Genomic DNA, 72,089 nt, shown 5'->3' on the forward strand with positions numbered 1-72,089 from the left:
TTAGGTTTCATCCTAGACGTAAGTCATGAGTCTGGAACATGTGCCTCCACCTGTGAAATGTAGGGAAGTGATCCTGGGTTCCAGTGTTACTGCTGCTCTGTGTTGCCTGCTACAACATCTACTGAAAACATGCCTGGATTTTAAAAGTAGCAGTCCAGCAAAAGGCTGATATCTTGCTCTCACTATATGAACTTGTCTCAGAATGAAAAATGTGACATTCAGAAATATGGGTAGAGAAGGGTCACTTGGTAACAATACTGTAGGGCTTGTCTTTGTATTTTAAGCATGTTATCTCCGAAAGTTCTCTGGCAATTAGGCAGTGGTTGAAAAACTTTAGCCTTAAGCACTGAGGGAGGTAATAGGGCACCTACTTCACTCTTCAGAAGCTAGTCCCAAATGGCAGCCTCCCTCCCAGTCCCCCGGGATAACTATGAGTACAGCGGAGATGTAATCACCGCATTAGAGACATCACTGCGCCTTAGGATAATTGAGCTTGACCATAACAAAAGCAATGTGATTACCTTAGAGCTGGGCAGCTCACACAGGGAAGAACTAGATATATTTTAAAATAAAACAGTACAATGTTAAAGAAAAGCACATGACAAAAAAAATTGACTTAAAAATAAATCTCTCAAACTTCCATCCTCTGAAGTTTATTAAAGAAAATTGAATTGCACTGGAGCCTGTACCCTGATCATCCTGCAGTAAATCAAACGTTAGCAACAAAGACTGAAGTTGACCATCTGGTTCATTTTGCCCAGTGCTTTGCTATGCCAGGCAATCATGTTATATACACCATTTAACACACTGATCAAGCATCGCTTTAAAACTGACCGCATAGCTGTTCCTCTCTTGGTTCTGGAAAGAGGCTCTCCTGGAGCATCACTGCTCAGCAGCAGCAGCAACCTTCTAATTTCCAATTTCCAGTCCTGAGGAATTTACTTGGCTTTGTTCTTGAAAAAAATGTAGTCTCTTGGCTTATAGTAGCCATCTAATCCCCTCCATGATCTACAGTCCTCCACAGAGACACACTGTTCCTTCTTGCATCCCTTCTCTGCACCTATTCGAGTTGGATTTCATCTACATAGGCATAGGTGACCCAATACCCATAGCAGACCTGCTGCTGGCCAAGGCCAAGCCCATCAGAGACAGTGGAAGCGCCTCTGTGATAACATATTTAAGAAGGGGAAAAAAACTGCTGTGCAACAGCAGCCAGTTGAGTGAGTGAGAATATGTGAGAGAAACAACTCTGCAGACACCAAGGTCAGTGAAGAAGGAAGGGGAGGAGGTGCTCCAGGCACCGGAGCAGAGAATCCCCTGCAGCCCGTGGTGAAGACCATGGTGAGGCAGGCTGTCCCCCTGCAGCCCATGGAGGTCCACGGTGGAGCAGATATCCACCTGCAGCCTGTGGAGGACCCCACACCAGAGCAGGGGGATGCCCGAAGGAGGCTGTGACCCCATGGAGAGCCCGTGCTGGAGCAGGCTCCTGGCAGGACCTGTGGACCCATGGAGAGAGGAGCCCACGCTGGAGCAGGTTTGCTGGCAGGGCTTGTGACCCATGCTGGAGCAGTCTGTTCCTGAAGGACTGCACCCCGTGGAAGGGACTCATGTTGGAGAAGTTTGTGGAGGACTGTCTCCTGTGGGAGGGACCCCATGGTGGAGCAGGGGAAGAGTGTGAGGAGTCCTCCCCCTGAGGAGGAAGGAGCGGCAGAGACAACGTGTGATGAACTGACCGCAACCCCTATTCCCTGTCCCCCTGTGCTGCTGGAGGGGAGGAGGTAGAGAAAATCAGGAGTGAAGTTAAACCTGCGAAGAAGGGAGGGGTGGGGGGAAGGTGTTTTTTTAAGATTTGGTTTTATTTCTCATTATCCTACTCTGATTTGACTAGTAATAAATTAAATTAATTTTTCCCAAGTCAAGTCTGTTTTTGCCCGTGACGGTAATTGGTGAGTGATCTCCCTGTCCTTATCTTGACCCACAAACCTTTCATTACATTTTCTCTCCCCTGTCCAGCTGAGGAGGTGAGTGACAGAGCGGCTTTGGTGGGCATCAGCCAGGGTCAACTCACCACAAGAGTATTACTGTATTCATGTTTAGGCATTGGTAGCTGGTGATAGAGACTAGAAAACATCAATCTGATATCTAATATAACTTTTATTCAAACTATTTATAGCAATCAAATTTATTTCTTATTATTACTCTGAAGTGAAATGCTCAGTTTCAGATTTGACTGTAGTGTATTTACTGCAGGAAAAATAAATAATTCAGTTGGTATTTCTAAAAATATAATTAGTTGATGAGTCAGAGAAGAATTTCATTTTCCTAAATGTTAAGGCTGGAAGATCGGGATTATCATGATCAGTGTGTCTGACCCATGGCTCTGTCATGTCTTAGGACTCTGCCTGGTAATTCTTGCGTCAGTTTGTAATTAAGCTGGAAGATTGTTCAGACAAGACTGAACAACGGGCCCAAACCACATTCTTGCAATTTGCTGAATGTTATTTCACACAATACAAACAAAAGGTATACCCCACAGATAAGCCTGCATCTGGTGATTCATCACTTTCATTTAAAAATTTAAGACAATTAACATTTACTAATGGGCTAATTTCTGATAACTCAGTGCACATTTTTAGAACATCATACATAACTGTGAACCACTATATGTGTGTGTATATATATATATATTTAAGGCAGTGAAACATATTTCTATTTATGGGAATCCAAGTCTTACCAAGAACCTGTATCAGCCATGTGAAATGCGAAAATAGAAAAGGAAGCAGCTGGGATAAAATGAAAAGGCATAAACTAATCAAACTGTAGACTGCAATAAAAGCTGCCGTGAAAGAAGAAACTGAAAAACAAAAATGAACACCACGGAGAGCAAAAGATCAATTTTTTATTGACTGGAAAACAGACCGCTATGTACTTGTTGGTCAGTCATTATCCATATTGATTTTATGCCACTGCAGTTCAGCTCTGGCTTAGCTATGCACACATATTCTTTTTTTCTCTTTTTCTTTTTTTCACTTTTCTACCTAAAGTAATGGCTGTCTTCAGTATGAATAAAGCCCACTCAAGTCAGCCAAATAACTCTATGCACTTAAGGTAACAGTCTAAAGGAGAATGTATGACCTAAAGACGTGCGAGATGAGAACTAAAACAGTGCTGAATGGTGCAGAATCTACCATTCTTAATATCACTGCACCGTTCACAGCGGCCTGGTACAGACACTGTAACATGAATCAGGCCACCGTAACATACAGTATGGAAGAAGGAAGAAGAGAAATGCTTGTAACTCAGCTCTAGACGACCTTTAATAATAGACACTTGAGTGCTGAAGCTCAGCAAGCAGATATAACCTTCTCAAAGCCAGCTACCTAGAAACTAATATGTTGTACTACAAGCGAGGACTTTGCTTGCAAAGACAACATTACCAATTCTTGACATAATATTGGCAAATGCATGTGGCGCATGGCAAAATGAATCAGGTATTGGTTCTGAAGAGCTTATAGCCTGCTATAGACAAGTAGGCATGTACAAGAAAAGGAGCAGACTGTGAATCAAAGACCTAGCAGGGTGGAAACGGTAAGGCCATTAGCAGTGCTTTGATTGCTGGCAAATGGGTTTTGAGGGGAGGAAAAGTGCAAGGTTAAAGGGACAAGTATGAGTTGGCTCTTGTGTCTACTAATAAAAATATATATTTTATGCGTATATTTGAAGGTCTAGTGAAGACAGAGTCTTAAGGCATATTAGCTATGGGAAAGTGTACATCAGCAACATCCAATGTTGGGTAATCCTCACCTCTTACAGTAGTTTAAAATAAGGGTTTATTTATGTTCTAAAGCAGTTATGCCTGAAAAATTAAGTACAGTTAACCAATTTTGGGAAAGGACCTGTCACTCAGTTTTTTGGATGACTAAAGACTATGTTTCTGAGGAGCAATCTCAGTAAGGAGAGGAAAATGACCTTTTTCCCTTTATCTGGCCCTGGAATAGGCCTCTCTGACTCGGTGGCCCTCTGTGTAAAAGTTCCTCCTCCTCCCACTTTCTGCCTGCTTTGTCAGCAGCTTTTTTGCCCGAAGTATGGAGGAAGTTGATATTTACAAGTTGTTCTCATCAATGTTATGATCCAATAGAAAATGCATGTGCCCAGCTTTCCACATCAAGGTCTGCATCTGTGAAGCAGTCATATGCCATATAGACTTTTCACAATCCTCGTTAGTTCATGGGAGATGAAGTGTAAATTTTTAAGCTTCTAACAGCAGAGTGCAGTGTGTTACAAGGAGAAACATACTGTAGTTAGATTTAAAATATATACAAATCTTTTCTGCATTATTTTCTTAACCAGCATGGGGCTGTTTAAATTTTTTTTATAAGCAGTTGAGAACTATGATAGAATTAAACTGTTGTTGGACAGTTACTTGAATGACTAAATAACTGTTATACCTTTTATATGGTTTTCTTACTGCAGAGTAATGAAGTACATCGTTACAGAGTGAGAATAATGCAGCTGTACAGCTCTCCACAGAACTATGAAGCAGAGCCACATTCATGACAAAGGACATCATCCTGCCGAGTGAGGAATCCTTGGCCCACCAGCGAGACAGAGCATTTCGCGCAGTTAAAGCATTCCCCATGCCACTGCCGCTCTTCAAATGAGATAAACTTGGCACCTCCGAGAGCTGAAAGAGATTATGAGAAAGAAGATGTGAATCCAGTATTTCTGGACATGGTTCAGAAATGCAACAGATTGTTTTCTGATGTGTGATCAGGTTGTTATTCATATAGCAAACAAACAAATGAACAAAAATCCACAGTCTGAAATATCCTTTGTTGGCTGAATTGAAAAAAAACTTTAAATACACTGAGAAATATTTTAAGCAAAGCCACAAGTCACTTGCTTGTTTTCATATCCCATTATGAACTCTGAACGGAATGGGTTTATCAGAATGTCCATTCAGGTTTGCTGATCTTCCCAACAAACTCTCATAAAAATGATTTGCAATGTGTTGATACATATATTTTCTACACAACACTGAGCGAAATTTAATTATTTCCACCTAAGTTTTGTCAAGACGGAGTCTCTCGGAAATTACCAGATCATGGAGTTCCTAGCATGAGTATCTGAAATAAAATATCAGGGGGTTTGGGGGTTTGGAGTTTTTTGGGGGGGAGGGGTGTTGGTAAAATCATGCCCATTTGATTGGGTATTCATTTTCTTTGTCCACTTACATATGCAACATGCACCTGTAACAATCAGGCAGTACTTTTCAACAGTTGAGTCCACACATAATAGAATTACAATGCAGAACACTAGCAAATGCTCTCAGAAAACTTCAGCTATCATAGACTAGTGACATATGTCTAATTATAAATCATCTAAGTACACAAGGTTGCATGCAACAGAGCTTTGTTGCATTTGGCAAGCTTTCTAATTTGACAGGTGTGCCTTACCAGCAGGCAGTTAATTCATGTCCAGTTTGATCACATTTGCATTTAAAAACAAAGCTGAAGAAATTACAGACCTGGGGACTGGTGTGTACTGTCCTGGGAAGAGCCAAAAAGTGCCTTTTCGTATATTCTTAAGGATGAATTTTAGTGCAGCAAGCACTAAATCAAACAATGGAGGAACTCCTTTTGGCACATAAAACAACTCCTCAGCAGTCAGGCAACATGTGTGATCAGTATGTCCCAGCAAGATATGTTACATGTGATGGAGAGAGTATCTCTCTAGTAGTTAACTCCTTCAGACTTTCATTACGATGGGACTATTTTTAATGCTGTTTTCTAAAGTAAAGGTCTGCTTTGAGAGGAGACTGATGATTCATCAGTGTCTAGTCCCCTCTAGAAGATGAGACTCACCTGTAATTGGTTTCTTGCAAGCAGCACACTTCTTAGCATACAATTTGCTGAAACAGTCTACACAGTATGGATACTCGTCTTTGGAAATAAACCTTTGTCCAGACAGCTGGGTTTTGCACCCAGCACACACAAAGCATTCTTTATGCCAAGGCTGGTCATGGTAGGTCACTCCCCCAGAAGTTATTACCTAATATATTGACAAACAAGGATAAAGCAATGAAACAAAGGTGTGAATCGTGAAGGATTATCCAATCCTTCACAAGTCCTTCCACTTGCTTTCTCTCTTCCCATATGCACAAGAGAAGAGAGCGTGGTCACATCAACTGTTTTTCATCTGGAATATCAATTTGACTAACTGCAGTTGAGCTGAACATGCCACTGGTTTGTTATTCTTGATTTTCTATCACAGGATAACCTCATGGTTTGTAATAAACAGGTTAGCTTCTTATGAATTTTTTCTATTATACATGTGGACAAAGGCTCAGCATCACGCATGCTCTCAGAAGAGCAATTCTCAGTGATGGACAGTGGATGAAAGAACCGATGCTGAGATTATGGCTAATCTCCAGCTAGAACTGGCATTTTGCTGTCTCACAACTGAAACAGCATTTTAAGTAGGAAGAAAGACAGTAAAGAAGCAGAATTGAGACAGAAAGGAGATCTATACTGTCAGAAGAAGAAAAAATGGTGTTTATCAGTGTCATCAACCTTCTCATTCCCTGCAACTCACTCATAGCTCTCCACTGGATATTTCTGAAGAGGGAAATTTCCAGTTGCTCTATGGCTTCCATATGAAGACATATGTGTGGTAAAGAGCTGGTTTCACAGAAGCTGTGAGAGACTGTACAGAGAAATTTCTGTAGAGATAAAGATGAGCTGTAAGACAGTGTTTCTACTGTCAAGTCACATGCACAACAGTGGATGAATGAATGAATGGAACAGGAGGAGAAAAAGTTGGAGAAACTTAATTAAGTAAGAATAGTGGCACCATCAAATTTCCCTGGGGAATACAGTTTCAGGAAAATAAAGAATAATACTGGGTGATGTCAGGCAGTAAAAAAATTTAAGGAGTTCCTGATCCCCTTAGTATTCCAGTATTGGGCTACTTCTAACTCTCACTTGCTTTTCCATTAAAATCTCAAAATCTCTGGCACAAAATTCAAGACTCCAGTTTGGCAATTTAATCTCTTTGGGCTCAATTCTTATTTATGGGAACTGATGCAAGTTTAAGTAGTAAAATTGTTTTAGCTGTTATGTAAGGGGGCTCTTTGCATCCCTAAAATTTTTAAGAAGCAAATCCTGATTATTTCACATAAGTGCTGCTATCCTCAATGCCTCTAATAAACATAGAGCAGAATTACTATATTTGCCATGTGATCATTTAATGCAAATTAAAGGCTAGATGTAGAGACATTGGAATATATAAAAGTACTTTCTAAAGTTTAACTACTGAAGAAAAAAACAGGCAGCAGATTTTTCTTAAATTAAAAGCTTTTGTTATAGGTAGAGGTTTACAGATAAACATTAAATAACTGCTGAAATTATAAGTTATTTGATGAAGTGAAAAAAAAAAAATCATTTTTGCTTCCAGAGTGATACAGGTACTAAAGATTAAGTTAATTTCTGCCATAAAAGCAGCTTAAACCATTTCCCTAGAGAACAGTATCACACTAGAATAGTGTGATGCTTTGAGTGTTTTCATCAACCAGAGACAATTTTAAAACATGAGAAATTGAGGGAGGGATGAATGGATTTATTTGTATTTGGAGGAAAAAAGAAAAACTCATTTGAAATCAAGCTTTCTGGTACCCACAGGGGAAACATCATGTATTGAAACAGTGGGACTCTTGACTAGTATCATCACAACTGAATATTACTTAATCTGATTATTGCCTGATACATTTCAAGAAAAAAACAGGCAAGACTGTGAATGCTTTGCTTAGCTTAGGTGGCTTATTATGCATGTGAATATATCTGAAAAATGCTGGAAAGGGAGGCATGTTTATCAAGGCAAAATCAGAGATTATCAGGAAAGAAGGGTTTTACATAACTTTCAGTGAAAAATTCAACCTTTGTTAAAAATCATGATCAATAACAAAAGAACCCCAAAGTATTTGTTTTGGTCAATAAGTTTATTTCAAGTATAATCAGGCTTAGATTAATATTAACTAGAGGGGACAGCAGACACTGTTGCAGTTGGCTTTCAGTGTCTGATGCCGAAAGGAAGACTCTGCTCTTACTCTTGGTTCACCAGACATTTTACATGATCCAGCCCCTTCCCCAATGAGCAATATTGCCTCATTAGGGCAATTTTTCCATGGTATGTTTAATTACCTTTTTGCAAGAGTAGCAATGGTGGGCAAATTGCTTCTCAAAACAGGGCACGCAGTAATTCTCATTATCTTTGGTGATCAATGGTTTTGTTCCCAATGGTTGCCGGCAATACTGGCAAACGAAACAGGATTCATGCCAGGAACTTCCCTTAAATTCCATTTTACGGGAACCTGCAAAAACCCAAAGTGAACAATCCCCCCACATATAGCCTTGTAACATAGGTTTTAAATGTCGGGAATACTCTTGTTTTTAATCTTCTGTCTCAGTATTGGATTACCCAAGAAAGCACTTATTCTCAATTTAATTGAGTTTCTAAGTACGTACTTGAAATTTCAAGAACACATCCAGCGCCATATGATCATCTGGCAAAAGATGTGCTAAATTGCCTAAGCCGTGATTTTTAGAGTCTGCCCTTATATGAATCTTTTAGGGTTACTTCCCAGTGATATGCTTCAGTTGCTCAGCATTTCTCAGGCCAGCCAACTCAGTGATAATGTTCAGGTACACAGCACTTTTTATAAATTAAAGATTTATTTGTTGGATGTTTAGTACATCTATTAATGTCCTGTCTTTTATCTTCCTTAAACTAAGGCTCCTTCACTTATAAATGCATTATTTATCTTATTCAGCTTAAGCTGGCAAGTTTTTAAAAGTAAATATCTTTTCTGTGATAAAGCACACTACACTGCCTCTTCTTACAGCTCATCATTTCCGTCCTAGATCAACAGTTCTTTTTATCATGTTTAACTAGATGCTTTTGATACAGCACAAGGACAGAAAGTCGCTCAGTTAAATGTCTGCCAGAGGAGTTTCAGAGCTCTTAGCTCTGTGTACAGGCGCCCCGTACACCTTAATGTAGATGTGTAAGTCTAAAATATGCACATACGTCTGAGAACGATTTTTCCAGTGGCTCTCCACCATAACTTCCTCCCCTGCTGGTAGGATCAGACTGCAAAGAGAGGTGCCAGGTGCTTTACCATCCTTTCCACAAGAAGAAGAGAATTGCTGATATAATGGATTAATCCCACAATACCTGTTTCCTGGACTGTGGGGCTAGTGGAGAGTGAAACTACTGGTTGTATTTAAACTTAAAAGGTTTGCAGCTTCCTCCCAGTGATCAGAAGGCTGACTTCACTGTTTTTGCCTACTGGGTCTTCTCAACACAGAGCTAGCAAGCTGATGACAAAGAAGTTAATGATTTAGAAACTGGTTGGCATTCCCATGCCACTTCAGTTCTGTATTTGCACTTTTACTTCTACCCTCAGCACTTGCTGCAAGGATTTAGTCTTCTAGACTCTGGGGCAAAATATGCAAGCTGGATTTACGCCAGAGGATAATAACGCAAACTCAAGTATATTCTGGTACTATTCTCATCACGTCTATTAAGGCGTGCCTATTAGACAACATTTTTTTGAACTATATAAAATTTAAGTAGTATATCATCCTTAAACTGAACACAACTATATTGCTACAACATTTATTTCCACTAATACAGCTTTTACCTGTAATGAAAAGGAAATAAACTGTAAAAATACAAATCAATGTTACAGGTTGAACCATGACATCAGTAACCTAGTATTTATACTAAAAGACAATAATTCTGCACAGCCCAGACCTTATTGTTTGGCATTAAGATCTACTGAAAAATAAAATTCCTATGTCACTGCCAAATTTACTGATGTCCTTGGCCAAAGGCTCCCAAACTAGTAGTCATGAGGCCATGGCAGATAGTTTGCAGCTGGTATTTGGAGTTATACAGGTGATCTGTAAAAAGGTTCAAGCATTGAGGGTAGTTCACTGTTCCAAAAGTTAGGGACCCACTTTCCTAAGCAAGCTGCTTCATTTTGCCACATACGCTGCTGTGGCTTCTCTCAGATGCCTCTGAAGAGGCAGCTTTTAGGCAATTTCTCTGCTGTATGAGCTTTACTGGTGTGGTAGCAATGAAAGGCCTAGAGGATGTCCCAAACAGACACGATCAAAAGCTGAGAAGCAGTTTAGTGGAAAGTGCAGAATTTTCTAGGTTGCTAATGGCAGGAAGTAAACCTATTGTAAACAGAAATGTACTTGTATTCTTTTTAGTAAAAATGCTGATAATGATTTGAACACAGAATGTCATGTTTTGACGATTCAAACAAAAAAATATTTCTGAGTGAAAGAAATGGTATAAAGAACATGAGCTCAAGGCCTAGTCAATGTGACAGACAAAAATGCAGATGTCTTGTCTAATCTGGCACTCCTCCTAACGATCGCCCTGTTTGTCTACCTACACTCACAGCGGGATATGCTTCCTAAGAACTGCAACAGAATCAAGGACTCAGCATGAACACATTTTACCCTGTCTTGAACTCTAATATTCTTTATAAGGATTCATAAGCCCTGTCAGTGCTAGACCGGAGGTAACTGCCTGCCCTCTCTTCACTGCCGGGAGGGTACTACACACAAAGGAGAAGCAGTCACCTAAAAGCTGTTCTGAAAGTCAAGGACCTTGTTGCTTGGTTATTCAAGGCTGTGGTTATAATTAAAAATGCAGTTCCATTTTTCACCGAAGGGTCCCTGTTGTCTTACCAGGCATAATGGTCTTCTGGCAGTGGAAACACTTAGATGAATACTCATCAGAGTAGCATTCAGTACACAGCAAGACCTCATCCTTGGCAGCAAATGGTTTCTCCACCAGTGAGCGACTGCATTTGGCACACTTGAAGCACCCCTCATGCCAGTGGCGGCCTTTGTAGGCCAGATCCTTGGAGAAAGTAAATCTGTGTTAATGAAGGCATTTCTTTACAGTGTTTTTATCCCTCAGCTCCTCCCAGAAATAAAGCGAAAAATGGAGAGCATTACAATGGCGACTTGAAGAGGTGACATGTGCATCTGGCGGGAGGTGTGCTCAGAGGTGATATAAGTACTCAACATCACTGTGTCAGTGTATTTTGTAGATTTTTTGCAGAGGCCATTAGGAGCTGTTTTGGCTCAGGCAACTGTCCTTCCTTATGTAACATCAGAGATACGTTTTTATTGGAAGAATCATTTTATATTTTACAGTTGGTCTTCAAGGGGAAACAAGTGATCAACATTTTTAATGTGCACAGGCCACCTGACAAGAAGTGCATTCTCTACAGACTTTGAAATGAACCTCATGTATTTTTTAACGTTACTACTTCTTCCAGCTGACACTACATAACACTAAAGAAAGATCATATTATTGCAGAAAACAAGCAATTAAAATCTCATTGAGAACAAAATGATTCTTAGGAAGACTATTAAAAAATCATTGCTTTTGTTTACACCTAATATAACTCCTCCTAAAAACTTGGCAGAAAAATGTTTGTTTAAGACTCAGCAGGCTTAGGGCATGAAAAAGCTAACAGTATGTGTATGAGACCTCGACTAAGAATTCAAAAAAAGAGCAAACAGTGGATTTTATTTTTCCAAAGTTAAAAAAACAAGGGAAAAATGCATCTCCAAAAAAACCCCCCCACCTTAAAAAATAAACCAGACCCTTCCAGGTCTCCTTTATGAGTAAGAAGCACAAAAGGGCACAAATCCAATCATATTTTTCTCCTTTGTCAGATCCCCACCCATTAAAGTGCTAAAAATGAAATAAATACCATGCTTCATTTCAGGAGGTGCTGAGTGCTTTCCACTTTCATTTGCTTTTGTTAGCACTCTGAACCTTGTAGAAAGTAGGCTATCGCCCCAGAGCAGCCTGAGGCAAAGACTGGGTAAGAAGGAGAGGAAGAGAGCCAAGCTCTAGCACCTTGGCAGAGGTGGGACAACCAGCTGTAGATCTCTGTGGGCCACTTTTCTAGCTGAATCTGGCCTGTTGCACTCCTTTCTTGTTATTCTTGCTTTTTTCTCCGTTTTTCCTTCCACTCAGTCCAAAGACACGACTTTTTGTTAATGATCTTTGACATCTGTAGTCCTGCCACTTACTTACTTGATTTTCAATTTTAAAAGTGAAATCAGTGAGCTCAGAGCACATGTTCTCCAGGTGACCCTGACTGGCTACGTGTACAAGTTTGCTGTTGAAAAATGCCGGTGAGAGTTTCAGAAGTGTCTTCATCCAAATCAGCATTTTCTTTGGATGATTCCTTTACAGTACTGAGCTGTACTCAGACAATGTGCTTTGAAAACCATGAAGTGCTTTGGCTGGGGAGGCCTCCCGAGAGGCTTATTTTAATAACTTTCTGACCTTTTATTTCAAAAGAACATAGGGAAAGTGAGCATGGGGAGAAGGTGAGCACTACATACTGAACTTGGCAAAACAAAGGCATTTTGATAGGTTTCATCTGAACTTAAAATTCAAAGAAGTCAAGTGTACAGGCTTTAAATTGAAGTACGGGGTACTGGAAACCCTGTCAAAGACCACAGAGGAACTCGTATTATTAATTAATATTCTAAAAAAGAGGAGAGATGAAAGGAAAGCCAAGCTCAGAAACACTGCCACTAACATGCCATCTGTGAGATGAGCAAGGCAAGCATGGAATTAAGTTAAAATTAAAATACACTTCATTTCCAAAAGACAGAGGGAATAATACACAAATTATAAACATGGTTTCTTCTCAGCTTGGCATCTGCATGTCAACACCTACAGTAAAAGTAATTTATCCAATACTCAAAATATTTTTTTCAATGAACATCTCTCAGAAATTCCAAAGTTTCATTCAACCTGATCCACTGAATTACACCAGCACCCTACCATCCCTCAAGCACTGTGCATTTTCTGCAGCCAGTGAGTGACCGGAGGTGAAGGATGGAGTCTAGTTGTGGTCCACACATACACCACAGCCTTGCCGTATGTTCGAGGTATATGTATGTGCAGATTTCCTAATCTTTGGCCCTGGAGCTTTCCTGTTCTGAGAAAGTAGCACTGTTTCTCTCTGCTGTGCGTGATGTACAATGGATATACTTAGGTCTCTTTACCAGTACAGGGATATGCAGAGGGTTGGACATAGAATCTGCCGTTAAAGAAATGGGATTTGTGTATAATTTAGCAAAGAGCAAGAAGTGAAAGCTACATCTTTACCTTGGAATCGCACTCAATAGGTTGCTTGCACTCTTCACAGGGGTTGGCAAACAGGCTGTCATAACATGTAACACAATAAGCGTTTTCTTCTCTTAATGCATACTTCCTTCCACGAAGAGACTGCAGGCAGTAATGACAGTCTGTGTGATTGCTGGTCATTCTGGTGGGGTTCTCCACGTGATCTGGAAAGATGGAAAAATCATGTAATTCAGTGGATGACTGTTTGCTTGCTCAAATAATAAGTAATGCTGCTTTACCTGTGAAAGTTAGGACAGGCGTTTCTTCATCATTTGCAGTGCCCTGGATTTCTAATGCTGGGCTGTTCCATAATAAAATGGTAGTCTTTAACAACATATACTGTGTATTGTGTTACCTACATAATGGGGAGCAAGAAGGTTGCTTCAGCTTAATCTAATGGTACTGACACTGATAGGTAAGATATAGCTGAAAATGAAGCCGTCTTCACATTCTCTGCATACAACTACCAGCATTATGAGCATTAGTACTGGATTGTGAGGCAGGGTTTATCCAGAAATCAGGAAATGGAGATAGAAGCAATAGTTCAAAAATTGAACCAACTGCGGAGTTAAAAGGCCGAAGAGAACTGGCAAGCACTTTGTAGTGTGTTCCTGGCTTTCTCTTGCCATTCCTGTCTTTCTGCTCATTCCTTCCTTTTCAAAATACCCCACCTCTACTTGACCGAACAGAAAGAAGGCAAGGGACTCCAAGCTATATGGCTGTTTTTTGCATAATCGCAGCTGTGTTGCTAACATTTGGTGGCAATGTAAGGTGACACAAATACCCCTGGATAGCAAAAGAGCAAAATATAAAGAGAAATAAACTAAATCATAACTCAAACAAAATCATAACTCAAAGAAAGTTTCCCTTGTTGTTATTGGAAAAGATTGTCTTTTCTTACATATTTCTTTATTGCCAGGTTCCATGTTGGCAGTGCCAAAATACTGTGAGATATAGATTATATTTCTGTGCCAGACAAGTGCAGGAAATACCACAAATCTATTGAGAGCCAATTGTATGAGTTTCCCATCCTTCAGTTTTCCAGGCTAAAGAGGCTTGGATAAGCACCCAAACCTCAGCTGCCTATAGATCTGCAATGCTGAATGTTTTAAGGATTGTGGAGATGAAGACTTATTTCAGTCTTCTTGTTGCTGGTTGGATCATCAGCACTTTGCTAAAATTGGGTCTTCCCAGTTCCCTGGGAATGAAGGGAGAAGAATCCAGAAAGTTCCCAGTGAAGCAAGCCCAGAAACATCTGCCGGACTCATTGGATTGCACTCTTCGTTACACTTGTTGAGTGTAGCTGCAGCCAGCGCCAGCAATCATAAATTTTAGAGGATTTGAGAACAACTGGGGAAGGTCTCCTAATATATTTACATATCAGTGACTTTGGGCAGCTGAAATCTTTGCACTTTGAATAACGGTGCAAATTAATTTATCTTAACCAGATGCAAAGCCTGAGAGCAAGGCAGAGAAGCATATGAAGAACAAGATTCAAGGGAGTGCTTAACCATCACAGAGCTTACATCTAGTCCATTTAGAGTTATTCCCTCATACTTGTTTTTGTACACTCACTGCCTGTCTTATACAAGTGGTTCAGTTTTTAAAAGGCATTTAATCTTTTTCTGGGTTTCTGCTTTGTGACACGCAATCCAAAATGATCGTTTGAACTATGAGAAAGAACAATTACTGCAGGTCTCCACTGGCACCAATGCATAAGGTCAGGCATTTATTAAACTATTCCTGGAGGGACAGTAGTAAGACAGTAGAAAGGGGGTAGGGAGAGAGGCTATAATGCTTGTTTCAGACCAAAAGTAATGACTTGATCATTTGGCACAAGCTATGGAAAACTTGTTCCTGTAAATTGAAAATCTTTTGAGTTGAACTGATTTACTGTATTTCTGACTGCCCTAAATCTTTGTGCTAGCCAAGACAGGGTGTAGTAAGGAAATCAAATAATCTGTAACTCAGATCAGTGGGAAACATGCTTACTTTAAAATATTACAGATGTGTTTTATGTGATATCCTTGGAATAATAGTATAGCAGGGCTTGAATATAGACTTCCATTTCCTTAAGATCAGAGATTTGAATGTGAAATGAATGAACCCATGTATATGAGGAAATGACATCCATCAGCTTGTACATTTACACAACATGACATACAAAAACCAGACACCGAGCAGTGCATTTAGTGCACAATCACTACATAGTCATCACCAAAATCAAGGTTAAGTTTTGCTCATTTTCTTCTATATTGGGGAAGCAGTATAAATTGGTGGCTAGGGAGACAATCAAGGAATGTTTGTGGTTAACTGGGATCCATATTCAAGGTCATAGGACAAGCTTGAAACTGGGTTTCAGAGGAATTTTCATTCCTTTTTTGTGGGAATTAGAGTTATGAATTGCCTCTGAGGATAACCCCCAGTGAATTACCTTTCTGATCTCCTCCCTGCTGAATCAGTACCCCAGCTTCCTAACACAGTTTCATCTCAGCCTAAAAGTGGCAACACCAAAATCCTGACAAGGCATGCATGAAGAACTCATGTTACTTATAGTGCTTTTTGTTGCACAAAGCTCATCAACAAATAGCTTCAGATATCTGCAGATACATCTCTGTTTTCTCATTCTAATGAATGGCGATAGGTTTTTAAGTTATCGAAAAATCTGCATACCCAACAATTTTCTTTAAAAAGTGGTTCTCTTGATCATTATTTTTGTTTTTCCCCAGAAAGCCAATCTGTTCCAGGAAGCCCAGGTTATGTGCACAAACAAGACCCGCTATTGTAATACCCCAGAACTTCTGAATTTGTAATGTAATTATCCTCCTAAAAACCTATACAGATATGGGAGCAAAGTGCTTTTACTCCTATTTTACAGATGACAGTGGTTTCTTGAGAACATTAAAAGACTACCCCCAAGACCAGAGTCAAAGCCTGGGGGTGTCCTTGAGCTGCTCCTTTAGTAAAATGCTCAAGTTGCTCAAGGCTTTGCTTCAGAGAAGGTCTTCAGAGTTTGACCATGATGATATAAGACCATATTTGGGAATGAAGCAGTAGTAGTATGAAAAAGAATGATGATTTTTGCAAATCTCTTGGCAAAGGTCTGGGTAACCTTTGTGAACTACTTTTACCGTTAGACAATGCAACAAAAAAAGTGAATCTCGTCTCCCCCAGCACCACTTACCCTTGCTCCAATAAATAAGTAATGGTACGAGCACCACGTAGTTAAGTAGAATGTTTTTCTTGTGCTTTGATCCTAATCTCTAGAGAAATATGTTTACTTTAAGTTTGCTGGAAGCTAGACTTTCTGTTTTGAAGGTCAGTTAAGAAATCTCTGGAGGTCTGATGCTATTCACTCTCATGGAATGAAACGCTGACTCCAGCATTCCAGCTGCTAACTCATGTCCTAGGCACAGGGAAAGACTGCAATGTCTTCATTCCTTGGGAAAAGAGGATTTTGCTATTTAAATTGGAACAAAGCTAAATACTGTTGATTTTTATGTACCTAGTAGGCACGGATACATGATATCATTTATAGTGTCAGAATATTCGAAGGGGGCACAGAGAGATGTTGCCAAGGATGTGAGGATATTGCAACTGGAGTCCCTGGGGTCAGATTCGAGAATGCAGCAGTCTCATGGTATGAATTATAAAGCAGATGAAAATAAAACAACAGAGCGGGCTAGTCTGCCTGCTGTTCCAGCAGATTAAGACAGAATTTAGCTACAACAAATTAGGAGAGGGACTTTCTGTAGAGTCAAATGGTTTCCTATAAAATGCAGAGCAGTAGAAGACTTCCAGTGAAGAAAGCCACAAGAAAATGGTTGTGAAGTTGTGAAACCTGATAAATGTGGAACCATGAGGAAAGGAATGCTTGTTTTCTCACTGGAGCTAAAAAGCACAGCCACAATGTTAATATATCTCGTAATAATTTATCTTGATATTTTCCATAAATGTATGTTAATCCCCCTTATTTTATATAAGTATAAAAAGCCCAGAAACGTTAATACTACTTAGATGGGAATGAATATACATTTGCATGTAGGTATATACATACATGTAAAAATATTATATCCTTTGCTTTCTGGCAATTTAATGGACTATTTCCTGATCTAAATAAGCCTGCCATTGAACTGCATCATCTTTTTCTTTAAGAACATACAATGATTGGAATAAGGCGCTCTATTAGAGAGGCATAAAGAAAAATGATGGCAAAATAAATCTTTGCAACAACACTGAAGGATAAGAAAAACAAATTGATCTATTATGAGGGGAACACCCCTGCAAGCTGTCCCAGGCACTTGTTTATTTTAAGGTAAGTACATGTTTTTATCTTAGAACATGTTTTTGCCTATTTGCATGAATTTGCTGACTTCATTTTCCCTATTTTGGTTTTTTTTGGTGAGAGCTGCTGAACAATTCACATACATTTGCAAAATACATTAGTGACTCAAGGTTACAACTGCATTATAAAGCTAACAATATCATTATAAGGAAAAGTTTCTAACAATATAATTATTTTATAAATAAAAGTATCTAACAATGTTCTGCAAGGAAATTTTTCCTCATTTCAGGGATCTCAGTTTCTTGGTTTCTCTGGATGCCTGTTACTCCCCAGAAATCTGTTATTTTATTGTGACTAGACCTAATAAAAGTCCTGACCCCTCAAAAAAACCCCCAACCCACAAGTTAAATGTATGATGTATTTTCAAAACACTGGCAATACCCTTGCTTTGTCTCTTCCCTCCCTTAGAGTAACTGCAAGTTTCCCAGTGATACCTTTAAGTTATACTTGAGTGTTTAAGGATACTAGAATTTTTACTCTTCTAAAAATGGCTAGAGAAGCAGTAGGAACCAGGGGCATACATTACAGAGCAAGTCAAAACAAGTACCTACAGGAAAGCAGAGACACAGGTGCTAACTTTGAACAAGCTGTTTTATCTCTGTGGTGCAGCACAGTAATACAAACATCCTGGAAGCATCTGAGTGGGTGCAGAGCTCTCACTGATGAAGTTCTGCTTTAAGCAGCCAGGATGGATGCCAACCAGGACAGTGCTGTAACAATCCGACTATACCGCTTCAAGGTCCACAAGTCACGTGGTTTTTGTGGACTGTCTAGGCAAAGCAGCTCATTTAGAGGTTGATCTGGTAACCGCACCATACTGCATTGTACCATGTTTACACACCCCACGACCACAAGCAAAAAGGACAAGAGCTCTGGCTTAACTAGAGGATCGAGCGTCTCAGGAATTCTGTAATTTTCTCCTTAATTGATATTGCTGTCTGCTTTGTTTACACGATGCAAACTCAAATGTTGGTGTAGTCGTCTAAATTCTTCCTTTACTCCAGTGCAGCATAATTTACTACTTACCTAGACTTCAAACTAGGACAAATTAGAGCAGTGAAAGTACCTCAACTAAGTGTTCGCAGTGGTGCAGACATACAGAAATGCTGTTGCAGAAAAGACTTGACTAGCCTATGTCCCTCAAACTCTCTTTACTGGCTACAGAGTAGGTTGGAATAGCCTAGTCCCATTGCCTCTACGGCAAGCTAGGTATTTGTTTTAATTCATAGAATCGTAGAATTATGGAATCATAGAATCACAGAACAGTTCGGGTTGGAAGGGACCTTTAAAGGTCATCTAGTTCAACCCCCCTGCAATGAGCTGGGACATCTTCAACTGGATCAGGTTGCTCAGAGGCCTGTCCAACCTGACCTTCAGTGTTTCCAGGGATGGGGCATCTACCACCTCTCTGGGCAACCTGTTCCAGTGCTTCATCACCCCCATCATAAAAAATTTCTTCCTTATATCTAGTCTGAATCTACCCCCTTTTAGTTTAAAACTATTAGCCCTTGTCCTATCGCTACAGGCCCTACTAAAAAGTCTGTCCCCATCTTTCTTATAAGCCCCCTTTAAGTATTGAAAGGCCGCAATTAGGTCTCCCTGGAGCCTTCTCTTCTCCAGGCTGAACAACCCCAACTCTCTCAGCCTTTCCTCGTAGGAGAGGTGTTCCAGCCCTCTGATCATCTTCGTGGCCCTCCTCTGGACCCGCTCCAACAGGTCCATGTCTTTCCTGTGCTGAGGACCCCAGAACTTGACACAGTACTCCAGGTGGGGTCTCACCAGAGCAGAGTAGAGGGGGAGAATCACCTCCCTTGACCTGCTGGCCACACTTCTTTTTATGCAGCCCAGGATATGGTTGGCTTTCTAGGCTGCGAGCGCACATTGTCAGCTCATGTCCAGCTTTTCATCCACCAGTACCCCCAAGTCCTTCTCCGCAGGGCTGCTCTCAAGCCCTTCATCCCCCAGCCTGTATTGATACCAGGGGTTGCCCCAACCCATGTGCAGGACCTTGCACTTGGCCTTGTTGAACCTCATGAGGTTCACATGGGCCCACTTCTTGAGCTTGTCCAAGTCCCTCTGGATGGCATCCCATCCCTCAGACATGACAACCGCACCACTCAGCTTGGTATCATCTGCAACCTTGCTGAGAGTGCACTCAATCCCACTGTCTATGTCTCCGACAAAGATGTTAAACAGAGCTGGTCCCAATACAGACCCCTGAGGGACACCACTCGTCACTGATTCATCCACAGAACTTTCACCAGCAGCATCCAGCTTGTCCAATACAACTTGTACTTGCTACCGAGATCAGCCTGAGTGATTTAGTTGGCAAAATTCAAATTAATGGCTCTGTATGCGTCTCTCTTAATGGATATTCTTCCTCTATTGCAAGCCTTGCTAGTGAAGCTCAAGAATTACCATCACAGTAAAACCACTGTACAGAGAAATTAGAGGTCAGAAATAAGCATGTCTAATGTAGTAGCTGAAAGCTGTTTTTTTGGAAGAAGGGGACAGAAAAGTTGCTAACTGGCTACAGAATTAAACCTAGATTATTTACTGGATTTTTTTTTTTTTACACTAATCAACATGTGAGAGTCAGGGAGCGCAATTCATCATTTAATACAAGTACTACACCGGTGCCCAGAGATTCCAGTCCAGAATAACTGGCCCTGTTATTCTGAACACAAGAAGCTTGGCTGATCAGCAGTATTGCTGGTCAGTAATGCAGCTCCGTGTTTAAGTAGAGACAAACTGTCTTTGGAGTGCTTGGTATCGATTCAAGCCTCTCCCAAGCTATTACCTAGGAATGCAAAACCTTTTCAATAGCTCAGATTCCTGGGTGCTGTCAACATCTTCACCAGCAGCAGTACATGAAAAAAAGTAGGGTTCATGCTATGGCTTAGATATAATTTCTTTTATTTTTCTGAAATCATTCTTACCCACATTTTTTACACGTGTTCACATAGTCTGGTAGAGCCAGAATATTCTCCTGTGTTCATTACGGAGCTCATTCCTTTCTGACTACTGTCAGATTTATAGACTCAAATGAAGCCATGAAATACTTCAGCTGTGCATTGGTGTACCTTTTCATGTAAAATCCTGGCAATATTCTCAGGCATACTCTCTATATTCAACCATAAAACAGGTTTGAGGATTGCATCTGGTACAAAAGGGCCATGTGATAAAGTATACCCAAATTAGCTGGTGAGCTATATACTTAGAAGACATTTAGACAGTTTTAAACTGATTAGCTTCAGCTGCCTGAGTTCCAAAAGCAAAGCAGCCATGAGCCTAAGATGTGGATGAGAAATCATTACTGAATCCTAGGTACAATGTTAAAGGAGACAATTTAAAGTAATGTCATTAGTGGTGTACTCCAGGGGTTGACACTGGGACCAATACTGTTCAACCTCTTCATTAAGGACCTGGAGATGGGACAGAGTACACCCACAGCAAACTGGCAGATGACACAAAACTGGGAGGAGTGGCTGATGCACCAGATGGGTGTGCTGTCACCCAGAGGGACCTCACCAGGCTGGAGAAGTGGGGTGAGAGGGGTCTCATGAATTTCAGCAAGGGAGATGCAAAGTCCTGCCTCCAGGGAGGAATAACTGCAGGTACCAGCACATGCTGGGGGCCAACCAGACGGAAAGTAGCTTTGCAGAGAAAGACTTGGGGGTCCTGGTAGACACTGAGTTGAACACAAGCCAACAACAGGCCCTTGTGGGTAAGAAGGCCAACAGCATCCTGCAGGGCATAGGAAAAGCATTGCCAGCAGGTTGAGGGAGGTGATCCTTCCTCTCTACTCAGCACTAGTGAGACACATCTGGAGTGCTGGGTCCAGTTCTGGGCTCCCCAGTACAAGACAGATATGGAGCTACTGGAAAGAGTCCAGTAAAGGGCCACAAAGGTGACTAAGGGACTGGAGCATCTCTCCTATGAGGAAAGGCTGAGAGAGCCGGGACTGTTCAGTCTGGAGGAAAGAAGGCTCAGAGAGGTTCTCATCAATGTGTAAAAATACCTCAAGGGAGGGAATGAAGAAGAGGGAGCCATGCTCTTCTCAGTGGTGCCCACTGACAGGAGAAAATGCAACGGGCAGAAACTGAAATACAAGGGATTCCATTTAAACAGAAGAAAAAAACCTTTCACTGTGAGAGTGGTTGAACACTGGCACAGGTTGCCCAGAGAGGCTGTGTAGTCTCCACCCTTGGAGATACTCAAAACCTGACTGGACGTAGCCCTGGGTAATCTGCTTTAGGTGATCCTGCTTAAGCAGGGGGTTGGACTAGATGATCTCCACAGGTCCCATGTCACCTCAACCATTCTGTGATGGACCGCAGAAAGGTTTATCACCACTGAACGATAAAAGAGGGAGAGTGGAAGAGTCCACAAAACCTCAGTATTCCCTTATGGGCATTTGAGCAGGAGCGGGGTCATTCCCATCACAACAAAAGAGGTCTCCTGTAGATGTCCCCATCTAAGCTAGACATGTGCATAGACTAAACATGTGAGAAATGCTATTGCTTTCAGCTGTAATATTTACATGCTTGAAGCCGAATGCACGCTTTAGAGCTTTGCTGCCTACATCCTGGGAGCACAGATTTTGAAAGATATTTCCAAAGATAATTAAAAAGTGGGATTTAAAAAAGTATATGAGCAATTAGGTTTTCATTACAATTAATTTCAATGTTTTCTGATATTTCAAATCTGGTAAACAAAGTCTCTAAATCCTTCTCAATTGAAATACATTCAGTGGAATTGCATGAATTCGGTTACAGAGGAAGGAGCAAAGGAAACTAGTGGTTCTAGATAATTTCTGTCAAAGAAAAAAACAGTTTCAGTAGATTCAGCATTTCCACAGGCAAAAATCACTTCCAACATTCCCAAGTCCCAGCCATGTGTGAAATTAAGAGAGACAAATATTATTTTCTGTGTTGTCACTGAGTGTGAGACATGATCAACGTGTCCTTAGTCAACAATTCTGATACTTAGATATGAGTACGGCCCACAGGCTGGGCCCTTTTTGATGGAAAGGAGTTACTGGCTTGTCTGCGGTATCTGGTTTACCACTGTAAAGAAGATTTTGCTATTTTTGTTGTTGCAGGCTGGTGCAAGTCAAAACTTCTTTTCCTCACTGATCATTTTAAATTTTAAGCTGGTGTTAATTGTTACAGACCAGACTGCAGAAGAGATGTAAAGGTCTGAATGCCTTCAGTAATCTTGGCTGTTTCGATGACTTGGCTCAGAAGGAAACATAGGCAGTGCCCTGCCCCACTGCTCAGCCACTGCCCTGTACAGAACAATGAGGAATAAAGGAGAGTTTGGGGCAGACATCTACACTAAATATAGTCCTTACCAGGACTCAGCAGGGAAAGCAGATCTAAAAATTACTTTGTGATGACTTAAAGACTGTGTGAAGGAAAATGGCTATAACTGCACATATCTCTTTTTTTTTTTTTTTTTTTTTTTTTCAGTTCAGCAGGCAAAGTCATCCTAAGGAAGATGCAAGAAACCCTACAAGAGATGGCCAGGCAACAACCTGCTCATGAGGAAAGTTTTCTAATCCCTTTTAGAGGATTAAATTCATGCTCTAAAACTTGAGCATTTATAAGCTTCCAAAACTAATATAAATTAAAAGAAAAGTTATTGCATCAGGGTATTTTTGGAAGAAAAAGGAGTTTTGCACTAAGCTTGATCCAAAATGCTCTAGCACTTTTATTTTTAAAATTTTGATGTATTTTAATAGAAAATATTTGTGAATAAAAAAAACCACAAAACACTTGATGGAAAATGTCAGTTTGTTTTACAAAAGTAGGATTCAAAAAAGTGAAAATTGACTGAAAAACATTGGTCTAAAAATGGATCTTAAATTCTCAACAGAAAAATTTCTAGTAAAAACTTAAATTGCATTTTTTATATAAAGTTAAAAATTTCATTTGAAGAAGAAATTTTATAGCTAACAATGTTTTATTCTAGGAAAAAAGATGTGAATCTGAATTAGAATGAACTCTTTTTGAGAGAAGAAATTTGGTAGCAAAAGGATGTTTATGCTGGGTCACAGTTTCTTCAATTAAAATGGTGGGAATGTAGAGAATAACATATTGTACTTGCATGGAAATACTAATGTATTTTCCTTCTATCAACCTACAACCCAGCAAGTACTAAATGTCTCTGAAAGAGAAAAAGAAACATTAAATATTTGGGGCTGAACTGGCCAAGATGAGAGCTGATCACTGAGGTCACAGCTGATCTCTGGCAATGAATACAAAGTCTTCCCCACTACCCTTTCTGCCTGGTTTTTCCAATCCCCTTTCCTGCCTCCACCCTCACCTACAATCCCCTAATCATGGAAAATACTTCAAAAAGTGCTTAAATAAGAAGAAAATGAAAGTTACAAATGAAGACATGTGCTGAAGTCCTGATCTGAGACTTTTACCAGTGAGTTCATCCCCAGAGCAGCACTTCTGAGCGATCTCTGCTAGAACAGCACCTGCCCATCAAACATCTGCCTCCTGATTCCCCTCTATACAATGCACTAAAGTCAAAATGCCTGCACAGCTGAGCAGAAGTCCACCAAGGAAACAGCAACATCTTAGCAATACACTAACACCACCGGGCAGGGACACATCTACCTGAAAATGACCCAAGCCTGCCTTTGGGACTGAAAGCTTTCCTGGGGAAAACGACAGCAATAGGAAATGATGCTTGTGATACAGCAGGGAGTGAAGTGCTCACAGACCGTGAAACGAAACAGCCTTGCCACTAACAAGAGGTAACAGAGCTTCAATAGGCAACGCTGATGCTGACTGCAGTCTTTAAGATCTTAATAAAAAATAGGCCATTTCTTGTCTTTGCAGACGCATCAACTGCAGAGACTGGATTTCCCTCACCCTTACATTTTATTTCAGGGACAGAAAGGTGGATGAAGAGTACTGTGTCTTGTGAGAACGGGTACATCGCATGAATTAAAATCCTTTTAAAAAAAGAACCCTACAACTGACTATGCAGTACAACTTTTTCTAGCTCTGTTCTTTAAAAGCCTGTGACCTACTTTAGAACTGCTTTAAGAAATAAAATGAACAATAAGAAAAAGATAAGCAGCAGCAGCAATGTTAGCAGCAAGCTAAAATTGGAAAGGATTTTCATTACCCTATTTTAAAAAAAAAGGCCTCCTTCCCCCAAAACCAAACATAAAATCCCCAAGTGGTAATAAAGTGTCTGCTGCAGCGGCACAGCCTTTTCCTTTTCTCTCCCAACTGCACTGTGCCAGCCTGACCTAGTTTTCTGAGGAAAAAAATAAACTGAGCTGCAGCACTTTTGTAATAAAAATATGACACCTTATCAAAATGAACCAAATCTAAAGATTTCTGATCTCAGCCCTGTTAAAAGATTGTCATGAGCTAGGTGGCATTACAGCTTAGTGTCCTGGGTTCGGCTGGGATGGAGTTAATTTTCACAAGAAGCTGGGAGGGGGCACAGCCAGGACAGCTGACCCAAACTAGCCAAGGGGATATTTGATACCATATGATGTCATGCTCAGTATATAACTGGGGGAGCTGGCCGGGAGGAGGAGGGATCACAGCTCGGGAATGGGCTGAGCATCGGGTTCTGGGTAGTGAGCAATTGCATTGTGCATCACTCGCTTTATACATTCTTTTATTAGTATTACTGTTATTATTACTTCTTCTCTCCTTGTGTTGTCCTATTAAACTGTCCTTATCTCAACCCACAAGGTTTTACCTTTTTCTTCCAATTCTTCTCCCCATCCCACTGCAGGGGAAGAGGAGTGAGCGAGCAGCTGCGTGGTGCTTAGTTGCCGGCTGGGCTTCAAGCATGACACTTAGAAAAAGCAAAGGCTACTGTAAGGAGTATTGGTATGTAAGATCCCTACTTCAATTATCATTGTTCCCAGGTATTTAGATTTGTAGGCCCAATGAATGGCAAATTTTGTTGCTTGCAGAGGTCCATCAGTCTTGGCTGACACCTTCTTACCAAACTTTTCACTGAAAACAGAGATGATACGGTTCTGCAGACAAGCCCTGGACTGCTTATTACACCCACAGGAATCACAGTCTGTGAAGCCACTGCTGTATACAGTTTAAGAAATGCTGGCAACTGCAAATGTAGCATATATACCCTCTCTTCACATTATACATGAGCTATTTAGGGTGACCATTGCTGTGGCAGTCTCCTCTTCGTGGAGAGGAACTCCATGACGTGCCTCCACGGACCTTCCCAAGGGAAAATAGGCTTCAAGATAGGCAGTCCCAAGGGGCAGGATCAAGGAGAGAAGGAATGGGCAGAAACATTGAGTAGGGCTAGTAACAGCCTGATCTCAAAGCAAGGACTACCTATGTACTCTGGATTTTTGCTGACAATTAACATGGTAGGTACTGCTATGATACCTAGCAGTAACGATCCTCTGCAATGGCACTGTCTTTGGAATACAGGGATCCGATAATAACACAGCCTTATTAAAAATACATATGCATATATTGCATCTGCTAGGTGGACAGACCATGAAAGGTTTAATCTGGTGAAGAAAACCTGAAAGATGTGGTACTCTTTGTATTCTACCGCTTTTACAGTAATGAACCGGTTATACAATATAACTGAGACAGAGGGCAAGAAAGGTTTCCAGTAAAGTGCACAACAACCAACAAACATGAAAATATGCTATGGGTGTTCTTAAGCAGACTTATTTCACTTCCTTCTGCTTCCCCCTAAGTGTTACATGAACACGTGCTTTGTCTTCTCTTAGAATAGGACCCCAGGGACACTTGCATATGTATGTAAATTAATGTAGCTGAATAATTTCACTCAATTCGTGGATGTCAAATCAGGTGATTTAATATTTTTTGGATCAGGTTTTTAACTCTGCATGTTAGGGTTGGTGTCCTCATATCTGTTGGGGAGCGCTAGGCACAATTCACTTATGAAGTCTCAACATCCGCACCAAGGTTGCAGTAACAAACTAGTACAATTCGGCTGTGTGTGCATTTCACCAAAGATGTGGAATTACAGCAGGGTGAATTTTTCATTTTATTCTCTGCCCTGTATTTGTTTTAAACATACTGTAGAGCTGGAAAACCTTATTAGTTTAACTATGCAGGCGCATCAAGGGCAGGCTGCTGGTCTTTGGGCTGGGGGAAAAGAAAGATAAAATATTCAGATGTACGCATTCTTTTACGACATGTCCTATATTCACTGTTGACAGTAAAACAGCACATTGCATTCCAACACAGCAAAAGGATATATGACTCACAATGTAAAAACTCAGCTCTAGAAGAGAGCTGACAACAGGACTTTTAAAGGCAGTGAACCCCTTTAGGAGTGGGGCTGATGGGAGAAAGGGCAGGAAGTGGAGGTCTTCGGCTTCTTCTTCATCCGCTACCAGGGAAGAAAAATAACGGAGTGTTACTAGGACAAGTATAGAAATAAATTTGGGGTTTGGGTTTTTTGTTTTTGTTTTTCTTTTCTTTAAATATGCGGCTTTGTGCATCATCCATTAACCAGAAAGAAAAATGTAACTGAAGACCTCTTGAGTAGTTGAGTAGATACATGGCATCGACTCTGTTTTAATTTCAATCCTCACATCCTGTGAGCAGCAACGTCAACCAGTCCTTAGAGGGACTCAGCCCTAGGTTCTGTTCATGTCCTGCCAGTGACCTTTGCCATGTACTTGAAATCTTTGTGCCTCTTACGTTACCTGTTCTGCCTACTTAGGAGATAAGGTCTGCTGAACAATTATGTGACTGGGTATCCTAACATTTCCCTTAAGCCTTAAAATCTCTGTGCCAGACATTAAACATATTTCTTTCTATTTTAACATAGTCTATCTTCCTAAAAGTGGCTATGATTTAAAATTAGACCCTGCAATGAGTAGACCATGGTATTCTGTCTTTCTTTATTATGATGTGAGGTTACTGACCCTTCAGTTACTGCCCTGCTGGGATTTTTGTAATGTCCTGGCATGTGAAAAGGTCCTTTTTTTGGTTTTGGCACTATGACTTTCAGAGTGGATTTCTTTCTATGATTATAAATACACACTATCTAAAAGCTGGTTCCAGTGCCGGATTGCCCTATTCGATTGAAGGAAAATTAAGGCTAAAGTTTATCTGAACACCCAAGACAGTCAACATTTGACTCAGACAAATAAAAACCATTAGTAAAGTCTTAGAATTCTGGAAGAAATTTGGTAAGAATGAAGAAATTCCTTTCTAACATTTAGGAACATTTTAAGAACACGCTATTTAACTCGAGGATATTGTGGAACAATGAGTCCACTGAAACTAGTAAAGTCTGTTCAAGTGATGATGTGAAGCCTGACACGTAGCAACCATCTTTGCAAACCTAGAATGGAATTGACTGGTTTCAGTACAGGATGATGCTCAGAGGCCATAACTCTGACCAGCTGTGGGGGATAAGGTTGGTCTGAGGAGGAGGAGAGTGGTAAGCAGCAGCAGAAACTGCATTAAAGAACAAATACAATTCAAGTCCTTTTTGCTAATTTATGTTAAATTTGGTAAATGTTTTCAGTAAAAAGTCTAAGCAAGTGATTAAACAAATTAAAAATTCTGCTATTTAAAAAAAACCCCAAAATGTTTTGAGCTTTTAATTTGAATTGTTTCTCAATGCTCTTCAATTTTCAAGCACCAAACTAAACAAAGATTGGCAATTAGAAGATCAGCATGAAACAGTTTTTCCTCTAATCTTTTCCTTCTTTTTTTTCATGCAAATAGAATCCCAGACTCACAGAACTCTAATTATGTCACAATTTTGCGTGTTATAATACATAAATGAATCACGATGTGGCTGAATTTGAAACTTGAAGAGCTCACTTGAGGAAGACTGGGCTCCTGATAAATAGATTTACAGCCTAATACGGTTCTGGGCTTCTGATAGAATTATAACCTAATACTTAAGTATTTTACAGCCTTCCTTTCAAAGGTTTCAGAATGCTTTTCTAACAACAATAATAAAGTAATCGTAAAACACAGTTGTGAGATACTTGTCTACAGAAAAGGTTAATACTTGTCAAAGCAAAGTAATTGACTTGCTCAAGGTCAGAGAGTAAACCTGGAGGAGTGGGAAGAAAAGAAGCCAGTCACTACGCCTTTGCCATTAGATGGGTCTGCTCATCAGGCTGTATCCAGGCACTGGCCCAGGATAGTTAAAAGCGTTGTATGAAGGTTGCTAGGTGGTCGGCTTCCAGAGCTAGAGGTAGAAAGCACTTCCAAAATTAGCTGAAGCAATAAAATGTTCCAGTTGTGAACATTGCAATTGTCCTTAATGACTCTGAGGTTATGATTAATATTCTTATGCAAAATGTTCTGGGTGGAATTTTTCCAGTTTTGTGTCAAACCTCTTAGGGCTACAGCGGTTAAGAGAGTTCCTAATTATGAAGGATTTTCCAGTGAATTTGGGTTGTTTCCAGACAGTTTTGGATAACATGGTTTTGAACTCATTTTTTTCTCCCCAATGTAACAAACCTGGTTTACAGATGGGGAACTGAGGCACAGAACAACTTGCTGGAGGTCACTCTGGACTGAGTTCTGGTCTCCTGTGTGTGTGCTCTGTCAACAACTACGCCGTGCTCTGTCACTAGGTCATTCTTTCTATCAATTCTGCTATCTATGCACAAAGACATGTTACAGGAAAATGAACATTTTTCTGAGTTATAAAGCATCTAAGTGTGAGGCCAGCAATGAACTAGGGCAGCCCGTTCAGATTCATTATCCATAATATGCTGAGATGTGCAAAAATTTACCAGTCCTTATATATGGACTTGGAAAAATTCAAACTCAAAGGCAACCATGGCTGAGAAGAAAAGTAACCTACAGGCATGCATGAAGAAAAATCAAAGAAAACTCTTAGTCTAAGAAAGGGAAACAAGAAGGGATGATAGCTGATGTATACCGTACAATATCAGAGAAGAATGGGGATATTCACAAAAGCTAACCAAAGCCTACTGAGGCTAATGAACAAGCCATTTTTTACAGTTAAAAGAGAGAGATAAATTCCTCTCCAGGGTGATTCCCGGCAGAAACTTAAATTAGCCATCATTATGGCAACCAAGGGAGACTAGTTAGCCTTTGCAACAATTGTGTCCCTTACTGTATCTCTGCTACAGAATTCTATTAACTTATTTTTAATACATCTGTTCAGTGTTTTTGGAGTAATGTTTGCATATTTCTACAAAACCATCCTTATTTCATCCCTCTTACATTTTACAGGAAAATACAGATGTACCAAACAAGGAGTTCACAGCCTCCTTTCTCATTAGAGCTACGCGCTCTGTTCCCAGAAGAATGAATTCCACTGCAGGAGCACAAGTGGAGCATTAGCAGCATTTTGCCATGCCAACTTCCAAACTTGGGGCTCTAGAGATTTTAATAGAACAGTTGAACTGGAAATCGTTAATTTTATGAGCATCCTAGAATTAGTCATAAGACATCATCTTACTCTTAACTGGCAGGGAAGTGTGCAGAAAAACTCAGGTCGGTTTTATTCCCCAGGTGATCTAAAAGCCTGAGCAGCATCTAGAGCTTGTTTAGTCGACAGGAGGGCTGCTCATTCGAACAGGGTCAGAATTTCACCCTCTGATTTTGGGCTTGACATTTGGAAGCATGCTGGTTAAGATTTTCACATTTCTTTCTGTCTGTCCATGGTTAGGTAATACTAAAAGTTTTTAACTTTTTTTGAGAAATGAAACTAAGATATGGAAAAAACTGAAGAAAGCTGGGCTTATTGGTATATAGCCCACAGAACATATGTCTTACCAAGTCAACCAAAAATAGACACTTTGTAAAATATGCCTGCCTGCAAATAACCTGGAGATACCATAGGTCACAACTGATCAGAATCTCTTTCAAGCAGCTTTTGATTTCATTTTGCTCTGATCTTGCAAGAAGGTTAGTATACCATCTTAAGTTTCTACCAATTACACAACTTTGAATCAAAGTGACTTTTGCAACACTGCAATAAAATTACATGGCAAGACCATCAGCAAGCTGTTATAATGTTAATATATTAAATCCGCTACAGCCTGTTCTGCTAAAATACTCTGGGAATGTCAACTCATCACACAAACGGAAGAAAAATATGGGTGAAAATATTAACCACAAGCAAAAAAAGGCATCTGACACGTTTTCTAAATGTAAGAGATTTTGTGCCCAGCTCCAGACATAAAACCAGATCTTCTGAAAACAAGGACAGTTAAAGAAATATATTTTCAAACATTCTTATTATTGAAATGGAAATTATATTTGATAGTTTTGTCCAAATTTAATTGTAACCTCGTTATCAAAAAGACTGCCATTATGAAATCAGGTAGCAGTACAATTAATATACATAGACTTCAATTTAAGGAATATTGCCACCATTACCCATATTTCTTTTTTATTTCTGCAATATAGACACACATTTCCAGCACCATTTCAGTAAACAGTGGTATATCCTTTCAATACTACTCTTTCCCTTCAAATTCCAAACCAAAATTATAATCCTAAAAATATGATACCTAAAAGATAAAACAAAGTGTCTTATGGAGAGAGAATCTGGGTACTTGATTTTTATAACAAATCAAAATATTGCTATAAACGCCGGCTTGGAAACTGGTTTTACTTCAAAAAAAAAAAGCAAGAACAATCCATGTTAAGCGCTAAAATTAGTTATGCTAGAAACAAGTGACTTACCTTATCAGAAAAGACACTATATAGAAAGTTTTCTTGCAACAGCAAATAGCTATGAAAGCTCGCTAAGAGATAAAAATGGTGATCCAAATGTCACAGCAAACAGCATACACTTTTTTTGTTGGCTTGTTCTTTGAAGTAAACAAAATTAATCCTCATCTCATTACAAAGGAAATCCCAAACAATCTTCCCATAAATTAATGAGTGAGCCAATTAACAAAATGAAAACAATTGCATCCAAAAAAAGTGTGGTATCTCTTTTGGTACACAAAATAAAAAATTTTTGATATGTGTAGAATTCTGTGTCTAATTTAATTAGCAGTTTTGTGTCTGAAGGAAAAAGTTCCCACTTACTTTCTCAAAATGTTAAATTAGGTACCTTGTATACTACCACATTTAAACATTATCAAACAAAGGAATAACGGAAAAGAGCCTCAATACTCACATTTAGTTTTAAGCTGCTTCTCTTGGTAACTTGTGCAGCAAAATAAAGGAAGAAATAATTACACGTCTTCACAGAAACAAGCATTCATCAAGTCCAAAAGAAACAGAACACTTTGCCAGAGCTATTTGAGGGTCCCATCAGAATTTGGCTGGATGGAGGAAGGCTGAGGGTCAGTTTGTTTCCCTTAGACCTCATGACATGCAAATAGCTGGCTGCCTCACCACTGAATCAAATCATTCTTTGACATATTGTGTTTACAAATTGCAAATACATACCATGTAGGAGGCTCTTAAAGGAACATATTTCAGACAGTTGTCAAAAGGAAAAAGGCACTTTGTTAAAAAACTAAAGAATCAAAACCCCCAAAAGCCCCAAGGAAAAAAGAAAAAAAAAAAAAGAAAAAGGAAAAGAAAAAGAAAAAGATGGATCATCATTCATTCCCAGATATACTTTGGTCTATGCATAATGAATCCAAAAGACCTCATGTGGGCTTGTAAATCTGAAAAGAAATAGAAAAGCGTGATTACTAACGTCTGACTGTTGTGTACAGGAAAATGGGGGGCAGGGAGAAACATTTTTCCAATTTCAGAAAAGACTTTTGGGGACCCCGCAGAACTCCTCTGACACTACTAAAGCAATTTCTGGGCTGGAACAATTCGCCGCTCTTCCAGCAGGCAGGAAGGTGTTCATATGGCGTTACCATCAGAGTGGCAGCAACGGCCTCCTCTAGGTTCTCTCTCAGTATTTCCCAGTTCTGGCCTTCTTTGAATTGCAGTCATCTCTTTTACTTTTTGCTTGGACAGAACAGGGGCCAGCTAACGTTCAAAGACAGTCTACCGCATGCATGGAGCATACAGAAGCGCTTACACTTTGCATAAGACTCTATGCAGACCTTTAATCAATCGCAGCTGAAAGGAAGGATATTGTGTCCATTTAAAAATGCAGGCTGGAGTTAAGCAGAGTGAAAAAAAAGATGGCTGCTTGTGGTATGAACCACGACTGACCTCCAGGCAGATTTTTCCACAACCAAGAGCCAATAGATCTGAATCATTTAGTTTATGTCAAGTGGGTGGGAGCTGTTTTATATCACAGATAGAAGAAAGAAGGACATGTTTAAATGGTTTAAAGATGTATTACGTTATCTGAAGACTTTGGTAAAATTGCCAGATCTGGACATGTTCTGGAGCTTATCTGTGTCTAGGTAGTATCTTGCAATTAAGACTGATCCTCCGATTATTATTGCCAAGAATTGACCATCTCTATTTGTGGCTAACTGGTTTATTAAACCTCTGCAGACACTTATTTTGTCATATACTTAAACTAGATTGAACTCTTTTCTCCTATTTTTATATGAGCTATAAGCTTTATTTATACCAAGCACTTTTCAAGCTTGTGATTTTTGCAGGTTGAGAAGAGAGAGGACAAGTTAGGTGTGAATTTGAGTCCAGAATGAGAATCATGAACAGCTTCCTCTTGCTTTTACCTCCAGAAAGAGAAAACTGAAAGTACAATTCTTGACCAAGTACCTTTTGAAGTTCACAAATCAGAGCGAGACAAAAGTATTAGCCAAACAGATCTGTCAAAAGAGCTAATGACACTTAGAAATACTTCTAACGCAATACATTCTTTCCAGAAAGGATGAGAAGTACAGACACCTCCTCCAGCATATCACCTTCCTTAAACTTCAAAGATTACCCTCAAACTTGTCTAACTGTAGACAGAGATCATAGCTATGTTAATAGAAGACATGCCCAGAGAAGCATTTAAAACAGAATCAGAGTTTTTGCCAGTAGGTGCAAATGGAGTACAACTGAAGAGGTCAACAAAAATTCTGCTACTTCTCCAGAGTACCAGTTAGATCATGTCTCCTACAGCTCTCGCATCTCTTCCTGAGCTTCCTGAAATACAAAGCAGCCTATTTCATCTGTCCCCAGACATGACCTGTCTTGACCTAGCTTCCTCTTCACATTGAGGATCTGGGAAATTCATCAACCAAATGGTATTTCTCTTTAAACTACTCAAGTTGCTCAATTCAGATTATTATTTTTTTAATTAAAAAAAAATAAGTAATTCCTTAACAATTCCTAAAAAAAAAAAAAAAAAAAAAAAAAAACTTCTTGTTTTCCTGAGGAAACTTCTTTGGCATTTACTGAGTATGTTCTGTTATTCAGGTCAGCAGAGAAAGGAATTCTGCTCTCACAAGTATCCTGTTTATCCAAAAAGCTTCAGATAATTACCATTTTCTATGTTAAAGCACAATCATTGTTCAAAAAGTTTGAGTAGCACATATTTGGAGGCTCAAAAAGCACTCAAGGGAAAAATCACTACATGCCTTGTTCCTATATTCCTCCCTACGCATCCACTTCTGGCCCCTGCTGGAGACACAATACTGGGCTACACAGACCTTCGATCTGACCCACTACAGCCACTCTTGTGTCTTCTGCAAGAGTACTAAACTTCCTATTAACCCCCCCCCCCCCCCAAATCTACCCAGTTTTGTAGAAATTTCCATTTTCCTGGCCTAAGGAAAATGTAACTGTTACTTATCAGAAAAAAAATTCAAGGAGCAACCACGGCATGAGTAGCCTACTCATGAGCCTACACAGAGAACAGAAGTACTGTAGTTTTATCGGAACAAGCTGTAAGACGCATTCACGCAGACAACAAATCCCAGTGCTATTACTTAGAAACTTGTGCCAATTTTTTTTTTTTTTTTTTAAGAAGCTGCGAAACAAGAGACTTGGGAAGAAGGCTGCAAGTTCTAATAGAGCAACACTTTGCTTATTTCCAGCAGAACTGCAAATAACCAGCTACAAAAGTCACATTTTGCCACTTAAAAACAGGGAAAGAAAAGGCTGTTGCTGAGAAAGGTATTATTCTACCTATGGCTAATGGACCCATTCCAATTTGCTGAGTAGCAGCAAATGAGGCTATGAGATGCATGTTTATAAATAGTTGTGTATATATACATACATGCATATATACATATCAGCTTTATGAGTCTATAAAAATGTAATGGTGGTGTTTAAATACCATAGGTGAAGGGCATGAGAGGCTGACACTAAATACTTAAAACCAAAGTAAAAGCATTAATTTGTATACTTTGTATTGCCTTTCATTTTCCCAGATATTCCAAAGGGGTTTTGTTTTGTGAAGTGAACCTCTGATTTCTAAGACAAGATTACCCTTCCTCCTGCATACATTCCTCCTAGGGAGAGGAAAAAAACCATGAATTAGCAAAATATTCAGGAAATTGTGAATATTCCTTTTCTTTCTCTTTCAAAATACTTCTATATCATAAACTGAAGACTGATTTTCCACATGTGAGAGACAACAAAAATATCTGGGAAGGTTTTCCAACCTATATCTCCTTGAATTCTCTTAGTATCCAGAAGATATCTCTCAATTTTAGTGCTTCCCTCGCATCTACTTCAAAGAATGTATATTTTGTCATTCTTATAACATTGGCTACAATATAGCAAGTCTAACACATGATATAGTAAATTTTATAAGTTCATTATTATTCCAGCATAAAACAGTATCAAACAAAAATACAGGGACACTCAGAATGGCATGTTAAATCAAATGGTGCATATTACCAATTGCTGTTTGAAAGCTGCAAGTTGCAAGATGATCCGCCATTGGTTAAGTCAGCAGAATGCATTTTAAATACTTCATCATTTAATGTTATTAAAATAATTTCATATTTGCATACAGAATGTCATATGGCATATTATTTATAAAATAGCTCAATGTCATATAAAATTGTTTACATTCAGTATAGGAACTTAATAATTATTCTGGCTAAATAACAAGAAATCAAACCTATTCCCTGTATGCAAACTCTATTTCTTAAACAAAGTAAACAGCCTGAATATTTTTCATCTCTTACTCCTCACTGTCCTTTATTGTTAGCTGTAATAGCCTCCAGCCAAGGAAAGAGAAACAACTACCTTTACTTCTGCCTTACAACTCGCAAACTGTTTTGCCTTACAATTGGTGAAAGATCAGCATTGATGTGAACATTGTTAAACATTACTGCCTTTTATATAAAATCCAATCATTTATCTTACCAAAATTAACTTAACCTTGGTTAATCTGTTACTGAGCTTCCATACTTGGCCTCTTCAACTTTTCATTTGTTGCAATTTCAGGCTTGGGTATATTTATGATTAAGCTTACAGAATACGTGAACTGTTGGAAAACAAATATTTGAACAGAGTAGGGCTTGCACACAATTTGCTTTCTTTCAGCATCAAAGAATTTTGGCAAGAATGGGTGAATGACATTTTTAGTGAAAAGAACTCTATTTCTTGGCTTACTACTCAAACTTGATTTTATGCAAAAACCTGAAATTACACACATAAAAATCAATGGGCATTACTGAAGTAATACAACTAAAATATTTCCGGTTTTAAAATTATCTTCTCTTAAAAATAATTTAGAAGTATATTTGACATACAAGAATTATGCTATTAATAGTGGCAGAACTCTATTTTACACATTTTTCCACTTCCCTGAAGACATGAAGTACCACTCATTAAAAAAAAGGCTGGTAAAAAACTTGAGGGAAACACTTTAGCCAATATTTCGGTCTATAAAGTTCATGTAGAAAGATCATAAACTAAATTCTTTTCAAGAAACTCAGGATAAACAGAATACCACAAGTTCTCTCAAGGAGCTGACAAGACGCAGGCAAGTGCTTCTAACTGCTACGGGAACTAGACTAAGGACTCGACAAGTCTGCTGAATGACCATATAGCATGTAAAATATGACAGGCGTAACAGTATTTATCCACTCCCAAAATACCAATGCAAAAGGGTATCATCTCCTGTGTCCGAATTACCAGTTTTAAATAAACAGCTATTACGGACATTAACAGAATACATTAACAGCATGAGTGTGCTGATTTTCATAAGCTTTCAGTACGTTTAGAAACTCACATTAGTCACTGGGTCACTTCTCTTAAGTTTAGCAATATACACTTGTACTCAATGTTTTCACTCTTGCGGTCCAGTGAACAGAAGCTGAAAACATCCGCTAACAATATCAAAAAGTAAAGACAGCCTTTCATTGGTATACTATTAAGTATCAGTGTATGTTTCAAAACTAGTATTTGAAATTAAGATATACAGGCTTATATACACTTATATGCAATCCTTAGATCACTATAAATCCAAATTGGAGAAGTAAAACTATAAGCCTGTGTGTGTGTGGAACAGAATACACTGTTATTTGAAGAATAACCATTTCTTGAGGCCTCACATGAAGATGCCAATTAAAAAACACTAATTTCATACCCGAAGTGTCCACAACTCTGCTCTGTCACATCTACATTTAATCTGTGTTACATGTACACTGTAGTAATACATAACAAAACTCCATTTGCCACTATCACCCAACAACTGTGTTCCCTGGCTGTGATTTGCAATTGTTAGAAGCCAAATTTTAAAGTTTGTCAAGCATTTTCTGCTATCCTTCCCTTCAGGATAAAAAAAATAAAATCTGACTGTATCATGGATGTGGATGCACTGGATAATAATTTTATTCCTCTGTTACAGAAGATTTCCTAGGTCTGAGAACAAGATCTTTGATAGAGTTAGTTATTTCCTGGAGCTCTTTTCGAATGGTATCTGCTCCTTCCTCCTCTTCCAGGTTATCTGTTGTGTCACTGTCTCCATGTTCAGTTTTCTTAGTCTGGCTGATCAATTGTTTCACGACTAATCCCTGGTATTTGACTAACAGAGAATGCTGATCCTGAGGGGAAAAAAACAGAACAAAACAAAGGAATGTCAATGTTACAGAGAAGGTACACAGACCTTTAATTAAAGATTAACTTTTTAAAAAAGTATTCTCCCATTCTTGCCTAAAGAGGGTTAGTGATACATAAATATATTTCCATGAAGGTATTTTGCAACTTAAATTCTGAGAGACATTCAAAGCGGCAGAAAAATGAAAGTGCATCCATGCTGCAAGAACAGGACAATTAACCACCGAAGAAGGACAGCAGTGCAGTTAGTAAACATCAACAGTTTTGGCAGTTTAGAATATAGAATTTCAATATTTTTACTTTTGAAGAGGTATCTCTTTCTTTAAAACCGAATTAGAAAAGTTTAAAAAGCAACCATGCTCTAGCTGGGAGGAAAGAGAGTGTAAAAATTTTCAATTATAAGAATTATAACATCCCCCAATACATAGCTGTCTCTATGGATAAAGGCAAAAGCTACAGTACTAATAACAGATTGATTTTTAATTTTATTAAAAAAATATTGAAGACAGATCCCTGAAATGATAGGTTTGAAATACAATACAGATCAGAGAAATTGTATATTCTGTATATAAAGTAACGATTAGACATGAAACACAAAGGTGCCAGTCTTATGCGGCAGAAAGAGTATAAGGCACAACTTTGATGTTCTGCCACAGAAAAAAGGTACTTTCCCCTTAAAAAGCTAGAAAGGAATACCTCTGGGATCTTGCCACTTAGGAAATTAATGATCTGTGGTACTGATCTTCCTGGTGCATGAAGCATACAGTGGGTTGAAAACTGAAATAACAGTACTGATGTCAGGTGCAGAACAAGAGCTGGATCTTCTGTGACTTTCAGCTGTTCAATCAGAGCTTGTCTATGCTGAAATAGGACTTGCCTAAGGAACAGGAATATATTACATAAAAATATGTTTCTCATTCTGTCTTATAGTAGTTGATAACAGACTCTAAAACATCTCTAACTTCAATTAATTTTAATTTTCTCCTCTGACTGACCATTTCTTTATGTGAAATTCCACACTGGAAAAAAAAAGAAAGCTAGCGCTTGTGTAGCTCAGATTTTGAAAGCTCCCCTAAGAGAATTTATAAACTATGTTGTAGTAAGCAGTGAGTCAAGCAAATTAGCTAAATATGAACTCTCTCTTCCTCCTTCTCCCATGGAATTAGGACTCTCTGACTTTGTATTTTTCAGTTAAACAGTTTGGAAAGAAAGACTGCCTCTCACTTACACATTCTGTGTGACTGCTACCAAACTAACCATCTAACATTTGTGCAGCAACAGAGCTATATTTCACATACTGTGCACAGGATAAATAACATTAAGTTACCTTTCCTTCTTTTTGTCTCCTTTTTTCACCATAATACCACAAACATCCACTGCAGAATCAAAGCATGAAAGAAAATCTTCTACACTCTATTAAAAAACAACATATATATTTAATCTGTGTTAGCAGATTATAAAAAAGGTTAACTACTGTTCACAATTAATCACACGAACAGATGACTGTGAAAACATTTGGAATAAACTATGCAAGAAAAGAAAAGTAAAAAGTATTTAGTAGAAATTAACTTTATTCATCTTCCAATAGCTCATATACTTAAATACTAAACCAAACTATAATCCATTAGTCTTAACAAATGGAATTAAAACTATTTACAGATATATATTTTCTTAAGAAACATACCAGTACTGCCTTTTGCATAAAAGAATTAACAAATTACTTTCCTTTGTACTTACACTGCCATAATCTGAAGGGTTTTTTTAACTATCCAGGATTTTACTAGTTAAGAAATACGCAGGAGAACAATCATGAACTTCAGGAACAAAATACAAGAAACATCAACCACTTTAAACTGCAGAGTCTCTCTCAGCTTTTGCTTTTCTCACCCGCACATAAAAGATAACACTGGATTCCATCTGGAAGCAAAGAGCTAGGTGACTATCAGTATCAAAATGTAAGATCACCTTTCCACCTCTTAAAATTCACAGATATGAAAATGTACTTACTCTCACTGACTTACACAAATTCAAAGGATTATCTTGCCTTCATCCGTCACAGCAGCTGCAGTTATGTACTACACTATGTATTGTCAGCTGTTTATTAGCACTGCATCAGCAGAATGGAAAATCTGAACTCAGATTCTGGATCACTTTACCTTGCCATTCAGAGAAGTATGAAGTTTAGTTAAAGGACCTTTGGTGTCTTCTGGCAATTTACCTAAAATCTTGGTCCGGACCTGTATGAGACAAGAATGGAAATAATTTGTAATATTAATTACCATCTTAGGTGTAGGCATATTTAAACAGAAGGTAATTAAATATTAAATAAACATCACTGATCTACTTGAGACTGTTAAAAAGGAACTGTTATCCGTGTACCTCACTTGTGATTGTAGAATAATTTTCTGTTGTCATCATTGAATCAGATGCTAGGAAGTTGAAAATAAGATTCGTAATGTCTGTACAGACAGTCTTCAACAGGTGTTTGGCAAGGTTAGTCTGAGTCTCATCTGTTAAAAGAAGTAAGTGATTAAAACTAACTTATTATAGTGATCTGATTCCTATGACAGTTACCACAGCACTTCCTAAAACATGGACTCTATCAACCATGAGTAGTATGAGAAAGTTATCTGGACACATGAAGCTAACATCTCTCATTTGCAGTTGCTTATGGAACATTCTTCAGTGAAAAATGGGAGCTTTCAGGTCTGTAAGCACATTTTAATGCATTGTTAGTATTTCAAAGGTGTACCTGTATAAGCAGTAAACTAGTCCCTACACAATCGTCCTGAACCACTAATGAACAACCACTGCTATCTATCAACAAGTAAAAAGTATGTAAAGGAACAATCTACAGGACAAGCAGTTAAACAGAAGAGCAGGCACATGACTTTAAGACTGAAACAGTAGAATTTTAGAAAAAAGAGGCTACAGAACATATGTACAAGAACAGAGGCTAATGGGAAATAATTCCATTTATTCCTAAACAATAGGAATATCGGGGTTTTTTGCTAGTGTTTCCTTTTGTTATAAGTTTTCCGCAGGGAAAGTTCTAGAAGAAAGCTGAATACAGCAGAGAATCTCGGAAATGTCTACAGTATTTTCTGTCACTATACATAGGTAGCTGAAGAAGACACCTTACAAAGTAACCCACCGCAAAATGAATCTACACCTTTTTGAAAAACTACCTTCAGGGAGCTGCTACTTTCAGTATTAAACCTAAAAGAGGTTTTAACTGGGGCTTCTTAGAATCAGATAGTATTCAATTCTTTCATTAGTGGCACAGATGACTGAAGTAAGCTTACTTTTTTTTTTTTCCCCTTCTCTTTTTTTTTCCCCCAGACAATAAAAACTGGGAAGGGATGCAAAACACTTTGGAAGGAAGGACAAGAACCCACAATTATCTTGACAGAAGATATAACAGACTACTGATATGAAATAAAGAGAACGTCTTTCAGTAAGTGTGTAAAGCAATGCACTCCAGCAAAAGGTCAGTGTTAGGCGGTGTAAACACATCTCTAAGTTTTTCCTTTTTAAACTGTCGCTCTTCTTTGACCTTGAATGTAGATTCTGGAATAAATTCAACATCCTTGAAGAAGCATATTCATTTTTTAAAGTATATATTTATTGTACCTGTGAAATGCTTTGTTCCCTTTTCAAATAACCGAATGTTGTTGTACAAGTTTGAGAATTCCTCCTGCAAGTCCTTCATAGTCTGTCTTCTGCTAGCTCCAGAGGAAGATGTTGAAGACGTAAAAACAGAACGCACAACTTCCTGATAAGTTTTTGTTAAAGGTCTTAGAACAGGAAAGAAGAAAGGAGAAAAAGGGAATATTAAGCAAAGTGTAAAACTGTACAAGGTTTTTCCAAATACATCAGCAATAGAGAAAGCTACCTCATTACACAGTAAATGAATGGGACATGAAGGCCAGAGAATGGTGAGATAAATAAAAAGCAAAAAATGGAAATCAGAAAAAAAGCACAAGGAAATTAAAATGTACTTTTGTAATTGCAGAAGTAATACTGGTTACAGTATGCATGGTATGTAACTGCTTGCCAAGGTTTTAACTCATAACAACTCCTAAATGGGAACAAGATGAAAGACAGAAAAGATTTCCAGAAGCAACGCTATTCACAAACTCTTTCAGGGGTCTGTGGACAAATTTCAGATCAATGAGAGCTGTAAGAGGGGAAGACTTAAGTTGCATTAAAATAGCACAGGCCCTTCTAAAGATGCAGTTACCACTGCATTCCCAAGCTTATTCAAGCTTGGGCTGTTACAGTCCTGTCATGTCCTTCTTGCCCTGAACACACATATTTACATCCTCTCTCTCGTATGGAAAATCTTGTAAAAGAAGTTATTCATCTTTGCTTAGATTAGTTTGCTGACCTAGCTTACTACCCAGTTCACACAGCTACCAGCGGAGCCACAAAAGACAGCAAACACGAACGTATATCAAGGGCTGTACAGAAGATGGGACTGGTGAAACCCCAACATGGATCAGTGTAAGAGGGGGTGGGGGGTGGAAATACACCCGTGAACCTGAAAATATGCTTGCTGACAAAGGGCTAAGCAGAAGTATTGTTTCTCATTACTGTGTCAGCGCGGCTTTCTTGCCGTGTGCTTTCTTGCACATAAGCAAGTATGTAACATGGAGCTGTATAGAAAAAGAATATTGTGGTTCGCTTCCACCAGCAAAAAATTTTTTTCTAAGCAAGAAAACAGACTGAAGAGAAGATTCATCTGAAGTGAATCACAGACTTTCTAACTCCAGTTGAATTACTGAAATTACCTTATTAGATGTTCAGCAAGTTCTGTAATAAGCTCTTCAGGGCAATCCTGCATGTGGGTCTTTAAAACATCCTGAATTTCCTCTTGTGACATGAAAGGGAACTCCGGCTGCTTATTCCTACCTGTAGTGGCCATGAGCAACATTCATTGAAAAAACATATTTAGTTTTGCTGCAGTCACTCTGTGGCATGAGACATTGAAATGCCTCAAAGTCCTAACCTCCACAGAAGAAATGCATTACCAACAATGCAAAATAAAGGGATGACTACACATGACAGTTGAATTTTACACATATGAAAAACTGACAAAATTTCTCTTTTGATCATTTAGAAGTTATTTTCTGCAATAGACAACTTAAGCAGTATATGAGGACATGCATTTTTGGTGAGACATTTCAAACTGCCTGGCCCATCCATTAGTTTAGATATATAAAATCTGAGACACAATAAAGCACGACTATTAAACCAGACAAGAAGTTCCAGTAATAAAATCAACTTACATGCTGCTTGTAAATGCATATGAATTAGTGCATCTGTATTTTCGCTTTGGACAAAATATTGAGTTTGTCTGCATACTGCAGAATTTAGTTTTTACATATAAGAATAAGATCAGGATGATGACAGGAAACCAGAAAGGGACAGGCATTCCATGTTCCAGATGCACCATAAAACAGGTTTATTCTGCACATAAGATAACTGAATGAATGGAAATCCAATTATGTTCCTAGCTGTGCCACAGCAGCGATGAACAACATACAAGGCTATATAAACAGGTGGAAAGGGAGCTTAAATCAGGTTTTGGAAGGGTCTTATTTATATTTGAACGGTTACATCTGAATTTACCTTGGGATTTTGGTTCAATCTATTTATTACAATAGAGCAACACAAGCAGAAACAATTGTAAAACATGAAAGGCTACACCAAAAAAAAGGTGATTTATCACTGTTTTACTCAGTAACTGAGCAGTCTTGAAAAATAACTTCATTTATATGTGAATTACAGGAATCTATGAGAGTAGTATCATACAAAATTAAGATGCTGTACTTCACAACTTCAAATATGTTTAAAAGTATTTTCAGTCAGTATTGAAAGTCTAGATACTATATATAAAATGGAAGTACACGTTTCTGGTACTCCATCAAATAAAAGAAATAACACATAATTATGATTGTTTCATTTGCAACCACTGTTCGCTAAAAGTCTAACAATGTAGGAATTTACTTCTGAGGAAGCCATCCATGCTCCTTCTCCTAACAGTAAAGGCAGAGAAATAGGCACCAATAGGGAGTGATTCAAACTCATCCTGTAATACACATCTAAAACAAGTGAGACAGACTAGGCCTTCAAAGTATGTACTTTCCTCCATTACAAAGTCAACAGTTATAAAGGTGGCTAGCTCAGATGTAGAAGTCTCAATTACACAAGATGAATCTTATTTAAAATATGAAAACTTTATTTTGACTGTATATTTTATCCTTATGAGGAAAAATATCTAAGTACTGTTTCATTGCTCTCATTTGTTAATTTAAGCTAATTAAGCTTTGGAACTGGATGAGAAACTTCTCCATTTATCATATGCTATTCAGCAGGTGCTAAGAAACCAAGTATAATATTAATCCTGAAATCTAAGGCATTTCCTACATAAAATCAAATTACACAAAAAAACCAAACCACCTGCTCTCATTTCTTTTACTTAAATTTCTTTTTTTTTTTAAAGACTAAGTTATACTATTCAGTGAATACAGTATGTCTATTTCATTTAGATAGCAATATCATATCCATTGATACAATTCTAATGGAATAGTAGTCTCAAATTCTTTGGTATTTTACTTGACCTTACCAATACAGTGGGGAAAAACAGAGATGCGGAAAAGCAAGTGATAAAAACATATCAGTATGAGGAGACAGTGCCCAAAATAAAATTACAAACCTGTGCTAATGGCTTGTGACTCTTCATCGCTGTCAGCATCCTTTCTTCCTTTCTTCTTGGTTTTCTTAATCTTGATCTCTCTAGCATTACCACCTCCTCCTCCTCTCACGCTTCCACTGCCCTCTGGTGGAGAATTATTTGCTTAGTACACAGTAAAGTTCTAGCACTTAAAAAGTTTACAATATTATGGTAATTTATCTGCATTACTTGTTAATGCTGAATTAAAAAAAACACAACCTGATTCTAAATGTAACCTACAATACATACTCCAGAATCTTAGGGCCATAAGTTTCATTCTTAAGACAAAAAAGCAACTGAGTCAAAGCTTTGTTTTTTTAAGCATTACTTTGCAGGAATAGCAAACTAGTTCCCTTGCAGCTAGCAGCGGACAGTGTACTTGTGAGACCCTCTGAGTTTTTGACCTCTCCAAAAAAAAGAGTTGGTGTTTTTCACAAGCTTATTTGAAATGTGACTGCATTTAGCTGAGCAGATACAAGCTGTTTGTCAACTGTGCAATATACTAGTTAGTTTGGAAACAAGCTCCCTTCATTCTGTATTCCATTTTAATAGCCATAGAGAAAAAGCTGCAATCTGCAGTCAAGATCTTATCCACAAAGAGATAAAGCAGGAGAGACTACTGCCAGAACAGCCATATTTTATGACAATAAGATACATGGACTGTAACCTACAGAAAGGATTACAAGAGTACATGCCTCTACAGATACTTGTTTGTAACAGACTTGCAAATGGTATTATACATGGACAATAGAGAATTTATCTTGAAAATTTTCATTAATCCAATACATGACAGAATCCATATTTGTATGAACTGCATTAACACTACGCCACGTCAGGTTACGCTTAAACAGTAGATGCTGATACAGTCACGCACAGACCTTAAGATAGGCAACATGACATTGGCCACATTCTGCCATTACACAATAACACCACCTAATCCTTAAACCGTGATGTTGATTGTTTTAAGGTAGTACACCTAACAGTCCATAAAAAAACCACTTCAGGGTAGTGCTTGATGATGGTGCAGCATACGTCACCTGTCGATATGAATGTGTCTAGACACGTGGATCTATGCCAAACAGCCACCACACAAATGGAGTAAGGCTTGGGATTAATTTAACTCAGAATATACCTTAAAGTAAACTGTGTGAATCTCCAAATAACTGTTATGTGTGCAAACAACAGAAAATTGTCTGGCATGAGATTCTCAGAAAAGATGTACAATATTCTCCAAAAATCCCCCCCTTCATACCTCATTTCTCATTTTAGACAGAGTCATTTGGAAATAACTTCTCAAGACTATTAAGAAATATTTTTATTTTCCTGGATCCCTGAAAAGTAGAGAGTAAGAGTGTATCTACACTGTGTAATAAAAAATGGTACAGAGGTCCTCGAGCTAATACTGGTTTGGTCAGTCCTCACTGAGCAACTCAATCTTATGTGACCATACCATATACACTAATAAATGAACATGGATTCCTTGCTTCTAAAGCCAGCTGACTTGTGTTGGACTAACTCAAGATAACTTTATGGTACTTCCTCTGCACTTCTAAATCTGAAATTAGTTCTCATGGACACAGCTCAGATATCATTATACTGTAGGTGTAGATATAAGTAGCTGGATTATTTCTTAAATATCTTCAGCAATGGACTGGAGGCAACTAATGGACTACAAAATATAATAACTTCATATTTGAATATTTCCAAGGCTAAACAACACTTTTTTTTTTTTTTTTGGCTTAAGCTAAATATTGATACCTTACCTGTTGCTTTCTTTCTTCTTTCATCCTTTTTGTCTTTTTTATTAGCATATGAATTCTCTAAACCAGAAGCCTGTTTTAAATCTTCTTCAGTGATTAAATTAACAGGGTTATTTTTCATTTCCTAAAATGAAGAACATGCACTTAATAGCAAAAAGATAGAGCAACAAAAGATACATATGGAAACATTTAAGCCATTTGGCCATTTTTAAGTATACTAATCTAACACCATGTTTTCCAAGTGCAACACATGAAAAGACATTTATTCTTCTCTTCAAAATGCAGCATCTGATCATACTGTTAGTGTGACGGTGCTCCCTGAGTGCAACTGCATATACATTAAATCACACTGACTACATATACAAACCTTTTCTTCAGTTTTGCCCTTCTTCTCAAGCTGTATTTCAGATGAGATGTAAAGAGATGGTAACAGCAAACAGAGTGTCACATAAACTATACTCCAACACTCAATGTATATTGCATCTTGACCAATAAAAAAAACCCTGTACCTTTTCTGCTTTCTGTTGCATCATGTCAGAAAATAGATCAGCACAGCTGCTTAGAAATTTCTCACTGACCACAATGGTGTCACTGAAGACTAAACCTGAAGAATTTTTGTTTAAAGATCTCATCACTTGCTGAAGCAAAATCCCAACATCTTCTACTGACAATGAACTGGGCAGAAGAGTCTAGGGTAAAGAAAATCAAAATCATTTACATACAATAATCTGTTCTAGAATGGACAGACATACTTGTATGTGAATAAAAAGAATCCACAGACACCCCATTTGACATCTGTTAACTATTTAGAATATATTGTACTTTTAAAATTAAACTAGTAATTTAAGAGTAAACACTATTTTAAATCTTCTAACATCCCAAATCAACATTGCTCTAGAATATGTTACCTCTGGGAAAACACACAGCAACTTCTTCAAAATGCAGCTCAACATATACAGAGTAACAACAAACACAAAACAACAGCAGGCCTCCCTACAAGCGACAAAGTGGTGCTGTAAGACCTAAAATTAGGATTTAGCCAGGATAAAATGGCTAATATCCCTCTGCTTAATGAAACTGTCACATGAGTTCAGTTTAAACTTTTTTCCAAAAAAGACCCCCACTCTCTAGTGGAATACATTAGCACTAATTTTGAAATGAAAGTTAGTCTTAGGTATCTATCAACTGAATACTGATATGACCTTCCCCTGTTTTTGTTCAGACCAACTTAAAGGCAAATAATGCCTTTTTACTTGTTATTTTACTTAAACTGAATACTCTTCTTTGACAACATAGAATTTTCATTATACATGTGTGTAGTTTCAATAAAGTATCATTTGACACAAAAATAAGACAAAATAAATAAATCCAACAACAACAACAACTGAAAGGATTTCTTACTGCTACATCTATCCAGTTTCCAGAGCTGATGGCTTCCTCTACAGAGGCTTCAACTTGATCCACAATTTCTTGACCAACACAAGCTGCTCTCAGAAATAAGAGCTGCGTGGACTTGTATCTTTTTTTAATGTAGCCTGCTGGGTCGGGGATGCCAAGTCTGTACAACGCATCAAATTCTATAAAATAGTTAGATGTCTGTTACATTTAAGTATCTTTATATACATACAGGATCTTATGTAGTAATTTTTTTTGAAAGTAGGAAATGAAGAATTGTACATAGTTCTTATACAAGTAAACGCAGCCTCAAGCTAATGCTGACCTAAAACTTAGCTCAGTACAAGCTACACCTAAACAGTTAATAGAAATATGAAGATTAAATCATGGACATGACTTTGGTCTGAGTTTTGGAAAAAAAATGTTTTTCTCAGATTCTTATACCATTAAGTTTATCTTTGCAATTTTATCTTTCCAAAGTATTCTAGTATAACATGAACAATATTTACAACATATACAATGTCAAAACTTTTTTTTTCCCAAAAGTCACTCCAATATACTCGTAGAATCATGCAATGCCTCGCAAGCAAAGCATTTCAACTATTTGGCAGTTTATACTTAGACGTTCTGAAAATGTTCAGAGACTTTGACAGATACTCTATCAGTCAAGCAATATTACAGAAACACTTAATCCTACTACAGTAAATTATGATGAACCTTTTCAAACTGCAAGACTAACTTATTTAGGAACTGGTCCTTTGGGACCATAAGGGTACATTCCTCTGTTTATTCAGGTCCACATTTTCCCATAGCTCCTGTTTTAAAACACCATCGTCCAGCATCACTCAGCTTTAAGTTAGACAGACTTGTTTGGATTCAAATCAGGACACTAGTGCTACCCACTCCAGTTCTACAAATCTTATTCTGGAAAAGGTTCTTCCTGTGCACTGCACGCTTGGCTATCTGGACTATTAACAGCCAAAGTTTGGTTGTAATCTGGACACCTGGACTGAAACTCCAACCACGCAGGTCAGACATGATCATCTGAAAATTCTACAATGAGCAGTCTAAGAAATGTTTTCAGAACAGTAATAAAAGTAGCATTTGTAACTCTGTTTGTGAGAAATAAAGTTACTGTTTAGCAGTATGGTTCTCTCTGCTGAAATATGGTTCTTTGTCATAAAGTAACACACATCATTATGAGCAAGATGGTCTTTTAACAAAGGAGTATCAACTACTGTATTGATTTCCACTTATTCTTGTGAGGCTTCACTCTAGACACTAGCTATATCAGGGTAAGACCAATTACCTAAACTAGTTTTAGAAAGATATTTTATCTACGAGAATATAGATTAATTACCTAAGTAACCGTTCTGCTTGAAAAAGGAATCCACCCAGGTGCTCTGCGTTCTGGCATAGATGTCTGGAACAAACACAGCCTTATCCTGTCTCCCACCAACTACGGTGCCTTTCAGACGACCAGTGTTAACAAGTTCTTCTAGCACAGCTACAAGAAGAAAATAAATGAAGCGACATTTTCCACTTCGATATATCCATTAATCAAAACACAGCAATTATTTTCCCTGTTTTGTTTCTTCTTTTTTCCCCACCCATTAGTTGTTTGTGCTGGTTCTAGTGAAACATTTCTGAGTTCTATCAATTATTTTTAACACTTATGAGAATGTCTTGATAAAAGCTCTGGAAATCATACAATGTTTCAAAAGAGTGAGCCACAATGGCAGGATCAAAACATTTTTTATTGGACATACACCTGGACAGTTTGAGCTTTTAATTTAGAAAATGTAGTCATAAAACAATCTTCCTCTGGCCAGACAACAAAATATACGAGTATTTTATTAATAATGTTCTCTTCGAATTCACTGTTTGCTTGTTAACCAAGGTGGAAAAAAAGAGAGATCTGAACACACTAAAATGACATGAAAAATTATGACCTAAACTGCATAAATGTGAGCACCTCCTACTGGTGACCATCTTCATGGTTTATAATGTTCACACTGTTGCCAATAATAACCTTGTGGTAATGCACAAATATTGCTGACAAAGAACGTATTGGTAACTGGTAGTACCAAAGTACTAAGCCTTTCTCGACGCTAAATAAAGTATTTTCCATCCATTAAAGGTGCACAGGAATATCTGACTTGCCTCCTATGTTCTGCTTTTGCCTTTTCATAAGTCACTAGACATATTAAAAAAAATCAGTGACATCAACTGCCAAGCTCTGCTGATTTCCAGAGCTTTGCCAGATGACTCCTTTATCCTCAGTTTGTCTTGATTTCTATTTCATTAAAAGACAGATTTTACCCTGGAACAGAACATTAAATGGTATCACATGGTATGGCTTCTTCCTCATTAAATATGAGTAGCAGTCAACATTACAACATGCTTAGTACAGCATATGGAAGTTCAGCTCACCTACGCAGGAAAATTTACCTGAAAACCAGGTTCCAGAAGAAATACTGCGTATTAAATCATGATATTTTTTGTCAGATATGCCCATAGTGTAGATAAGCCTCTATAAGCTAGCAGCTATTGAACACAACTGCCACTAACAAAGCTGAACAGTACTTACACTGAAAAAATGTAGAAGAAAGAGAAACTGATTTAAACAAGATATAGCTTTACGTAATGTAAGACGAGCTAGAAATCATGTTCTGCCATTGTTCAGTTACCTTGCATAGAATGGAGCTTATAAGACAGATTATGAAAATAAAACTACATTTTTATACTTACTAATAGTTTAGTTACCCTAGAAAATAGAGTCAATGTGCCTGTTCTACTTAAGCAATTGTCAGATAATACAGTTTGGTTCTCTGTTTGCAATCTCAACTTGTTTTTATTCAAAGTTTTGGGAAAAAGAGTAAAACTTTAATAGATTTTCAAATAATTTTGTGGAGCACCAGCAATAAACCAGAGTCTTTAGAGAAAGGGGGAGAAATGAAGATGCCAATTAATTTTTGTATTATTTCAAGTGTCGGTTCTAAAACTCCAGGACAGAGAAGGTGCTTTCATAGGAGACTTCACAGCCCCTACTACAATTATGCCTAGATAGTCTTTTGTTTTAAAACAAAACAACAGGACCTTTGCAGAACTACTGTAATCTCACACTTATTTTTAAAGGTGATTGAGTAGTTTGTAGTGTCCTATTAAGTCTCTGCCAAAGTCTGGCAAAGATGATAAGCGTCCCTCCATGCCTGTCCTACATCAGCAACGCAATATTCAGAAATGAAGAACATCTGTGCTTTCATTATGCTTTGCAATTAGTGTTTTAACTTAAACAGTTTCTCATTTCTAAAATTATTTTCTATCAGAACTTCATGCCAGCTTAACACGAATAGCAGCACAGCTATGTGATAGAACCAAAGAATATTGTCTATCTTGTCTAACACTAAGTGTTGATTAAATAATTAGCTGTTTGTAAATCATACAAACAGTACACTGAATTTACATTTTTTTTCTGGAAGAGACACAAAACGGACAAAGACCACAATAAAACACATTGCTAAGACAAACATAAAAAGCGAAGAGTATAAGTAACATCATTAAAAAATATTTTTCAAGTTTCCAGCATTTCTGAAATTGAAATGGTATCTCAGCAAATGGATAGAATAAAATCACTGTGCTCTGACAGTGAGTAAAAAGCTCTTTGAAACTTATGAAACTGCAGAGGAAATGAAATACAGTAAGAAAAACTAAAAAAAACCCAGATGAACAAACTCACTAAAAAAACCCCAAGAAAAAGAAAGTACTAAAAATACACTTAGCCATTGTGATTACTGATGACAGGAAAACACTAGAACTTCAATTCACATTAACACTGTACATGAGCAAAACACGATTATGTACTTGCAGGACCTGTTTGAAAAAGACTGTAACCGCAAATGAAATTTGTTGAATACTGCAACATTACTATAATGCAGTTTAACAGATTTTCCTTTTAATCTATGAATACCTGGATGGCACAATCCAAAAAAAAGACGAAACCTTAAATTGATTATGTGAAAGTAGAGTGTTTATATGATTTTATTTAAATGCTAAGATTTTAATTTTTAATGAATAAGCTTGTGGCAAAGAACAAGAAGGTAAGCAGAGAAATATTACAGTGGAGCTAAAGTGTGCAACGCCCTGAAGGCAAAAAAACCCAATCAAACAAAAGAGAAATATTAACTTTCATGAGAATAGCTAGAAAACCATTAAAGGATTCCAAAGACCAGCAGCACTTGGTCAGCCAGCATACAAGACTAATGATGCTTGAAGCAGAATTTTGGACAGATGGGAGGGGGTAGTCAAAGAAAAGCTGCAACATTAGAAGTGAGAAACAATTAAGTACTGCCTAAAATTTTCAGCATTTGGATAGGAAATCTTTATGCATTTCTATTTAAAAAAGGAACTGCGGAAAAGAAAAGCAAACGGTTTAAGGATATGTTTTATCTCTCAGCATATAAAGATATTTAACTAAGAGCATAACAAAAGCTCTGCCTTTGCTATCGCAGAGAAAAGTCAATAAATACAATCCAGAGCAGTAAATGCCATTTGGCTACATAAAATCTGTCCCCTTTTGTGTGCTTCACTGACAAAACTGCCAGTAGCTCAGGGCAAATAACGAAACAGATGACAAAATGAGTACTGTACTTCTTGCATCATTCTGCTCCCAGAGGCATTTCATCAACGTATGCTTTCATTGCTTTAGATACAGAGAACATATCTTCAGTTATGGATAGCACAAAAGGTTTAACACTTTTTACACTAAAGAGAAACATATTGTTCCTTATTCCAGAATTAAGGCCATATACTAAAATGCTTCTTTGAAAGCATACTTCTAGTAATGAAGAATCTATGAATTAACTAACAAAAATACAAAACAGTCTGAATGAAACTCACAGTAAAGTAAATGTTCTTGAAATCCATACCGAGTGATCAAGTTACTTACAGGTGTAGGCCTTTGAAAAAAGAAAAACAAAGCAATATAAGTTAATGACCTGAAATTGATGTGGAGAATCTAGAAATAATTAAGGTTACTCCAGATGGACAAAACTACATAATATCTTAGCTCCAGGGCGGTACACTGATGTTCAACACAGCCTACAAGGTTTTAATTTTGAATTACTATGAAGTTATTTCTTATAACAAAGCTACGATAATTATCGTAAGGAAACTTTTGCTGTCCCAACTTTTTCTCTTCATACAAATTGACACAGAAAATTATTGATTTAATAAGAAAAAATTATCTATAATCACATGTAGTGGGTAGACATCAATATGTAATTGACTAGGGAGTGGTGGAATGACAATGAGGATAGATACTCTCCCAACAAATGAAAGAACTACTGATTAACATTTTCTTCAGCCAAAAAACTTAAGTATATTGTATATTGTATATTGTTATACTTTCCTTGTTCTCCTTTCAAAAGAAGGTCCCCATTTGAAAACAGTGAGTCTAATATAACTAAATATTTCACCCCAGGAACTGACCTACACTTAAAGAAATCTATCCATAGGCTTTTATTTTCTTTTCTTTTTCAGTCACAAGTGAATTTGGTCCATAAAGACCTATGGTAAAAATATTTTAATATGTGGTTGCAAGTGTTGCAATTTACCGAGTAATTGCAGTGAAGAGACCACGAATGCGTGCTCGATGCCGCGACACAAAGGCTTCTGTAAAAATCACCCCACGGTTCTCCTGGTCTAGTTGTCCATGAATAATTCTACCCAAACGCCTGGATAATGCCTGTAAATAGAAGCTGGGATGACTGCTAAAATTGTATATTAACGATGTTAAACAAAAATTAATTAAAAAAATCTGTATTAACAGATCAGCAAATTAGTTTTGCTAAGACAGACAAAATATTCAGAAATGAGGACTACAAGTGGAAATTATTATTTAGGTATATTGAGAATATGTCTTACTACATGTAAATTGATGCCATTATGGCCCACACTCCAAACTTCAGGGAATTCAGCTTTCCTAACAATGCCCTCTTTTATCAGACATATGTGTATCTAATGATGAAAGAAAACTTTGCAAAAGAAACAAGTATGGTTTGGAGATGCACAATGAAAACTAAGATTTAACCTTTGTATTAATTTTGTATGAACCAGTGGCAGACAAATGCACTATCCAATTTTTCAAACAGTCAAGATAAAAATTAGCAACAATAAACACAAAAGAAAGAGGTGCAAACAGTTTATAAATGTGCATCCTTGCAAAGTGAACTAAATCCAGGAAATATCGCCCCGGAAACAAAGGGAAACCACGTAATATTTTTTGTATGTTAGAAATATTTTGTAGAAGCTGATCATGAGACAAATATTAGAGGAAATCTGCTCATAAATTGAGAGTCAACAAGGTTGTCTGTGGTACCTAATACGACTATTCGCCTAACAGATGCCAGAGAATTACCCTTTGAAAAAAGTATCTTCCAAACAAAATCCAACCTTGACTGAAAGTCAACAATGGTAAGAGAATTCTCCCTAATCCTTTTAAACACTACAATAGTCACTAACAAAGGTAAATAGTTTTTTGTTTCTACTCTGAATGACTGGCTTCAGCTTCTAGAAACGAACGTTTATTTTACCTTTTCTGAATAAACTGAGACGTCTCTACCATTGTGTATCTGCTTCCTGGGTAGCTAATGAGACTGATGAAATTACCCCTACATCTTTAATATTTCAAACAAATAAATGTTCAGATCTTACACTAATGTCCTGGTTTCAGCTGGGACAGAGTTAACTCTCTTCTTAGTAGCTGGTACAGTGCTGGGTTTTGGATTTAGTGTGAGAATAATGTTGATAACACTCTGATGTTTTAGTTGTTGCTAAGTAGTGCTTATCTTAAGCCAAGGACTTTTCAGTTTCCCATGCTCTGCCAGCAAGCAGGTGTGCAAGAAGCTGGGAGGGAGCAGAGCCGGGGCAGCTGACCTGAACTAGCCAAAGGGGTATTCCATACCATGGAACGTCATGCCCAGTATATAAACAGGGGGGAGCTGGCTGGGAAGGGCAGATCGCGGCTGGGGCATTGGTCAGCGGGTGGTGAGCAATTGCATCGTGCATCACTTGTCTTTTCTTGGGTGTTATTTCTTTTTTTTTGTTGTATTCCTTTTCATTACAATTATTATTATTATTAGTTAGTAGTGTATTTTATTTTTACTTTAGTTATTAAACTGTTCTTATCTCAACCCATGAGTTTTACTATTTTTTTCTTTCCTCCTCCCCACCCCACTGGGAGGTGGGAGGGGGAAGCGGCTGCGTGGTGCTTAGTTGCTGGCTGGGGTTAAACCACGACAACTAATCTAACCCGTTCCTAACATTACTAATGCTAATCTGTTCCAAACAGTCATAAAGATTCTGACGAAATCTTGCCCAGTAGTGAAAAGGTAAATATCAACCTCAATCTGTGAATAGCTGTTACACCGCAACCTTTATGTATCTAATACTTTTCTGCTTAGAATGACAAGCAGCTCATCACGATTAGCGCCATGGATACTGCAAAGATAACAAAAGAAGGTGAACGCAATCCATTCTACGTTTGCTAGGTTGGTGGCTTGTATCACCTGTATCAGGAAGTCTCCCGGAAGGTCATATGCCTTGCAGAGTTCCGATATTGTCACCTGGCCAGTTTCCTGTAGTTTATCATTTATTTCTTCTGCTAATTGATCCAGGTAACTCCTTATTTAAAAACAAGAAAAAAACCCCAACACATTAAGTATGAAAATCAAGATCAACCTGTTAGCCACATGCTGAATTATTAATCGACCTGGCACTATATCTCTTTCTGTTGCATCTTTGCAAAAATAAACTGAAAGTTATTTTAAATGAATAAAGGAGAACAATGTCAGTGAAAATGCGGGTTTTTTTAAAAGCCTGCTAACCAGGTAGCTATTATTAAAATTGGCCATTTATCTGCTTGTATGAAACTCTCAAAAAGCAGGAACAGGAAAACTTTATATGTCAGTGAGACTCAGAAAAGGGCTTTAGTGAGCAAAATAAGTCTTAATTATTTCAAGAGAGCCAGGAACTTCACATTCTTTGCCAAGAATAAATCCTGCAGCATAATCAATAATAGAGACAACCTGATAAGAGTATTACTTCAAAGGTTGTTAGTGTGCTGAATGCCAGGAAATAACTTGCTTATACCTCTTAGGCTTGTGAGGTAAAGCCAGAGGTGGAAAAAAATGAGAGGGTTTGTCAATAGCTGAGGCAGACAGCAAAGCCACAGAGCAAATGAGATGTGGCTGCTGTACACAAAGACATTGGGTAAGAAACGAAGCCTCTTAAGTGCAGCATACTGGGCAGAGACATCCAGTAAGGCCTTTGCTCCATGGATTCACTGGATGCTCTGCTGAGATAGGCCTCACTCGCTATTTGGAAAAGAAGCACTGATCACCACCAAGCAGCCCCAGTAGCAGTCAAGAAAAATGTATTTCACTTCAGAAGCAACAAAGGCTGGCCATCACTTTTAGTCTGCATTTTAAAAAATAAGAGAGATGTGAATTATACATATTGCTCCTGAAAGTACTCACTCATTTATAAGCTGTCCCAGTACAAGCTGAATAGTTTTTTCAGATTTAACGATGTCGTTAGCTCTGTTTTCAATGTGCAGAAGGTCCACATTTATTACCTAAAAAAAAAACCCAACAAAACCTCTTATCAGAACTTTAAACTGAAATTAATTCTCAAACATTGAGATATTATACTTACACATTCCTATGTCTTGAGGAAAGCTGCTTTTATTTTTTTCTACTGTTGTATAAAAATGCAGTTAATCCGTGATTTGGAATAAAGCAGCAATGCTTTAGGGGAAAAAAGCTCTCTTTGCAACTGTGACAAGGTTAAAAGAAACCTATATAATAAAAAATTCCAGAAAGCTACGAACAGAAAATACTAAATTGTCTTTCAGAAAGGTTTTCTGATTCCAAGTAATTTTACTCAAGCCAGAAGGGAAAATTAGTCACAGAGGATGACTACTAGAGGATAAAGATTAGTGAAGACAAGAGATTAATGAAGGAAGAGGGAAGATCCAAAGAGGCATGCAAAGTTAATTATGCATGCTCCTGCAGCTTTAAATTTAAATGGGAAACATATTTCTTTTCTGTTTGCCGCTCTTAGTTTACAAAGGAAGAGTTCATAAAGAAAATCTGTATATTTTAGTGGTGATTTCAGAGGTCCTAGATTATCATTAAGCAGAGAGGAGCTTTCAATAAAGCAGTAAATGGATGGACTAAGTAATCTGCAGTACTCTGACATGAGCTACCAGCTCTTTATAAAGTTTGTTCTCTTTTAAAAAAATAACGTAGCTGGAATACAACTGATGAACTCCATATTTACAATATACATGGTGAAGAGAAGAAAGAAGTATATAGTTTTTTATTACTAAAAAGTTACCTGTTGCAAGTCAACAATGTTTACTCGACCTTCAAAAAAAAGTACAAATATACTTTTAGTATATAAAACATGTTTGAACAGATTTAGAATATAGCATAGTCCATCGTGTACAAAATATTTCTTCATTACTTCTTTGTAGACAAATTAAACCAACTTCAGCTTTATATATTGTCAAATCACAGAAACCACAGGTAGTCAGTGCAAGATATCCCGTATTGTTCTACTCTACAGCCTTGCTGACAATCCAATACAGAAATTCCAGAAGTAAAAATCACTGTTCAAACTCACTCCCAATTAGTTTTTGCCTTCATGCTGATCTGGATTTGACCACTAGTCCATGAGTATCAAAACGGAGATTGCCAAAACTTTCTACCTTTGCATGGTGCTACTAACAAAAACCAGCAACTTTAAATTCAATTCAAGCTATCATACTGGTATGATACACAATGGCATAACACAAACTGAGGCATACTTGTGGTAATCGTAAGAAAATGACTAATCTGTATGAACATAATAAGGAAGTAAATTTGCCAAACATACGATGCCATGAAATTCACCCTTAAATATAACTAAAAGTACAATACAGTGTCTTCTCATTAAAACCATTGACAAAAAGCAGTTTGAACCATATTTGCTTCCTTATATATGTAAGTCAGATCTTACAAAGCAGATAGCTCTTCATACTGGTAAAATAAAAGACCTGTCAATGACAATTTAAAAATATTATTATGACTAATGACACAAAAGGAGAATGCTTTTGAAATTCTGAGTCAAGGCCAAACATCTGGGCCAGATACTTAACCATACTAAAATACCAAATTTCCTTCAAAAGCATTCTTAGACCACTTCTACCTCAGAAATTCTGCATGGGTGAAAATGAACCAAGTAACATATCTTGATATGCTTACCTAAAAGCTTAACACTGATCTGAAGTGCAAATAAAATAATAGTAGGAGAATTCATGTGTAGATGAAGCAATAGCAAGCAAGCTCACTTTTTTTGCAAGATTAAGGGTACTGAAGAAAACTTTCAAAATCTTCCTGTAGTCTTCAAAATTCACTTCCAAATCCAGAGGAAGAACGCAAACGCCACACTTACCACCACAAACGTGAAGCTCATCCCGGATCTCCCTACTAATCTGTGCTGGAGTGACATACTCTTTTCCATCAAGTGTGTGCACTACTTCCAACTGCTTTTCTGCAATCAGTTTAGCGACAATTTCTATACAGTTCCGTTCTGACAATCTATCAACAGCACAAAGAATAATCAGTTTTTCTAAGTAAGTACTTGCTAAATTTATCTTTAAATTGATGTTTCAAAGATACTAAACACAGGAAGTACAATGACGATTACTTGCTGTTCTGTGTGAATACTTTTTAAGACAAAAAACTAGTTTCAGGATCGTACTTATCGCCCCCCAAATCATCCATATGGCTTCACTTATGTGGGCCATCTCTCTAAAACAACTTTTACTCTTCTCTTGAACAGCTGTCAGCCCCTTTTGCTTTAAGACTGCACCTGCCCGTGAATGGTCGTGCTTACAGAATTTGTCTTTGATCCTTCTGTGCTTTTTAATTTTAGGGTTGTGGGGGTTTTTTGTGTGTGAGTTTTTTTTAATAAATAAAACCAAGTTCTGGGCAACAACCTCAACTGCTCAACAACACATAAGGAAGAAACAGAGCACTGGAGCCGTGACGATGTTTAGCAGCTTGAACTTAACGGCGATTACATACCCATCCACTTTTGTGGACCTGCATATGCTCTCTGGGGGCCCTAGATGCTCCTTGGGGGCTCACAAGCACTGACACACAGGTCAGCGCCAGTCAAAGGGGGACTGCAGAGGGGCAGTGGCTAGCTGAATCCCCCGGGACCTCGCTGTGTGTCAGGACCGGGGGCAGTGGCTGGTTGAACCCCCCGGGACCCCGCTGTGTGTCAGGACCGGTGGCCGTGGCTAGCTGAATCCCCCGGGACCTCGCTGTGTGTCAGGACCGGGGGCAATGGCTGGTTGAACCCTCCGGGACCCCGGTGTATGTCAGGACCGGGGGCAGTGGCTGGTTGAACCCCGCGGGACCCCGCTGTATGTCAGGACCGGTGGCCGTGGCACACCGCTCCCGGGGGCCGTGGGGGCGGAGTGGGGGAAGGGAGGGCCGCCGGCGCGGGGAGGGGGCCGCCGGCAGACGGTCCGCAGCGGTAGGCGGCGGGCTCCAGAGGCCGCAGCGGGTACCGGCGCCGCCCTGCTCACCTGTGGGCCACCTCGGCAAACTGCGCCCGCTGGAAATCTGCCGCCAGGCGCCGAATCTCCTCCCAGGCGGCCGCCATCGCCGCCTCGCCGCTACACGTCAGCCCCCGCCGGGCGGGCTACGGGCAGCGAGCGGGGACAAACCTCCTCGCCGCGCCCGCCGTCCGCAGCGCCACCTGTCGGGCGGGAGCCGCCCCTACGCTGCCGGGCCTCGCCGCAGCCATCGTCATTAAAAAAAAAACCCCAAAAAACCAACAACCAAGAAAAAAGAAAAAAAGCAGTTTCCCCACGCGGGCCTGACCCCAGCAGCTGGAGGCCGGTGGACGTAGGCAGGAGAGCAGAGGAAAGCGTGCTGTCAGCAGTGAGGCTGTCCCGAGCTCAGGCCTGGGCAGCGTGCTTCACCCACTGCCGCTGTGCTGTCAGCGTGAGGGTGACTTCTCTGCCAGGGCGAGGGCTAACACTTGGTCTAAAATATAAGCCGAGCTTTCAGTGTATTTGTGGAAGTAAGCGCAACATTAGAAGCTGGTGTTACTAAATATTGAAATGAAACGTCATCAGACTAGCAGTGGGGTATGAGGTACATAGTGTCACCATTTAAAGGCACCGCTATTACGCCGTGAGGGGCAAGCTGAATTTATTTAGCTGTCGGATCAGAGGTCGGCCACACAGTTTTAAAGGCCTTTTTGGCTGTTAAGTGAGATTGACTTGTCTGTGGTAATGGCAGAGAGTACTGCACACAGGAGCGCTCCCGCCCCAGGGCGAGCGGAGGACGCGTCGGTCATCCCAGCCTGCCGCCTCCCACGTGAAACAGCGGCAGGAGACTGTGAGCTGCCCGACCCGCGGAAAGTGGTCCGTGCTGCTGAGGCCACGTCATTGTCCTTCCGTATTTCTTGCTGGTAAAATTCTCTCTGTGGATGCAGATCCTGCATAGCCACTGTTTTCGCTGACACTCTTTTCTCTGCCTTCCAAAAGTTACGGGAAAATGTCTCTGGCATAGTTTGTGTCATGCTGGGTGCAGTTTAAATAGTGTGAACATATACTTTGCAAGATACTGGCACAGTAAGTTATAACAGCATGTTTATAGTGGGCTAAGTATGTGGCTTCAGTTTTACTGGTCATTTTCTTTGTGATGAGAAACTAGGGGCAGGATTCATTTAGCTTAGGCATCTGAAGTTGGCTGTTGAGGTCTAGTATTGGAGCCCTTCACAGACAGTGAGACAGGCTTCTCAAGTTGTTGTTCAGCTCTTCCTAAAACATGCATCTAAGACAAGTTAACTAATTACTCACTGGAGGTGCCTGTTTTTCTCCATTGCCAAAGATGACAGCAAGGAAGATTCCTTAGCCAGATCCTTGATTAAGACATCAGTATTTAGGTGGAATGAATAGTGTGTTGGAAGTGTAGGGAAAAAATGTGATAGCAATTGTGAGGGCAACTTTTATGAAGATTACACAGAAACAGGCTATCATAGGGAACATGCGGAAAAAGAACTGGGAACTTAGAACTGGATTCCTCCTACCTAACCTTAGATGTATCTGACGTACTTTGATTATGAGTAAGTCTACAGGCTATGGAGAATCCCACCTAAAACCTGAATCTCTCTTTGGGCTGGCCAAATTGGGCATTGTAGTTAAGATCCAAAAGTGAAGTATAGTGGTTTTGACCTTCACTTGTGTGTGTGACTTGAATTCAAGCCACAGTTGCAAGATCTGTGGAAATAGTTGTCTGTAAATAGAGCTGGGTTGGTTTTTTTTTGAAGTTTAGAGTTGTGTTTTACCAGCGTGCAAAGAAGGGTCAGATGAATCATATAAACACACAACAGTCATAACCATATTGATATTTCTAAATTGCAAGTTCTGTTTTGAGTCTGCAATCAAAGAGATTTTATAAGGACCCGTTTCTTTTGAGATGTATGTACACGTGCACAACATGTGCATTAATATTTTCTACACCTAACTGTTACTCAAGTAACAATTCAGATTTTTTTTTTGCTTTAGAAATCAATGTTTTCTTTAGACAGTATATAAATTAAGTTGAATCTTCTGTTACAAATATAGTAACTGATTCATTTTGCTATACATGCACAAACCTCTTGCAGTTAATTGAACTCTATGTTATTAGCATCTATTTTATGCAATAAGTATGTTGCTTAAAAATAAAGTTGATACAATTTATTTTACTACAGTACTCCAAAGTTTACTGATTCCAGAGCCACCATGGTAACAGAAATGTTTTTGTTTCATTGTTGCAGGTATATAAACTAAGTGAGAAGGTTTTTATAGGTTTGATGATAGCAAAGGTTTAAATAACACATAACAATTATAATATGGAATAATGGCCACATTTCATTGACACAAAGTAAATAATTTCTTGTGAAGGCTATGTACGATATTGCATTGATTCACTCTGGGAGTATCAATTACCCTTTCTTAATTGGGGACAATAAAAGAAAATGGTGAGGTTATTACTCCTGTCATAATGAATCAATGCTGTCTCTTTGACATAAAGTATGTTATAGGAGTTCATATTGTAATATTGATGTATGTTCATGTGCACTATTCTGAACTCTCCTTGGGAAACTTGGAATTTCTACCAGTTGACTGAAGGAGCATGAGTTAAAGGAAAGGATTTTCAGTTCTATGGTTGCTCCTACTTGCTGATGCAATGCCTTAACCACCAGAAGAGCAAAACTTGAAGAAATGGACTGAGTCACTGCTGTCTGCCAAGTGTTACAGAAAGTTGTATCTAATGGTTCCCCATTCCAGTCAGCTGAAGATACTGTCTTCCAGCTAAAAGACCAGTAAAGGTTCATACAGTCATTACAACATTTAGAGCAAGAGACAAACATGACACTCAAGTACACAAACTTCTGTTATTATTTGTGTAGAAACACCTAGTTCTGCTTCATAATTGTGTCAAAAGACTCCAGGCGCGTGTATTTCCGTACTCTGAAGCATTGGCTCCTTAGGCCGAATAGGAGTGTCCTTTAATTTTTTGAGAACTCTCCTTTCAACTCTAGAAGCTTTCCTGGAAGAAGGCAAGAGCTCTGAAAAATCTGTGGTTTTCTATTTTCCATTGTGATCTCTGTGTACACACATACTTTGGTTGCATATTTTATGGTATCTGTCTGTTCCTTTATAGCAATTATCCTGAAAAAAAGATTGATTAATAAAAAAAAATTGAAAGAAGGCATTGATACAATGCCTGTTTGAAGTAATTAGTGATCCAGCAAAAATGCCCCTCGTGCATCCTCCTTTACTGCAGAGCAGACTCTTCAAACTTTGATGATCCTGTCTGAAATTGTTAGTATTTATTTAGGAAAGAAGAGAATGTAAAGGTGTAGTCAGGCCTCCCATATTAAACCTATCATGAAAAAGTATTGTTATTAATGCCATTGAAATCTGAATAGCTAGGGATAATATGTTAAATGACTTCTGTGTCAGTCGATGTAGCTCCTGTTCATCTCAAGATAGATTAGGAAATGAATCTATTGATAAAGAAAAATCCACAGGATGAGAGGACAATGCTGCAATGTTAAATTATCATGCAAAGGGTATGGTAAATGTAATGTATAAACAAATTAAACTGATAATATAGTAGATGGGGGTTTTTGACCATATAAAGTATTTTAGCAGCATATAGAAAATGCATAGAAGGAGCAAGTAATGCACAATAGAGAAGAACAAAGTTCCTAGGAGGTGTGGTTTATCAGAAAACTTTTTACTTGGCATAAAAAATGAATTAGAGGAATTGTGATATGCATGGTATATTTTCCTTTCACTCAGAAAGAGCAGTGCCACACCTTGTTCATCTGGGAATGGAATCAATCTGATATTAACAGGAGAATAAAGCATAAAGATTTGATTATTTGGTAGACTGGACTACGCACAGACTGTATGTTTTTGATATGGGGCATTTTGTTAAGACACCTTCAAAGGCAGGATATAACAGTGTAACCACTGTAATGATGAAAAGTAGAAACGATGCAAGTGGAAATGAGTAAATACTTGTCCAACAGGATGTGTGACAATAGTTTGTAAACTAGATGAAATGGAGTATAAATTAGAATTTTATAAAATGGTTCTTTCATTCCGCATATGTTATGATATTATCTTCATCACTTGCTGGTCATCTTTTCCTACAAGACAGCTGAGTTTGTGAATTTAAAAGGTTTCGCTATCAGGTTTTGCTCATTAATGTGCTTACTTTGATTTTAGCAATCGAAAAGATTACTTCATGTCTCATTTAGTTTTCATTGTGCTGGTATACAAAATTTAAGTAACAATTTTGATGTGGTGATTCAGAGGGATTACTCTGATGAAGGAACAGGTGCCTAACAAGCTCTTCCTTTATCAGAGAGCTGGCAAGATAAAGCACAAGCTTTTTTAAAATGATAACTGGATATTGGACGTATGTTAGAAGGACAGGGTTTTCACCCTGGCTGTGTATGCCATGGGTAGCTTTGCCTTTTTTCATTTTCACAGTCCCTCTTTAATGCACAGTTATAAATAACATAATGTTTTGCTTTTCACCATACTCTTTTCTCTTTTCCTGTCCTGTTGCACAGTGGCTGTGCTGTATGCTAATGGAAGGGTGCTTAGTTCAACCTCAGGCAGCCTTTTCTACATAATTGCTTTAGTTATGAAACACTATACTTTCAATTAATTAGTTTGATTACCTACCTAGCTGTAGATAGGAGAAATTTGGTATTCATTTGGTTCTTCCTTTGCAGTGACTGTTCATATCAGTAATAAAGCCTTCCCTGAGTAAAATATTTATAGACGTACAGGGCATGAAACAGCACATGCATGGAAAATCTCACAAGTAAATTGGATACTAAATGCATCAGCAGCTGCCTTGTTCATACACTTCATGCTTGTGGTTCAGACGTATTCAGAAAATTATATTCATATAGATACTGGGTTTTTTTTACTGTTTTAAGTAATTCTTTTCTTTTTGTTAGTATATGTATAGAGCTAATGAAATATTCTCAGCTTCAAAATATTAAGTCCAATTTATATCCTTGTTTGGCAAGGTTGTTTTCTCTATTTGGATTGGAAGACTAAATGTACTGAAGGGTTTAAATGAGCAAATTCCCACATTGTGTTTGACAAAACCCCCTTTGATCTTTTTTGAGGAATTGTTAAACATGACATACAGAATTTAGAGTAACTGTTTGTTTCACCTGATCTTCGAACATAATACAGAATATTTAGGGGAAGAGAGACCTATTTCTGCAGGTTTTCAGCCATATACCCAGTTAAAAATCAAATGTACTGCTGGATTTGTAGAACAAATTGAAAAGAACAAAAGCCACTGTAAATACCCATATTTTGCCATTCAACTGAATATTTTGATTAATGCTAAATAGAAGACCAATTTGTCAGTAATAGTGTAGCATGTCATAGTGAGATACTGCAAACATCAAGTATATCTTACTCTGATACACTGAACTGTCATGGAACAGAGCACTGAAATAGTATATAAAATTTTTATTTGTAGTAAACCAGAAACACTTGTAAAATATTGCAAACAATGTAAAATGTATGCTGTTGCATAAATAAACAAGCATTTATACTATCAAAGGCAACAGAGAAACTTTTAAGGGGTCTGTCAATAGAAATTCTCAAAATCCAATGCCAAGCGAAGACTTGAGTAGCAATTAAGACCAGAGAAATAAAATAAAATCACTTAAAGATAGAAGGGAAGTACAGATTTATTTTTAATATAATTTCAAAATGCAATATTAACAAGCATGCAAACAAAAAGAAAACCAGATATTTTTATCCCCAGAATACTTTTTTCACAGTGATATATTTTCAAATAGCTTTTTGTGATGCTTCCTCTGGCTTATGTTGCAGTTCAGGTGTCATCGATCCTATCCTAAAGCAGCAGTGAACTGAGGATTAGCATATTCTTGACAGGCACTGGAAAGCTGTTTTGGAGTCAGTCTATCTGGATGATTAGAAATCATCTCATTTCCAGACTAAATTAAATCATGAGCATTAGTATTTGTGACACCGTAGCGCTTTAGTTGAATTAGTCAATCACAGAATCAGTGTGGCCTAAAAATGTGTAATATTTGTGAAAAGGATCAGTATGATGCAAGGATGCTTGGGGTAAGACATTTCTGGTAAAGATGGGAGTGTTAATGCCACGGTGAAAGACACTGGTTATCAGAATCTTGTACAATTCTAAGTGTCCAAGTTAAAAAGAAAAAATCCCCTGTAAGATCTGTAGGTACAATTTATGAGGACAGGGGAATGGAGGGTCTGTTTTACAAGAAGGATCTGTCTTGTCTGATTTAAGAAAGCTGAAATATGGTTGAGCCTTTAATCAGAAGGTAAACAACTGATATATAGGGAAAAGCTGTAATTAAGTTAGAGACAAAATTGGCGCAAAACCCCAGAACAATGAGGTTCTGGAACTACCTCAAGATGTGAGTTAGGAGGCAAAAAACTGAACTGGTTTTCAATTGGAATTTTCTAAGGGACAATTATGAAACTTGGTTGTCTAAAATATCCAGGGTCTGGATCACTGTAGGAGATCTCTCTCTTACATGTGGTCTTATGCATGGTTAAATGGTTTTGTAGGAAAAATGAATCACAAATGATTCAGCACTCATATGATTCAGAGATCTGATCATTTTGTAAATGTGAATAAAGAAAATTGAAGATGATCAACACATTTGAAGATCTGATCTAATATGATTATTTAAAATGTATTGTGACTCTGAATTGACTAGCAAAGCAATCTAATGATATTAATAAGTTACATAGCTTCATGCTATATTTAAGTCGGGTTCTGTGAGTGGAAACACAGTCAAAAAGCACGATAATATCCGTGGATGAATGTGCTCCAACCCTCTCCAACTGAAAGAAAGTAAACTCAGGGTTGGAAAAACTGTATCTTATGTTGCAATTAGGACAGGCTAGGAGCTGGCAGGGGTCAATCATCACATCTCAGCTAACGTGGTAACTTGCCAAGTTGCAGTAGCCCACATGCTTCTGATATTGGTTGTGTACTTGCATACTATTTGCTAATCCATTACCTGACTGCTCTTACCAAAATTTGTTCACATTTGTAAGTTAAATAAACAATCCTACCCTTTGGCTTTCTTTTATGAACTGAACAATAAAATTATTTGAAAAAGTTAATTTTAACATCTTTCTAGAAAACTGATTAAATGGACTCAAAGAAGTAGAAGTGTTTGTGGCAAAAGCGTTCAAAGGGTTAATGTGAATTTTGTATGGGTTTTTTTTGTTTCAACTCAGTCCTGCACCAAGCCTCTGAAATTATAGGCATGCTCAAGCAGAACAACTGTGTTCTATTTTAGCTCAACATATTAATCCATTCCATTCTGTGTCATTTTGTTAGAGGGTGCCTTCATGTTGCACACACTGCAAATAGCACAGATGTGCTAGGATAAAAGAACTCCAGTATCTTTCAGATGGATCTTTATGAAATGCCAGTGCACGCTGAGAAGCAAATCCATCCTTCTATTAGAAACAAACACAGCAAAAAAAAGAAATAAAAATAAATCCAAACTTTCTTCTGCTAAATTTGCATCTGCAAATATTAGATTTGAGAAAAAAATTCTTCCTAAGTGCTCAAATGATAACCACTGAAGCTAAAGAGTCAGATATTTAGATAGGAAAAATATCCCTTAGATTTTGCTCTTCTGCACAATATATTTATTATCGCACTGCTTTTTTTCAGGACTGATGTAAACTTTAAATCTCAGAAAATTAATTTGTAGAGATTTTCCTCTTCTGTTTTCTCCACATGTCACATCCTCTCAGTATTTTGGATATTACTTGATTAACTCTTTCCTTACAGAAGTCACCCTCTTGTAATATAGTGTCAGTCTAATGAAAGAGCACAGAGGAAACTGCTGCTGGAGAGTGACAGGAGGATTAAAAGCCAAAAAAAAGGGAAAAAACATCTTAGAATTCATGAATTCATCTTACCTGTCCCTTTATTCTGGAGTGGGAAATCATGTCAAGAGTAGCAGGTTTTCTGGTACAATCTAGATCCAATCTACAATTTTTTAAAAAAATCTAACTCTGTGTCTTTGTTTCTGAGGTAGGTTTTTTTTAAATTTACTTTAAAATAAGGAAAAAGCTTTTAGGTCAGTTTAGGAACTAAGAACTTCTCATAGAAATTATGTTTTCTTACAGAACTTAACAGTTAGATTGCCAGTATGCAGAGAGCACTTGACGTCGTAAAGCTGTGTTGTGGTTTCACTGTGCTTCCTCTATGTGCCAGCCATTCTCCATCTGCTATCTCCTGTCTTATTATTAGATTGCAGGTTCCTAGGGCAGAGGTTTGTCCTTTTGTTGGCTGTATATATCACATAATAAAATGAAAGCTCAGTTTGGGAAAAGAGTACCTAATAGCTGTGAGGGTGCAAAGTAGCAAAACAATGTTACTCAGTTTTTAGAAACGGAGGAATGCGCTGTTGTCTAAGGAAGAGCCAACAATTACACTGATGTGCAACTGAAGCTCTGGGCATAACATTGGCTCCCATAACACAAGTAGAAATTTTACTCTTCTTACTAGTAACAGCATAGCGTTCTTGAATAATGCCCTCAACTGAAAGTCCCTGAGCACTTCATGCTTTTTTTTTCTCTTCTAACGACCTTTGAGTTAGTTAATTTTACGTATTAGATAAGGAACCTTGCATGGGATTCAGTCTGAGATTAAAGTACCTAAATTTGTCATCTGTGTGTAGGTACCTATAGGTACACTAGATGTCTAAGGTACCTCTGTAGTCAATGGAGAGCTAGGGCTTGATTCAGCTACCTAAAGAAGGGGAAGAGGAGCCATTTGAGATGTTATAAAGTATCCAGAATATCTGCATGGATCTGGTAAGTAAGATAAAAGGCCTAAGGGAGGCCTTAGCATTTCTGGAAGTCACATGGAAGACCTTTAGACATCTCAAATAGTATTAGGTTCTTATGCTTAGGCAACTAAAATAAGCATCTAGTCAACATAGTCAGTGGAGCCCAGAGCAAGCTTCAGGTGACCAGCTATGACGGGTGGTTGCACAGATATTTAGTGCTATTTGAGATACTAAAGAACTACCCTGCTAGCCTCCAGACACCACCCCAGAAGGACACTGGTCTTCCTCAATTCCTGTATCATGTTTGGCAGCCGAGTCTTAAATACCTTATGACATCTGAAATAATACTAGATGTCTACAGATGGGCAACTACATCAAGCTGTCCATATCTAGTCAGTGAGAAGATGCTTGCTAGGCTCCTTTGATTATGCTGATTAGATCTTTATTGGTTGTAATGAGAGCTTAAGGAAGCAGCATGCTTGTAGGCACCTACCTTTTGGAAGGATTCAGTTGCATATATGTAGATCCCTAGTGTCATTTAGGCTCTGTGGGATATTTCCTCTGCTCTCTTGCTGCCACTGTAGAAGCGTGTGTCTTCCTCAAGTGTTGTGTCATATTTACCAGCCCTATGCAGATGTTTTGAATAGCTGAAAGCATTGTATATGTACTAGATGTCTGCACTTGGGCAACTGAATTACTTTCCAGCTTTCTTAACGTCAAGCTGAATCCCAGCCATTATCTCCATTTTATATGCAGAGACAAGAAGAAAAACATTTCCTAAGATGGCCCCAAAATGTTATGATCAGAAGTCAAATTTCCGATTCCTGTCAGTATGCAGTAACAAAAAGACTGGGGGGGGTGGGGGGGTGGCCAACCTTTTAACAGAAAGGGTAACACAAGTTAATTTAACATGAGAAGTTAACAACTTCAGTCTGAGGTATTCATGAGCCAACTCCCTAACTATTTCCATAACACCTCTGTGCTCTTTGTTTTGTTACATGCTTATTCCCTCTCTCATGACACATACTTATGGTATCAGTACTTTCGGCATTTGCTGTATAAGAAAACCGGAGAATTACCTTGTCTTATCTTGTATATGCAGAATTTCAAGTATGATGATACTAAAATGACTAATACATTTTCAATAGTAACACCACAAATAAATTTGGTGCTTTAAATTTAGAGTTCGTGCTTTGTTTAGTTTTTCTAACTACTGCAGCCTTGTCAACAGCTCCTCTCCTTGGAAATTTATGTTTGCTCATTTTGCAGTGTCTGAGACAGGATATTTGAAAAGTCCATTAGCAGAATTCTGCAAAATTGTGCTTTTTTACTGAAGGATCATATGTATTATATAGCACTATATAATGTCTTCAGATACTAATAACTACTGGCTATATAATAACTGTGCTGGATTCTGAAAGATTTGCACCCAGAATCTGCCCGTCATTATGGAACCTGCTTTTCTAGGTTTTTCTGGACATATATTCCTAATGAAAATGCCTATGTAGATGTCTGATAACAGAGTTCAGATAATAGATGTTTTATGCAACCTTTATCCTACCTGACTTACAATCTTGGAAGTTGTCTAAGTTTAAACTTTGAGTTTTGTAGTCAGTGAAATGGATCAAGTGTCTGCAGGGAGAGATTCATCTTGTCTAAAACACCAGATTTAAGATGAGATGAATTACCCTCTGGAGGTGCCTCATTCATTCCCTTGATACATATAGGGCTTAAGGTTACTTGTTTTGAAGTAGTCAACGAACTTTCAGGTGACTGAAGTTGATGATATTAATCTTCCCTTCCTTTGTAATTGGAATGTGCACAGCTGAGAATATGCTAGCAAGCTCTTGGGTTTTTCATCAAAGCTGCACTGACACTGAACGCTCAGATTTAGCTGACACATGGTAGATGTTTCTACTGGTCTTTTGGTATTGCCTCCAAAGCAGTATCACAGGAAATTATTCAAGTTTGTCCATTACTCAGCCGTAAGAATCCATAACAAAGCTGCTTAGAACAGCTTAAATGCATTCTGGAAAAAGAAAATATGTATTGCGTTTCATTATTCAGCACTCACTGAGACTATCGCATCAGGTAAAATTGGCAAGTGTCCGTTTAATTTGTAACTGATATCTCTGTTCCCTTGAAGTTCTGTATTATTTTACTTGAGTTTGCTGTGAGATCAGCGTGAACAGAAGGACCATGTGGTGGTAGTGGTTTTCATGAGCTAAGTGAGCTGTGGCCAGGAGGCACGTGGGGGACATGTTTAGTTTTACAAGAAGGAACCTGCTGAGGGAAGGTCTCGCACAAGAGTGGGAAATGCCTGTGCCTGGCTTCTCTTTGCTCTTTAACTGGCATTTCAGGAGCGCAGTGACCTGGAGTGCTGCAAACAGGAGCCGCAAACAGGAGCCACAAACAGAAACTCGGCAGTTAACTTCCTTGGTGATTGGGTGAGCAATAGTGGTCCCTAATGTTCAGCAAAACCCAAGCTTAGCCCCCAAATTATGAGTTTTAGCTTTCTATCTATATTTCTCTCTTTTTTATTAAAGGAATATTTTTTGAGTTCTTTATTTGCCTTTTTGGTTTAAAGTCTTTTTGGTTCACTTCTTATGTTTTCTCAGAAGCTATGGAGGTTGGAACTATGGAGGTTGATATTCTTCCAAGAATAAAAATTTAAACTCATGCAATTAAGGTCTAAGTAAGATGCCAGATTTCGTGGAATTCATGGTTGTGGACTCTAAAACCAGAAGCAGCAGAGGAACTCCAGACTGCTTTTTAAAGACTGCTTTTTAAGGACAGCTTCCTCCATCTCAGTGGCAGGTGTCTTCACAGAATTACAGAATGGTTGTGGCTGGAAGAGACCTCTTGAGATCATCTAGTTTGACCACTCTCAGAGCAAAAACATTTTTCTTCTGTTTAAATGGAATCCCTTGTATTCCAGTTTATCCTGTGACTGGGCACCACTGAGAAGAGCCTGGCTCCCTCTTCATTCCCTCCCTTCAGGTATTTATTAGATCCTCTCTGAGCCTTCTCCAGGCTGAACAACCCCAGCTCTCTCAGCCTCTCCTCATATGTCAGATGCTCCAGTGCCTTCATCATCTTCATGGCCCTTCACTTGACTTAATCCAGTAGCTCCATATCTTTTGTACTGGGGAGCCCAGAACTGGACACAGTACTTCAGGTGTGGCCTCACCAAGGTTGAGTAAAGGGGAGCTCCATCAGTCTGTTGGCAGCACTCTTCCTAATGCAGCCCAGGATGCTCTCAGCCTTTTTTACCATGAAGGTGCATTGCTGGCTCATGGACAATTTGTTGTCCACCAGAACCCCAAAATCCTTCTCTGCAGAGGTGTTTTTCCAGCCGTTCAGCCTCCAGCATGTACTGGTGCCTGGGATTATTCCTCCCCACAGGCAAGACTTTGCATTTCCCCATGTTGAGCTTCATGATACTCCTCTCTGCCCCATTTTCCAGCCTGTCAAGGTCCCTCTGCATGGCAGCACACCCATCTGGTGTAGCAGCCACTCCTCCCAGTTCTGTGTCATTTGCGAACTTGCTGCAATGCACTCTGTCCCATCCTCCAGGTCATTAATGAAGATCTTGAACAGTATTGGCCCCAGTATCAACCCCTGGGGTATAGCACTAGTGATTTGCCTCCAGCTGCAGTTTGTGCTCAGATCACAACCCTCTGGCTCCAGCTGTTCAGCCAGTTTTCAACCCACCTCACTGTCCGCTTATCTAATCTGTACTTCATCGGTTTGTCTATAAGGATTTTATGGGAGACTAAAGTAATGACAAACAAGATCCACGGCTCTCCCCTTGTTCACCAAGCCAGTAGAAGGTTACCAGGTTGGTTAAGCGTGATTCCACCTTTGTAAATCTATGCTGATGACTCCTGGTCACCTTCATGTCCTTCGTGTGTTTGGAACTGTTTTCCAGGATTAGTCGCTCCATCACCTACCCAGGGATTGAGGTGAGGCAGACTAGCCTGTAATTCCTCAGATCTTCCTTCTTGCCCTTCTTGAAGATAAGAGGGGCATTTGTGACATTTTACAGTTGTCTTACACATGTCAAATCTGGAATAGGCCACCTTGGGTGAAGAGAGGGAGCAAGGTCCTCACTGTTTCTTTTTTCTATTCCATTCTATTCTATTCTGTATCCTCAGCTGCCTCACCATGTAGTAATAGGAAAAGCTTGTCAAGACAGCACAAGATTCCCTGTAGTGTTG

At 38.4% G+C, this 72,089-nt stretch overlaps 2 protein-coding genes across 2 annotated transcripts; both read right to left on the reverse strand.

Moving 5' to 3' along the window:
- Positions 1-2,879: 2,879 nt before the first annotated feature.
- Positions 2,880-31,777, reverse strand: FHL5 (four and a half LIM domains 5). Its single transcript, XM_050894056.1, has 6 exons — positions 31,724-31,777; positions 13,222-13,403; positions 10,764-10,938; positions 8,199-8,368; positions 5,865-6,051; positions 2,880-4,684 (listed from the first exon to the last, which is right to left on the reverse strand). The coding sequence occupies exons 2-6, from the start codon at positions 13,378-13,380 to the stop codon at positions 4,533-4,535; spliced, it is 843 nt and encodes a 280-aa protein (XP_050750013.1). The 5' UTR covers positions 13,381-13,403; positions 31,724-31,777; the 3' UTR covers positions 2,880-4,532.
- Positions 31,778-37,044: 5,267 nt separating this feature from the next.
- On the reverse strand, positions 37,045-59,106 carry UFL1 (UFM1 specific ligase 1). The gene is made up of 19 exons (XM_050894768.1): positions 59,030-59,106; positions 57,886-58,031; positions 56,788-56,816; positions 55,926-56,023; positions 54,957-55,071; positions 53,004-53,134; positions 52,288-52,346; positions 48,749-48,895; positions 47,395-47,570; positions 46,503-46,682; positions 45,997-46,117; positions 44,216-44,338; positions 42,288-42,408; positions 41,128-41,291; positions 39,874-40,004; positions 39,651-39,731; positions 38,822-38,907; positions 38,191-38,371; positions 37,045-37,481 (listed from the first exon to the last, which is right to left on the reverse strand). Exons 1-19 carry the CDS (start codon positions 59,104-59,106, stop codon positions 37,269-37,271), a joined length of 2,379 nt encoding a protein of 792 aa, XP_050750725.1. The 3' UTR covers positions 37,045-37,268.
- Between the last annotated feature and the right edge of the window lie 12,983 nt (positions 59,107-72,089).

This window comes from Gymnogyps californianus, chromosome 3 (genome assembly GCF_018139145.2).
Source record: "Gymnogyps californianus isolate 813 chromosome 3, ASM1813914v2, whole genome shotgun sequence".
Lineage (NCBI taxonomy): Eukaryota > Metazoa > Chordata > Aves > Accipitriformes > Cathartidae > Gymnogyps > Gymnogyps californianus.

Bases quoted from the DNA above. Each gene is read 5' to 3' on its own strand.
- FHL5 (XM_050894056.1), bottom strand. From the start codon at position 13,380: ATGACCAGCAATCACACAGACTGTCATTACTGCCTGCAGTCTCTTCGT. The intron at 8,369-10,763 runs GTAAGACAACAG...GGGTTTTTGCAG, and splicing joins CCAGAAGACCATTATGCCTG to GTTCCCGTAAAATGGAATTT. The intron at 4,685-5,864 runs GTGAGTCTCATC...AATCTCTTTCAG, and splicing joins TTGCAAGAAACCAATTACAG to CTCTCGGAGGTGCCAAGTTT.
- UFL1 (XM_050894768.1), bottom strand. From the start codon at position 59,106: ATGGCGGCCGCCTGGGAGGAGATTCGGCGCCTGGCGGCAGATTTCCAG. The intron at 53,135-54,956 runs GTGATACAAGCC...TTCTATTTACAG, and splicing joins CGGGAGACTTCCTGATACAG to GCATTATCCAGGCGTTTGGG. The intron at 47,571-48,748 runs GTAATTAATCTA...ACTATTTTATAG, and splicing joins CAAGCAGAACGGTTACTTAG to AATTTGATGCGTTGTACAGA.